This window comes from Eubalaena glacialis, chromosome 2 (assembly GCF_028564815.1).
Source record: "Eubalaena glacialis isolate mEubGla1 chromosome 2, mEubGla1.1.hap2.+ XY, whole genome shotgun sequence".
Taxonomy (NCBI): domain Eukaryota; kingdom Metazoa; phylum Chordata; class Mammalia; order Artiodactyla; family Balaenidae; genus Eubalaena; species Eubalaena glacialis.
Window position 1 is genome coordinate 189,017,383 of NC_083717.1, and position 72,089 is coordinate 189,089,471.

Genomic DNA, 72,089 nt, shown 5'->3' on the forward strand with positions numbered 1-72,089 from the left:
CCTAATCAGGTTGATTGCCTGTTAAAACAAAACAAAAATAAATGTTCTCTGGGGGATTTTAACTGAACCCAGAACCTCACAAAATAATATTTAAAATGTCCAGGATGCAATCCCAAATCACTTGATAAACAAAAACAAACAAATAAGCAAAAATCTGACCAATTCTCTAAAGCTAAGACAATCATCATATTCCAACTACAAGATCAACCAGATGTTGGAATTACCAGGCAAAACCTTTAAAGCAGCTATTATAAAATCTCATCCTTGAAATAAAGGCAAACACTCTTGAAACAAATGTAAGGATAAAAGTTCTGAGCAGAGAAGTAGAAACAATAAAAAGGAAAACAATGGACATTTTAGAACTGACAAATTCAATATATAAAATAAAAGAATTCACTGAAAGTTCTCAGTAGAAGAATGGAGGTGAGATAAGAAAGAATCAGTGTACTTGAAGATAGATGAATAGAAATTATACAGTTTGAAGAACAGAGAGAAAAAGAAAATTAAAAATGAGCTGACTCAGGAACCCATGAGGAAGTTTTAAAAGTCTAACTTCATGAGATTGAATTTCCAGAAGAAGAGAAAGAAATAGGTAAGGAAATAAATTTTTGAAGAAATAATGGCTAAAATCTTATATTTTGAGATATACATATATAGATTCAGGAAATTCAACAAAATGCAAACAAGATAATCTAAAATACGCCCAACAATATAGTTTGAAATGCTGAAACCTAAAAATAAATTACAAAAAAAAATCCTCTTTAGAGCAGACAGGGGGGAAAATAAATTACATATAAAAGCAAAACAATTCAGAATGAGTGTGAATTTTCCAACAGAAATCATAGAACAACATTTGATGTCTAATTTTGAGAGTATAGGGTTTTATATACTTCATTAAGTCATGTTTAGTAATTATGTTAGAACCAGAAAACAGGAGAGTAATATTTTTAAATTGTTGAAAGAAAATAGCTATCTACCTAGAATTCTATATCTAACAAAAATACCTACCAGCAATAAAGATAAAATAGAGACATTTTTATGTAAAGGGAAACTAAGAAAATTTGTCACCAACAAATATGTTTTTAAAGAATTGCTAAAGAGAATTGTTTAGAGTGATGGAAAATAATTGATATTAGAGGGAAACTTGGAACTGCAGAGATAATAAATATTTGGGCACATATATGTGTGTTTTCATCCATTTAAAATATTTAAAATATGAATGAATGCAAAACACAAAATTGTAATATTGTCTGGATGCTATTCTAAGTATATAGTTGTAATATATGCAACAACTTTAAAATAAAGTGGAGGAGGTAAAAGTTTAAATACAACTGTATGTAAAACCTTAAGCAGTTTAATAATTATGTTGTTGGCAATACTGTAGGACTTGTTATACTGAGGGTATTGTATACATGTAATGTGAGATCAAACAAATGGATTATTATTTTGGTATTACTGAGAAGTGGCTTCTTTGTCACAGGACAGACAAAATATCAAAGCAATTAAGTAAAAACCAGTGTAATAAAGATAAGAAAATATTTAAATGATAAAAATAAAGGCTCAAAAAACCAACCAAACAAAAAAAAACTAGATAATCCAAAAAAGAACAGAAAATTTAACAAGGACCCAAATAGAAATTATAACATAAAAATTAAAATTGTAAAATTCAAAATTCAAGGGATAAGTTAAATAGTAGATTCAAATCAGATGAAGAAAACTGGTAAACAGGAGGTCAGATGTCACATGACCTGTATAATCAACAGTAACAACAGCAGTCAGTTGAGTCAGACTAGAGAACAGGTCACAGTTTCAAATTGCTGGAGAAAAGAAGAGTCCACCAGGAATTCTATAACCAGCTAAACTGTCATGCAAGTGTGAAGGTGAAATAATGACATTTTAACACAAATGAGGATTTACCAGAAACAGAACCTTGCTGAAAGAATAACTAAATGATGTATGTCAGAAAAAAACACTCATAGGCATGCACACGCACGCACACACACACACACACACACATCCAGAAATCATGTGGTATTAAAATTTGAAACAATGTTTACTTTTTTAATAATTAATTTTATTTATTTTTAACTTTTTACTTTATGTTGGAGTATAGTTGATTAACAATGTTGTGTTAGTTTCAGGTGTACAGCAAAGTGATTCAGTTATACATAAACATGTATCTATTCTTTTTCAAATTCTTTTCCCCGATTAGGTTGTTACATAATATTAAGTAGAGTTCCCTTTACTAGACAGTAGGTCCTTGTTGGTTAAAGTGAAGGTTCTTTTCTTGTTCCAGAAATGAGGAAAAATATTTTTCAATCTTTGACTGTGTTAAATCAAAGATGAAAGATAATAGTAATAGTAAGCACAGTTATAGAATGGTTAATTTACAGCTTATTGGGGGGAAAAAAGGAATAGAAAATATTTTATCAATTCAATAGAAATACAGAAATAAAAAATGGAAAAAACTTAATAAATAAAAAGCATAAAATAATAAATTATAAACAAATCCAAATATATCAGTAGTCATAATAAATTTAAATGGGCTTAACCTGCCAGATAAAAAATAGATAGTCAGATTGCACAAGAGAGAGAAAAAGAAACATAGTCACTTATCAAATCCGGAAGTAAAGGATTGAGAAAAACTAACCAAAAGAAAGCTTGTGTAGCTATTTTAATATCAAGAAAAAAACAAAACAAAAACGCTGAAGTCCAAAAGTATTATAGGGAACAAAAATGCATCAGGAAGATGTTGCAATTCAGGACTTACATAATCCAATTATATACCCTCAAATTATATAAAAGAAATGACAGAATTGCATTAAAAAGCTGAAAAATCTAACATTATAGCAGGAGAAATTAATATGCCTCTCTCGATAACTGATGTCTCAGGAACAAAATAATAAAGATCTAGAATATGTAAACAACATAATTACTGAGTGTGATATAATAAAATATACAGAACCCTGTACCCTCTAAACTGGAGATTAATTGTTCATTTTGAGCATGCACGGAGAATACACAAACGATCATTTCTTAGACCATAGATCCCAAATGTTTGCCAGGATGTGGAACAAAGGAATCTTTCTTGCCCTAATAGTTCATGTCTATGTTGGAACAGCCATTTTGGAGAGCAATTTGGCAGTAGCTAATAAAACTAGAAAAGCATATACCCTGTGCATCACTACTTGCACTTTTAGCAAATTTCTATTCATTGCAAAAGGATTCATGTACTAGAATCACACTGCAGTACTGTATGAAATTGTGAAAAATTGGAAATACCCTAAATGTCCATCAAGCAGAAACTGAATAAATAAATTGAGTCATATCATACAATGTAATATTATCAAGCTGTTAAAGCTGTTAAAATTAATGCACTAGCTCTTTATGAATCAACATGGATTGATCTCAAAAACATGCCAGTCCAAATTTCTTTTCCAAAGCTTTGGGGGCCAGATGTGTTTCAGAATTCGTTTTTTTTTTTTTTTTTTTTCATTTCAGAGAGGCATATATTTATATTTTGGTAACACCTCCGCCAGAACCTGGGCCAACAGTACAAAACCAAAAATACCAATATTTCTATAGAAAAAAATATAAAAAAATCTAAAGTAGAATAAATCAAGGCCATAAATAGCCTCATATCAATTCCGGTCACGTTTTGCCACCTAATGGGTTCAGGTTAGGTTAGATTTGGCTGCCAAATACATTATAGAAAAAAAAAATTGGTTTTGAGACCTTTTGATCCTCTGGTCTTAGTAAAGAGATTCTAGCATTATAGTCAATGAAAAAAAACAAGTTGCAAATATATATATTCAGTATGATAGCATATACATAAATACTAAAACATGCTTCATAATACAATATATTTTATGGCAATATGCATATTTAGACATTTATAAAAACTACTCAAGGGACTGATAATTGCTAAGTTGAAAAGAGTGTTTTTATTTCTGGGGAGGAAAAAAAAAAATGAGATCAGTGAAAGAGACCAGAAGAATTCAACTGTATTTGTCACGTCTTCTCATCATTGTTGTGTTTAAATAAAAAGCTGCAGGGGGAGGCCTTCTTACGAACTATGTCACTAAAAGGAACAGAAGTATTTAATCAGATGGAAAAAGTGAGAAAGGATACTCCAGGCAGAGGAAAAAGAATGTGAAGGTCTCTGAAGTGTACAAGAGGATGACATAGACCAAGACCAGAAGGTGGCTACATGGCTGGGGAACAAGCTTTTTGTTGGATGGGAGAAGAGGTGAAACAAAAGAACTTATCCTGAAGGTGATGGGATCCAGGGAATGGTACGGTGAAATTTGTGGCTTCCAAGGGATGGATCATCAAGGTATGTGTGTTACTAATGCATCTTTGGGCGGCAAATTCTTTTGACACACATTCTCCTTTTAGATCTTCCAAAAATTACTCTGAAGTAGGGCAGGGCAGGCACTATGTCTATATTTTAAGAGGAGAAAATTCAGTTTGTAAAGATCACATAACCTTCTCTGAGTTATAAAGAGGGAACAAGCAAATTCAGATCTTCTGATATGATCCATACAATTGCCTGTTTTCTCTCCCAACAGTTGTCATCCCAACAGGAGGGCAAAGAAATAATTAGGGATGTCTTTGAGATAATTTTCTTGATTGCCAAGAATGATGTTTTATTTTTTTCCCCCACAAAAAGTGACAGGAAATGTTCAGTTGTTGAAAAGTTTGGATAGGAAACTCTTGAAATAAGCAAGCTCTTTTTACAGAGTTTCCCCTGGTGGAAAGATGATGGAAGTAGAGTAGGAAGAGGACCCTGGGTATGAGCTACTCTTATCTCAAAGGCCAAAGCCAGGCTCAGGGAGAAGACGTCATGGGGCCAAGTTGTATTTAGAATGTGGATGTCTTTATTACAAGTTCAGTGTCCAATTTTCCTCCTTTGTCAGTAGAAGGAGGTTTCAGGTGAAGACCAAAGACTTAAATTTGTGGACTTATGCTAGATAAGAAAATTACAACAGAGGCATGTGAAGAAAATGTGGCATCAAGAATAGAAATGACGACCCCTACCTCAATTAAGAGATTTAAAATTAGGTATTCATAAAATAGATCATGTGTGTGCATAAAGACAAACAGAAGCTCTGAGTGTGGGCGGAGAGCAGATCCAAATTCAACAAGAGCCTGAAATGTGTTCTCCTGGGCCTTCTTTACAAGAAAAATAACTTGGAATGTTTCTCCCTCTTTAAGACTTGAAAATATCTGAAGTATAGATTATACATGTTGAGGATAAAGTGTATGCCTTTATAATTGATTATATTGAATAGTTTTACATCTGTCATGAGCAACTGACAAATTATAAGGCTTTAATCTTAGCTGCCAGTTCCCCCTTTAAGAGCCGAGTGAGTTTAATTAACGCCCAAATGGTCAGTTCAGTGCATCATATTGAAAATGTCCTTCTTACCACGTGTCAATTCTCAGCTCCAGGCCAGCACCCATGTGCTTACTCTCTTGCTCTTTCTGGAGTCATTTCTGCTTCCCAGCCTTTGTACTTCCTCCTTTTCAAGCCTGCCTGCAGTGTTGGGCAAAGAATCTCAGTTCTGTCCCTTGTGTTGTCTTTAAGGACAGCCTCACACACTCTTTTGTTCACTTTGAAGACACAGGGAACAAAAATGCCACAAAATGATCCCCAAATTTCCCTTACCATAAAAGCAAATTTTCAGAAAAAAAAATGCTATTTTCTTTCCTTGAGTCAGCTGTCACTTCAGTGTCATATTCTAACATCCATGAATGTCAGCGAGACCAGAAATCTTGTTCATTTGGAGACCTGAATAAACAATTTAAGTCACATATACTTAACAATGAAGAGATATTAAGCTTTTCCTCTGGGGAGTATTATAAATAATATTCTTTTGTTTATTCAGTTGTACAAAAACATATTCAAGCCATGAAGTTTTAATATCTGCATCGAGCAAAGGTTATTGCAAATGCGCAATATCGAGTTTCTATATGAAACAAACACACTTCTACGTGTACTCTATTTCTTAACCTCAGAGATCTCTCATCTCCGGCAAGACTTAGTGTTTCTTTCTTCTTCTTCTTCTTCTTCTTTTTTTTTTTCACCCTGATTGATTATCTTTTTTTGAATTGCCAATATATTAATTTGCTCACTTTTTAAAAAAAACTGTTGCTTAAAAATCCAGGAAGATTGAGATTCTGCATGTCATGCATTTTGAACTGGGTTTGAGATGTAAATGTCCTGTACATGTGATGTTCTGGGTTTGTCTGTATGATTTTCATACAATTTCATTTTACGATTTTGTGAAATTCTCTACTAAAAGGAACTGAGTGTAAGGATCCTGTCTCTGTGGAAATTGTTATCACAACAGCAAGGGAAGAAAGAATGTGGGAAGACTTGAGTTTGAGGAACTCTTTCTTTCAATTTTCTTCTTTTTTAGCACAGTGGTATGTTATGGGGAAGAGCAAATCTCAAGATGCCCAGGTGTGGTTTAGAATTAGTCCCTAGGTATTTTTATCTTTTGGCCTAAGGTCCTTCCAGATGTTTGTATTGGAGTGTATCTGCTTGTTCCGCAGTGACAGCGCCAGTGTGCACTGGGGCAGGAGGGGCTGATGCTGGGAAGGCAGAGGGGATGCAAAGCAAGTGATGGAGGAAGAAGTCATTCCCACGACTTGTGCAGCTGAGAATGGGGGTGAGTTGGGCTCCTCCAGGTCCTGACACCCGTGCTTTGGTTTCCACAGGCAGAGCTAAGGCCCAGGCTTTAAAAATAGAGTATGAAGTGGAACAACCAAACCCTGAATGTCCACAGGGATGCCCTTCAGCTAAGTTAAAGGGTAGAGTGACTTCTCCAGGACTTTAGCCAACTGGAATCTCACATTCTGGGCCTTCCAAATGTTACCCAGGGGCTAGCAAGTGAGAAGCAGCAAAGCCCCTCCTGGTAGACAGAATAATGTCCCTCCTCAAAGATGCCCACGTCCTAAGCCTGGGAACCTGGGAATATGGTACTTGACATGGCAAAGAGGACTTTGCCGATAAAATTAAATGAAGAATCTTAAGATGGGGAGAGGATTCTGAATTTCCTAAGGGAACCCAATTTAGTGGCAGCGTTCTTATAAGAAGGGAAACAGGAGGATCAGAGGAGGCAGGTGGTGTGACCGTAGAAGCAGAGGGACAGGTGTGATGGTGGAGCAGGTCAGAGTAATATCATTGCTGGGAGGGGCCACAAGTCAAGGAACGTGGGTGACCTCTAGAAGCTGGAAAGGGCAAGAGACATAGGCTCCCTCAGAATTCCCAGAAGGAATGCAGTGCTGACACCTTGATTTCAGGAATTCTGACCCCCAGATATTAAGATAATATATATAAGATAATAAATGCATGTTGTTTTGAACCACTAAATGTGTAGTAATTTGTTACAGAAGCCATAGAAAACTCATACACCCCCTTCTCAGGATTTTTATTCTGAAGACCCCTCTCTTTGAACATGAGGCTGAAAATTTTCAGTGAGTGCAAAGATTGGTGTTTTTTTCCCCTAGCATTTCAGGTTCCCTTTCCCTGAAATTGGTTGTTCTTCAAGTTATATATTCCACGTTGAAACCACTACACACCACGGGTAAGCCTTCCACCTCTGTCAGACCCCGATTAAGATAATTAACTTGATTCCCAAAATAACTAATAGCTAGGAAATGACCCTAAACATCTTCACACTAACCTTTTACAATTATCTTCCCTTTTATATCCCTAATATGAACTTGCTCCCGCAACTATCAGAGCACGTTTGCAAAATCTGGACAGCAGAAGTGCTTGCCCACTCCCCCCTCCCGTCAGCTGCAGTGGGGGACAGTCTGTGAGGGGGAGACAGGAGAGAAACCATCCATTTTGGCTTCATGCTTAACTCGGCATTTTGGCTCAAAGCCAAAGCATTCAGCTTATAATAATAACTGGCAGCAATCCAGAACCTTTTAGAAAATAAGAAAGAAAGGCAGAAAGGACTTAAGAAAAGAGGAGAGAACAAGAAATCCAAGTGGAAAGAAGAGACTCAGGAAAAGAAGGCCAGCAAAATCATATTGTTGATTTTTCTTAAAAAAAAAAAAAAGGAAATAAAAACAACCACATGCAACATATTTTCAAAAACCATCTGTTTTAATCATACTCCATGGCCTGTAATTAAATTTAAGTGAACATCTTACCTTTCCTGCTTTCTGAAATCAGAATGTAAACATATTCAGCTATATGGTAGATGTCATAAAAATAAAACAACAAAGCAAAAGCAAACACACACACACACACACACACATCCCAAAATCATTTGCACAGGAGCTTTTGTTGGTGTGAGTCATAGACCAGGGTCATATGTACAACCCTGGTCTTACTAAGCTCCGAAAGATGTCATGGGGATAAAAAAGCAGGGGCTGTGGGCAAGGGAAGGATGGCTTGAGCAGTGGACGGAGACCTGGGGCTGCAGGAAGCATGTAGGCATGAATAAAGCATCTCTCTCTGCCAGACACCCTGCTAGGCACGAGAAATACACACAGTCAAATAACCCTCGAAACTACTGCAGGAGACAAAGATTGTCAACTCCATTTTTCATCTGAGGACAGTGAAACTTGAAGGGAAGAATGGCTTCCCTGTGTCACATTTCCAACAAATAATGCAGCCAGTCTGAGCCCAGAATAAAGCCCAGAATTTCACTTGATCTTTCAGTCTATGTTTTGCACAGTCTTTCAGCCTCACTCTGGTTTTCAGGCTGTTCAAGAAATACCTTCCCCGGGCCACCCTGGGGAAATGGCACCATGAGATGCTGTGCTCTGTTGAGAGGGACCAAAGACCTTCAAACTCAAAGTCCCTGTGACTTATAGGGTTGAGCATAAAAATAAAATATCTACCTCCCTTCCCCCTGGAAACCCTAAAAACTGCCAACAGTCTCACAGTTTTCTCAACTGGCTGATGTCGTCTGGCAGTGTAGGAGTTTGACTAAAAGGAGCAAGTTATTTCATCTGGAGAAATGAAGTTAAACTTGCACTGGTGGGGAAGAAAAAGAAGGAAACGAAAAAAGAGAGAGGCGGGGAAAAGCAGTGCAGTTGAAATCTAATTGTAATAATGGCAAAATTAATAACAAACACCAATGGAATCTTGCCCAAGGATTGGTCATTTCATTCATAATAAAAGATATCAAAGTAAAGCATTTTATACTCCCATGTGAAATTATCTTTCGCTCTCGAGATTGTTGTAACTGGGCTAGAGTATGTAGCCCAGGATGTGGATGAATTGTTTCAGGGAAGGTGTGGACATTGCGTCTTGGTCCTGAGAAAAGATGATGGATAATAAAAAACCATGGTAGGAAGCTGACTTGGACTTAGTGGGCAGTGGGTCATAGCCTGAAGATGCCTGCTCGGGGAGTTGGGGACTTAAATACCAGTCTGTTGTACCACAAACCTCTGGGGTGAATTTGAGAAGGTCCTCCTGTTCTTCCATGTGAAAGACAGGTGTCCACACTGAAAATAAGAACTGTTAGTCTGAAACCCTAAGGTAAATGTGGAGAGCACATGCTCGAGGTGAGCATGACTTTACTGAGTGCCACCTCTGAAGTGGGTACCTTATGCATATCACTTGCAGCTTCATTTTCCAAATTACCCAGAGTAAATACTAATTACTTAAATGTAAACTGAGGCCCCCAAACAGTAGATGACTTATATAATTTTAAAGAGATGATATTCTTAGACTCAGAGCTGAGATTTGAACCCAGAACTGAGTCTAAGACATCTGTTTTTTTGGAACTATAAACCTTGCCTCAAAATTGGAAGATAGGGTTTTTTCCACCCTAAGTTGTAGATATGAAAACTAAAGCACATCAAAGACCAGCCAGCTTCAGAGAAGGAAGGAAGTATTTGCTGCCGCGTTGACTCAGGTAAAGATAGCAGACCCAGAGATTAACCGAGTTCCCATCCTACCAGCAGCTCATTCAGTGTCCGAGCTCCAGGCAAGTCTCTCCCCCTTTAGGGCCTGGTCTCCTTCTCTGTTCAGTGCAGCACTTGGCATAGAGCTACTTGAAAGCGTTGGTACTCAAAGTGTGTGGTACCCGGGACCTGTAGCTTCAGCATCACCTGGAACCTTCTGAGAACTGCAGAATCCCAGGTCCCAGCTCAGAACTACTGGAGTAGAATCTGCATTTTAACATCCCTGGCTAGTTCACATACACATTAAAGTTTGAAAAGCTGTGTCCTAAAAGTCCTTCCACTTTCAGTGTTCTGAGGCTTGATTTTATGTCAAAGGTGCCGACAAAGGCTAATGTAGGAAGGAGAAAGGGCAGGAGGGGAAGATGACAAGAAAAGGAAGAGGGGGGATGCTGAGAAGCAGTGAAGAAAGACAGATGAGGGAGTGAAGGATGGAAATTCCAGATGTTGCAAAGTCAGAGACAGAATACAAACGAAAGATGGGGGAGGGGCAGAAAGATGAGCAGGAGAGAGAGATGCAGACACATCTAAAGTTAAAGAGAAAGACAAGGAGAGAGAAGAAAGAAGAAAGGTAAAGATGGAGGGAGATGCTTACCCAGGGTCCAGGCACCAACCAGCTGATGTCAGGATGGGAACCTGGGAGTTCTGAGCGGCTGGGAGATGCTGGTGGGGAGAGAAGTGCCAGACAATGTGCTGGGCTGGTGGTCAAGCACAGGTGGCCTCCCCAACCTGTCCTCCAGTGTCCAGCACGGCGGCTTTTATGATCCTAACAGCTCATTTGTGTGGCAGACTAATCACTCGAGTCAGTTCTGTTGTTAATGAGAAAAATTACCTTTACCCATTCCTTCCACACACACACACACCTTTTTCTTGGATGTGCCCAGTTATAAATTAGCCATTTTCATTATTCATTTTTCCTGGATGACTCATGCTTCAGGAATTTGACATCAGCCCGAGTCTGGAGAGTTCGATTTCTGTGGTCATCTGCTCTCTTGCATTCCAACATGAGTTAACGGTTAAGAAAGGACGGAAGCAGCTGGAATAAGGATCAGCGATGACTCCACAAATCACACTGGAGAGCAACTCACCAGACTCCTGGTTCATCTTCCGAAAGCAGCCCAGTGTAGACAGGAAGCAGAGATAAGAATGGATGCTATTTCCCTTCTGGCTTTAGAGGGCAGCTATGCAGGTGAGGGAATGGCCAGCCTGAAACCTGGAAATAAGCTGGTAGAGGGTTAGTAGACCTCTTGCTTATTTATTCTTGAACCAGGTCATTTCATTTTCTGTCTAACTTCAAACGCTGGGAGGACGTCAGGACACAGGGAAGGACAGGGCTCAGGTCAGTGCTTCTCTTTGTTGCTTTTAGTTATGAACTTGGGCAGATTTTTGATACACCGTTTCCTCAGGTGTCAAATGGGAAAGTGACGCTCACCAATGACGTTGTTACAAGGATGAGGAATGATCTGAATTTTAACTGAATTTAAAAAAAAAAATAGACTTGCTAAACTGAGTTTTAAAATTGAGTAAACAATTATCGGGGTATTAAAATGTCCTAAAGAAATCATCGTTAAAAATGTTGGGATTAGTTTTGCCATATAGAAGTTGAATACGCCTTGTGTCCTAATGCAAGCTTCTGGGGTACGGGATTAGCTTGTGTAAAATATTAAAATAGAAGGATACGAATAACTTAGAGATAAACTTCAAAAAGTATAGTTACTTTAATTTTTTAAAACAGTGAATAATCCAGAAAACCTGACCATCTGAAGTGCACTCCGTGCAGTTTTCACTTTTGCATGGGGTCCGATGTTGGGTTGTAAGGAGACTCAGGGCATAGACTTTAGTTAAAGATCCATATCTGATGCTAGTTGCAAAGACAGCTAGTTGTGAAGACAAAGGGTATTGAGAAAGGGGGATGATGAGGGTACCCTTCCCCTCATGAATCCCACCCTCCTGTATCTAAACTCTCCATTTGTTCCCATATTGTTATGGACCGGATGTCCAAAACTCCAAAATTCATGTTGAAACACTACCTCCCAATGTGATGGCATCTAGAGGTGAGGTCTTTGGGAGGTGATGAGGTCTTGAGGGTGGAGTTCTCATAAAAGGGGATTTGTTCTTATCAAAGGGCCTTGGGAGCTTCCTTGCCCAAGTGAAGATACAAGAAGCACCCGCCTGCTACTCAGAAGAGGGCCCCGCCAGCATCCAAACGTACTGCCACCCTGATCTCAGACTTCCAGCCTCCAGAACCCCAGAGGGACCAAGACACATACAGAAGCTCACCTCTGTGTTCCACCCTCCTGATCTTTGCAATTTTATTTCCCACCTTCTAGTACTTTCATCTTTTCCTACTTGGCAAACTTCAATCCATCCATCAAGATCCGGCATAAACATCACCTTCTCTGATTGTGGTCAGTTCCCTTCCATTCACACCACATGAATAGGGCTCCCCTGGGGCCAGGGACTAGGTTAGGAGCTGGAGAAAGGCAAAGACCCCTTCAGGCAGGGCTCTAAGGGCTCCAGACCAGTGTGAACACCTCTATGCACTCAGGGAAATCCAGAGTCATCCCCCTGGGTTCTCTCTGTTAGCTCAGATCCCTTTGAAGAGAAAGTATGTCTCCTATTTTTTTCCTCCAGGGTCAGAATATTGCCTGGCACATGGTCTGTACTTACTAATATTTGTGGAATTAAATACTGTATTAATGATCTTTAAATTAGTTGTGTATCTTCAATCGAGTTGGCTTTGCTTGTGTTTGTTCATTTCCTTATCTGGTTTTGTTGGTACCAGGGTGGCTAAGCCAGATGTCAGTTACAGATACCATTTTGGGGGAAAAGAACCACCACCTCCCTGGCAACATTATGAATCCAAATACTGGTGTGTGCATAAAAATTTACAAAGAACAGGAACAAATTGGTCAGCTGCCTATATCTTTCAAGATAATATAAATGAGTTGGTTTGGGGGAAGATCCCGCAAAGGAGGCTCAACTCCCCATCTCTTGGATATCCTTGTTCATTCTGGTCCAAAAGCCAAATGCTAGGTTCGGTGCTCTGACCATAAATTGAGAGCTTTCCCCTTGAAAGCTGTGATTCCAGCGGTGTCTGGTGCATGTTGCATAGTGTGAGATCCCAGACAGATCACATTTTCACACTTACCCATCTGCCACCGCCTGCTTCTCAAAGCACCACTCAGTCATACTCTTTAAAGAGCCCCGGCTGCCGCAGGAATGTATTTTGAAAATGAAGGAGGAACAAAAAGATGAATGAGCCCCCTCTCCAGCCCCCTCCAGGCAGGGTCAGAGGCAGAGGCAAGGCCATGAGCTTTGGTCCCACAGCTGCCCCTTCTTCGCCTCCCCGCCGTGCTCCCTCCCTGGGGATAATTTGGAAAGAACACTTTGTGTCCGCCTGTTTGCAGTGGAAGCTATTCAGATACTCTGAGAAAGCAGCCTGAGTGACTTGGGTGCCTCACACGAATTATCATTTTTTTAATTTGTTTCCATTTGGTTTCAGTAATTATGCTTTTGACTTTGCAATACATTCATCGTTGTTACCGTGCTGCTTTGTTCTCTACAATAGAGGAGTAGTTCAGAGTTGTTCTAGGAGGGGACCCCGGTTCCCAAGGAAGAGAAGGGGGGACACACAGCTCGCAGAAGGTAATGGGCAGGGAAATGCAAGGGATTCAAGGATCCAGCATTGATATCTAGCAACATTTGTACAGAAAACAGGAAACACTCTTACTTCTGGGTTCCTAACACCAACTAAGAACAGGAGGCAGCTCTCTTTTTTTACTTTCTGGTGAAATTAGCTTTTATCCTCCATCAAAATCCACGGACTGGTTTGTTCTTATTCTTTTCTTTTCTTTCTTTTTTTTCACTCTCCTTTTTTAGTTCATTTAATGCTAAAACAGAGAAAACTAGAGTGCTCACTAAACAACCAACGCATCAGGACTCTCTACCACTCCTGTGTTTTTGTCACCCGTTTGGTCGACAGGGGATATTAGAAAGTGTGCTTAAGACACAGAGGTGGGTTCCAACCCTTGTTGGACCTTCTGCAGAGAAACTGTGTGACCTGGGGCAAGTCGACTGCCCTTTCACAACTTCATCTTATTTGTTCATTAGTAAAATGGAGGTAATAAAACTGACTTCCCAGGATTGTTGAGCTGATTAATGAGACATCAGCAGATTATGTTTAGCATAGTGCCTTTCACAGGGTAACCCTGGAGAAAGTGGATCTTGTTTTCATCCATATTCTCTCCACTTAAACACAAATAAAAAGGCATCCTGGCTATAGCTTTGACAATCTAGCTAATTAAATATCATGGGAGGGGAGCGGCTAGCATCATAACCTCCTTACCCACCACGTTCCTCTCTTCTGGGCTGGGAGAGAACTAGAAGAAGATGGGCCATACTCTTTCAGACACCTGGATTCCTATTAGGCAGATTCACAGGCAAACTCCTCTAAGCCAGGTGTGGCCACTGTCTGTGTAATCTCAGACCATCGCTTCCCAGCCATGCCCTGCTCTGTTTCCCTGACTTGACTGCCCTCTGGTTTCCTGGACAATTGGTCTACAGGGAGGCACTGTTGGAAGACCAGAGTGTAAGAACAGGGGAGAAGCAAGAGTATATCTCCCCTTACCCTTCTCTGAGCATCTCCAGCAGTTGTTGTGTCTTTTGCTGGCTCTGGTTCCAGTGGATAACCTTCCCTCCATGGTCCCCCCTCCCCTGGGCCATCCCTGCTGTGGGCACCCCTTGATCCAGATGGAATTTCTCCACTCTCCATCACATGTGTTACCAATTCCCATATTAAACAACATGATTCTGAGATACCTAGATGGGGTTCACTTTTCTTGACTAGACTTTGAATTCTATTGGAATAGTTTGCACTTGAACATGAAATTGTCATCAGCTAAGGAAACTCTGCAGATGAGCCTCTTCTCTCTACCTCTCCCCTAAGCCACACGAACAGTTTTTAGCCCAGATGGTTGCTTCTTTGTATTTTCAGCTTGGTCTACTCCTTTGCTTGGTAGTCACTACCTGTTGAGAAGCCTCCTTAAAATTTTAGTGAAATTCAAGACAGATCCAAAGGTGGGTATGTGACCCAGCTGGTCTAATGAGAGTCAGTTCTGGATCTTTTTCTGAAACCAACATGACTGGATACGCTGACTTATCCATGGGTTCTGTGTCTCCAGCAGAGCCTATCACTCCTCTGTACCCCTTGTGAAACTTCCCCCTCATGTGCCAATGTCGGAAATATCAGCACTCAGCAGTGGCACCCACACTGAGTAGTGAGGCTGAGTAGATAACACCAGGGCACAGAGTGGGAGATAAAGCATTAGACAGACTAGAATGTTGGTCCAACCCTTATTGGCTGCAACTTGCTTTTTGGACAAGTCATTCTCCAGTTCAGAAAGAACAGATTGTTGGAGCAAGAGGAAAGGAAGGAACTTAGGATGCCCAAGAAGTACTGTAGGTTGGTCACCTGCCTTTGTTTTGCTGTTGAAGCACAACTTCAGGATTATGTTTGTGACTCACATTTCTTTAGAGCCACATTTCATTACCATCTTGTCCCACTACAGAAATCACAGAATGTGACCAGGACTTGGGGGAAATCCTTTCTAAGTATTTTCTGACTTAATAACAACCCTAGGCATTCTTATAGTACACACGATTATATGGTGTTTATAAAGGTGGAGCCTGCCCCTGACAACTGTGAGAGGGAAGGAGATGAACCCAGGGCTGTCTACCTTTGAATCCCAGCTTCTTCTTGCTGGACCAGCTTCTTGCCAGTGTCCAGACTCATCTCACAAGCAAGAATACTGCCTGGTTCTTAGAAAGCATTCAGCCAGCATTTGCAAAACATGGATAAGACTATTCAGGGGAAACTAACTCCGAGACCTCATTGTTCCTCATTGCTTTTTCACTGAGGAACTGAGACAGACTGAGTTTGCAGGGCTCTTTTTTTAAAAACAATATTTAGGGCAGGTGGTACCCCATTGAAAGGCTAGCAGAGCAGTTAAGCATACTGACTCTGACTCAAAGGCCCAGCACTATGGCTTAGGGCAAATCAATTAACCTCCATAAAATGTAGTTTCCTACAATGTAAAATGGACCTAGTGAGACCTATTCATATTTGCCAGGGACATTTAATGAAAACAATAAAGTGCTTGCTATAATAAATATAGTAAATGTGAAATGAGCTGTCTCTCATTATTATTTTATAGGATACATATTACTAATAGGAGAATAGTCACAGATATCACCCTTTTCAAATTATACACACACGAAGGATCTAATGACTAGACTCCCTAATTTCCTCCTTCCTATAGGAAGTTTCTTTCCAGTTGAGAAGAGGGATAGGTGGGTCTACATTTTAAGGGATAGGTGGGTCTACATTTTAAGGGCTGAGAGATCTGAAAGAGAAGGGAAGGCAGAAAAAGAGCCACGTGGATAAGGGACAGAAGACAAGATGTTTCTGTGTGTTTATTGTGGGGAGATGTGTTTAAGAAGAGTGACACTGCAGAACCGGGAAGCGGGGGCAAGGAGCATGCTCGTAACTGTTTCTATGGACTGTCGCCACATCCCTTTCAATAGACTGCAGGAAAATGGAGTAGAGAATTGGAATCCTTTTAATTACTTCTGTTTCGTAAACTTTTTGGACATAAAAAAACTCCATGGTCAAACTATGTGTGTCCAGTGCAAACAGGGTTATAGTTATAACCTATCAATTTTGTGAATAGAGCATGTCTAGTAACAATAGACACTCGTGGTTTTGTGCCTTGGGATGGAGAACTCCTTATCTTAAAGGCCAGCAGCTTTTCACCCATCTTTTGTCCAACTGATATAAAGAGAAATCCTTCCCAGGCTACAGATTAATAACAATTATCTCATTCAGTCTAAAAACAAAACAAAAAACAAACAAAAAACAAACAAACAAGAAAGCCCTTCTAACTCAAGCCCCCGCCCCCAACTGCAGTTCTTCATTGAGTGGTCCTCACCTGGCTGGGCTACTAACAGCTAGTCGACTTCAGGGATGGGATAGTAAAGTAGAATTTTAAGGAAACGCATCTCAGTAAACAACATCTGGACAAAGCAAAGAAGAAACGGGAGTGTAGTCGGGCATCACCCGTGCAGTGACAGATTGCATCTTTAATAAGCAGGCACTTAATTAGAAAAGTAATTTGTAAGAGACATTAACGGAATGTGAGTATTCAACTTTGACCAACACACTTGCATTGAAGTCTAGGCTCTGTCACATATTGAGGTGTATGTTTCAAATCTGAGGATGATGCCCCCCAGTCCGTGAGCTCTCAGTGTGGACTCATAACTGTACTGGTTGAAGAATAATACCGAATATTTGCAAGCACTTTAAAATTTACATCTGCTCACTTCCCTTCCCCCAGCAGAGAGCTAATCAAGAGATGAAGAAAGACCCTGGGGGCTGAAGGAGGGGAGAGTGCCCCTTACCCACAGTCACGGTATATGCAGTTAGGAGACAAATCACAGCCTTACCCGAAGGATTTCCTCAGCGTTGCCAAAAGAGGATACCTGATATAAGTTGTCAGTCAAGGGACAAGGAGAATTACAGACATCAAGGAAATGGAACAAAAACCCAGGCTGAAGTGCTACAACAAGAAATAACAAGAAGCCAAGGGGGAGGGGACAAGGGAGAGGGATGGACTGGGAATTTGGGGTTGGTAGATGCAAACTATAACATTAGAATGGACAAACAACAAGGTCGTACTGTACAGCACAGGGAACTATATCCAATCTCCGGGGATAAACCATAATGGAAGAGACTATTTTAACAAGAACTGAGTGTGTAAAACTGAGTCACTTTGCTGTACAGCAGAGATTCACACAGCATTGTAAATCAACTATACTTCAACTTAAAAAAAAAAAAGAGAGATTTTTTTGGGGGAAAAAAAAAAAAAGTAGCAAGAAGCCACAGGTCAGGACAGGAATCTCCATCCAAACAATTGTTTTGAACCCTGGTTGCACAGTAGAGTATAGTTTTTAAAAACACTGATAGCAGTATCCCATCCCAGACCAGTTTGATGAGAAACTTGGTCATTGAGACCAGACTTTGTTTATTTAAGTTCCCAGATGATTCTAATGTGCATCCAAGGTTGAAAACCATCAAATGAAAGTATCTGAGGGTAGCATGGTATGGACATGGGAAAGCAGCTGTGGAATTGGCCAGATCTAGTTTAATGTCCCATATTTGTAAAAAAACATTTTCTGTTAATTTTTGCTTATCATACAAGGAAGGAGGCTTTAAGCAATTTTGTCTGAGCCTTATTTTCCCCATCTGTAATATTGAAATAATAATGTTGCCTGCTTAAGGTTTTTACTAGTACTAAAATTCTGATATCCACTATGCCACTTAATCTGCCCTCTAGTAGAAAATTACTGTGTCAATTTCATAAATACTTATTAAACACTAAATATGTGCTCAGATATTCCCGGATGAATAAGACAGAAATGGTATTTATCCTCCAGAACAGTGGCTCTCAAAGTTAGCATCCATCAGAATCACCTTGAAAAAAGACTGCTGGCACCCACCCCAGAATGTCTCCTTCTGTAGGTCTGGGGTGTGACCTGATTATTAACTTTTCAAAGACATTTCCTAGTGATTCTGATGCTGCTGGTGAGAGGGGACCCCACTTTGAAAAACATTGTCTTGGGAAATGACAAACTATTAGGAAGAACAGGCAGTTGAAAAATGGGATAAGTGCTATGAATAGCACTTCTTCCAGGGAGTGAGGACATCAGGGAAGATTTCCCGGGAAGAGGTAAGGATGAGAAAGAGTTAAGGGACAGAAGAGCTAGAAGAGTCTCTAGGTGGAGGGAATCGGAGAGGGAAGAGCATACTTGGAACACAGGGGGACCCAGAGAAGGTGGGTGAGTTTGGGGTATGGATTGTGGGGGGCAAGGGTGCTGAGGGCAGACAGGTAAGGGGCAAAAATGGAGAGGGACCTTGATGCTAAAAGTCATTTATGCAAAGGGCAATTGAAGGTCATTGAAAAGCACAGATGGTCAGGATTGTTATGAAAAGATCTCCGTGGCTGCCCCCTCCGGGGTGGGGAGAATAATGGGATGGAGATTGAGACTGGAAGGTCCCCACTCTGGGAGGGTGCTTGGGCTGGGGCTTGACTCAGACGATTTCTTGTTATTAAACGGAACTGGCCTTGTGTGAAAGATAAAGACTCTGGTCCACCAGACAAGGAAACTTGGATATCCAAAGGGGACCTCCTTCTGAGTCTTGGGACCTCAAAATCTTCATGGATAAGTTCCGAGAGGTTTGCGAGAAAAGCCAGGGAGGAAACCTCGAGAAAGCACATATTTCCACCTGGAAGGTGGCTGTATGAGTTTCCTGCAGCTGCTGTAACAAATTCCCACAAACTTAGTGGCTTAAAAACTGTACACATTTCTGGAGGTCAGAAGTCCTAAAATCATGGTGTCACAGGACTGCATTTCTTCTGGAGGCTGTAGGGAATAATCCATTCCCTTGTCCTTTCCAACTTTCAGAGGCTTACTGGGTAACCCAGGATAATCTTCCTGTCTGAGGTTCTTAATTTAATCACATCTGCAAAGTCCTTCTTGTGACGCAAGGTAACATATTTATTTTCAAGTTTTAGGAATTAGGAGATGGACATGTTTGGGGGCCTTTATTCTGCATATTGCGGTGGCAAAATGGTACATGGGTGATTGTTTGAGGGCACAATTTGCAACACAATGGAAGACAAGAAGGGTCAGAATGCTAAAGATTAAGAAAGAAAATTATAAAATGAAATGAAATCCCTTCCATGAGCCAGTTTTGTGTCTTTCTTTTTAAAATAACTCAGTAGGACAGACTTGAGTCAAAGTCTTCTCTGTAGAGACTGATGGAATTATTTTATTTCTTCTTCAGTTATTGAATGTTTTAAAGCCCACCTTTCCTTCCTTCCCCCCTTTCCTTCCTCCCTCTCTCCCTTCCTTCCTTCCTTCCTTCCTTTTCTGATGCCCTTTCAGTGGGCTCCGATTTCAAAACTTTAGAAATAATACACCAGTAGCTGTGTGACAGCTCTGAGATAACAAACTCATTTTCCAATCATACAAATGTTTTTAAAACTCCCTGAATCATCCCAAATTTTACTTGCATTAAAAAAAAAAGGAACATAAAATTATGGACTTGGTCTTTTCATTTCTTCTCCACACTGTTCTCTTATTTTTGAAGTTCACTTTCATATAGCTTGAAAGGACTTATTTTTCCATTGGAAATTATCTCCTATATTCACTAAATAATACGATTTTAAAAATATATGTATTTTAAGTCTGAAAACAACTATCTTTATGCAGTATTTTGATGAATTCCCATGGTTAAGTTTCATGTGAAGTGTTTTTCCATTTCTACAATAATTTTGCTAAAGAAAATAAGGCAGTAGTTTTTCCCCTTCTAATCCATAAGTACTTTTTGATATATGATAGGAGTGTGGCACTGGAATAAATCAGGTTATTTTAAGTTCTGTAAATTTTGAGGTAAATATGCACACACTTGCATATGTACAATGTTATTCCCTTTTATCCAGACTCCTCTGATGCCAAAATAGTATTATATCCATTTGTGAACAGTTTAGGAATTTCAGTTCTTTGCAGGCTAATGGGAAAGGATATCTATCTGTTGGAAGCATAGGATTATTTGAACAGATGTGAGTTTCTCACTTAAGATGAACACACAGAGGAAGTGAATTCCACACTTAGCCATGTTATAGGTAAAGAAAGAAGGCTATAAAGACATTTATCTCCCATACAGTGTCTCAAACAATGTACCAACCCCAGAATCTCACCAAAAAACAAATAGAAAATCGTAATGGATGTAATCTAGAAAGAAGATATATGACGTAAAAAACAAAAGACAAGATGCAGCAAAAGACAAAAATTAATAGAGGACAAAGAAATACATAATAAATAATAATTATTGACAGTAAGGAAATGATTCTACAGTGGAAGCTTTCATAGCTACAAATTTAAGACAGGCAAAAAACGGAAATAAAAATAATGTCTCAATACCACAAGGTTTTATTTTTATTTAAAATAAATTTATTTTTCTTAAAGTTTTTACCTGAAAATGGTTCATTTGCCAAGTTTTTGGGTCGAGGTTTTCTAACCTGTGTGTGCCTTTGCTGAATAGTTTTCTATATGTTGTTTCTGACAAATCACATCTACTTCACATCGCTAGTGTTTTTTTCTTTTTCTTTTAATTTCTTTTAATTAGAGAGAGAAATAATTAATTTGACAAGAAATCAGAGTGTCGGATCTTCCTAGTATTTTATAAATGTTTTCATTCTTTTACATTTATCTTATCTACATGTAATTAGACAGCATTTTTATGTTACTCACCTTTTTCAAATCATTCAGTGTGGTTTTCATGGAAACAACCCTTTTCCTTTTGCACTTAGGTTCCGTTGATTTGTGTAATATTAATTAAACCATGTGGTTTACACCTGGTATAATCAGTTTTGAGGAGAAACATTAAGTGGCACTTCCTATGGGAGCAGAAGAGCAGAGGCACACAAGGCAGCAGCTTTGTCCCATGGCAGTGGCCTCCAACCTGCATTTTACAGAGAAAATGCAGAGAACCAGTTAACCTGGCAGGTCAGTTAAGTATAGGTCAGCTGAGAAAGCCTCTGCTGTCCAACTGTAGCAATTACTACTATGAAATTGTAATTTTATGTGTTTAATAATAAACTGAAGCTAAATTTTTGGTAAAAGGTAACATAGGAATAGTGAAGAGTAAATGAAAGTAAAAGGAGATTAAAGTCTGTGTCTTCCTCAGGTACATGGAGAACACAAAGATAAATGTAGTCTTTTTAAAAAAATTTTTATTGGAGTATAGTTGATTTACAATGCTGTGTTAGTTTCAGGTATACAGCAAAGTGAGTCAATTATACATATATCCACTCTTTTTTAGGTTATTTTCCCATATAGGTCATTATAAATGTAGACTTTTTCAGAAGGAAAAGTTAAATGTGAGTGTTAATGTACAAAAGTAGCCATAAAATTTATTAAATGAATCTCTAACTTCTATACAAAAAGAGCAGAAGTGTCTTTCTAATACAAGACTGAAAAAGATAAAAACCTAATAACAGAATAATGAGAAAAAAAGCAAAATAATATGATTTCTTTGTGTCTAAGTACATATTAAGTACAATAAATAAGTATAGGTTAGACTCATCTGTTAAAAAAGAGACTAAGATTTAATTTTTTATTTAATTCAACTGTGCTTACATTTATGTGTCGTAATGCCCTTGTGGTTATATAAGAAACAATTCACAGTTTTAAGAAATGCTTACTGAATACGTATACATAAATGAAATATGTGTGAATTTGCTTTCAATTATTTCAGTTCAGACAAAGAGGTTAGATGAAGTAAATATGGTAAAATCTTAGTAATTGTTGAATCTAGGTGAAGAGAACATCAAAAGTCCATTGTACTATAACCTACTATTAATAGACTTGATATTTTTATTAAGAAAAATCTTGAGGGATTCAGCTAAAGTGGTGTTCAGAAGGAAATACAAAGGTGAAAAGCATTTATTAGAAAAGAAGAAAGTTTGAAAATAAACAAGTGTTCAACTCCACCAGTTTTTTTGGTCACCATTTAAAATTATAATTTGGTAAGTTTTAAGAAAATGCATACAACTGGAATACTTCACCAAAATTATGATATTGAACATGCAAGATTCAATATTTAAAGGATGTTACTTATCTCTCATTTAACCTATAACTTTATAATTTGATGCAATCCAATCAAAAGCCCAGTAGCATTCTTCAGAATATATGACAAATTGAGTTTAAAATTTCACATGGATAATAAATGTGCAAAATAGACAATATAAATTCAGAAATTTAAAAAAATGTGGTTGGATTTTTTCCACCAAATACCAAGATATATTATATGTTATGGAGCTTAAAATGACAGAGTATTGTCCAACAAATGACAAATAGATCATTGAACTATAAGGATGAGTACGGAAGCAGACCGTTGCTTATATGAGAACTTAGCATGTCTGGAGGAGATATGACTATCAGTGGGTGTGACAGAAACTCTGCCAGATATTGGCCAAATCATTTCATTGTTTTCCTGGGCACAAGGGAACTGACATTCCCCATCTCTCCTTGCATCTAGGAATGAGTCAGTGGAATACAGATGGAAGTGATATACAGTATTTCTAGATATGGCCCCTAAAATGTCCCAAGTGATTAGTCACATTTTCTCCACTCTGCATGATTGTAAGTGCAGGACTCCAAGATGGTAGAAGTTTAAGATGGAATGAACCCAATCTCTGTGACCTTCCATGGAGGGGGAGATTCCAGGGGGAGCAAGAAGCTGATCTGCATTGAGCTGTGTAAGTCAAAGAGAAACAAGGATTGTTACAACAGTTAGAATTTAATCCCTAATTAGTACAGTACAGGAAACAACTAACAATTTAATGTGTGGCATGGAGGAAATGCTCATCCATTATAAAGGAAAAAAAAAAACAAAACTGCAATATAATTAGTATGCTGCTTCCTAGCAGAGAAAAATATTCAAGGAGGAATAAATACGCAATAATTTAAAAATACTTTAAAAAGTATAATAGGAGAATACCCTGTGACTGTGGAATGAAGAGGGCTTCCTTAAGCAAAGCACACATGGAATAAAACAAGAATCTTAAAGAAAAAAATGACATTTAAATATATCAAAATCCTAAAAAGCAATCTCAGATCAAAAATATCAATGAACACAATACAAGACATAACACTAGGCACTAGGAGAGAAGACATTCACAATATATAAAACAGTATTATTATTCAAAATATATAAAGGATGTCTAAAAATTAATGTTGAAAATTCATGTTGAAAATCATGAAAAGGAAAATAAGTGAAAATTTTCAGTAGAAGAGGAAATTCAATGGCCCATGCATTGAGGAAAAGATGCTCAGCTTCTCCAGCTATCAGGAAATACAAATTAAACAAGAATGAATAGCTTTTATCACATGTTACATTGGCAAAGATTAAATGATTTGATAATCCAAATGTTGGAGAACTCATCCACCACTGATAGGACTCAGAGTGCTGGAGACCTCTGGGAGCACAATTTAGCATTACCTGGGACAGCTGGGCATGCCCAGCTACTGAGCAATACCAACTGTAATTGCTTTCCTAGACCAACATTTGCACATGTGCACAGAACCATGCAATATATCCAATGCATCACAGTTTGCAAGAGCAAAGGGATTGGAGATTACCTTAAAGTCTATCAACATGGGAATGGTTAAATAAAACATGGTATCTACATCTGGTGGAATAGCTCTTAAAGACACAAACTAGATAGACGGATTTCCTCCTTAATACATATCAAAAAATATAATATTTTGTGAAAAAAACATGTTGCAGGACACAATATCTAGAACTCTTCAATCTATCTATTGATGCATGGTTAATTAATTACACAGATCGTATACATTATTTTTTCTTTGGATTGCATGTAAATGCAAAAGTATAATAATGGGATTACAAAAGCACACACTATTGTTGGAGTTCTAACGGATAACAGATGGCACGCTGAAATCGGGGGAATTTGAGGGGAGTTTAGTCTGGGACAATCCATATTTCTTGTCATTTTTTAAAAATTTATTTTCTTTTTTTTATGGGACAATTTATGAAAGTGTGGTCAGCTTTGGTGAAATTATCAAAGTATAGTACAAGAGCTGGGTCTGGTAAGAGCAGGAAACTTGGGCCATCCCTAGGCCTGAATGGGTCCATGTAGGGAGTAGTTGCTGGAGAGGAGGTTGTATGGAGGGGGACACAGCCAGGCCATGGCAACCCTTCAGGGATGGAGCTAAGGGAACAAAAACTCCAAATTTAGTATTTTTCTGGAAACCTTGATAAAATTCCTGTCTACACTTCCTTTGTCTCTTTTCCTTCTTTCCCAAGTCTGTACAATATGGATGGTTCGTTGCTCTGTCCATGAAGACCCACATCAGCTGCATCGGGAAGAGGGCCTTCTCAGAGCATCTCCTGCTGCCCAGGAGACCCTGAGACCTGTCGGTTCCCCCCTAAAAGCCGAAGGTTGAATAACCGCCTACCCCGTTGGTCAGCGTTTTCCTGAGATACCTTTCTTGAAAAACAATTCATTCGCTCTCTAATAATTATAATTAATCCCCCCCCCCACCCAGTTCAAGTTTACCTTTAAATCTTTTGGTGAACCTGCTATTTATTTATTTATTTATTTATTTATTTTTATTTATTTTTTCTCTCTCTCTCTCTTTAATTTTGGTTTCTCTCCAAGCTTCCAAATGGTGCTCAGTGCTCCAAGGAAAGAATGAAGGAAGGAAAGGGGAGGGGGAGAGGAGGGGGAGGGGAGGCAAAGGAGGAACATCTGGAAAAAAAGCAGCCCGACAGTCCAGCTGTTTGCAAACTCATTGCACATCCTCCAGTTACATGGCAGAAGAGGGAGGGAGGAGGGAAAAGAAAAGGGGAGGAAGAAAAAATAACTTAAATAAACACACACAAAAAGAAAAGAGAAGGAACATGACATGAGAAACTGAGCAAGTCATATCCCCATTCTGGACCTCAGTTTTCTCATCTCTAAAATAGGGATGATAATAGTGACAGCAAAGGGTTCTTGAGAAGATCACGTGAGATAAGATGATCCTTTGCCATCTGAAGTAGTGCTTCTCAGACTTTAATGTGCATATGAATCACCTGGGGAACTTGTTAAAAATCAACATTCTGATTCACTGCACATAGGCTAGGGCCTGAGATTATAGTGCCCATGATGTTGGTGCAATGATCATACCTCTCATGGCAAGACATTGGACATCGAGATGAAAGTGTTGCATCCCAAAACAAGTTTACGAAATCCTAATGGCAAACAGGTATCTTTACTGCTGGACTTTCCAATAGCTCAGATCTACTCACTGTTCACAAGGACCCCTCAGGGAGACTGATAGTGTTCACAGAAGAATCTGAGGAAGGGTGGTCAACAGAATAGATCCCTAGCATGGGACTTATAGACACCCATGGTTCAAAGCCTTCTTACCTGGCCAGACTTAGATAAGTCAAAGCAGAGAGTAAAATATGCTGCATGCAGTGAATAGATTTCACCATTTAATAATCAAGCCCTTAATTAAAAATAAGTAATTCATAAGAGTGATTAATATTAGGTGCCTAAGTAGGTTTGTTCAACGCTCTTGGCATTTAAATAGAGGATGAAGATTAGAATTTCTTTCTTCTCCCAAAAAACATTTCTTTGAGAAACGAGTCTTGAGCAAATGCATTTTTTTACTTAGTTTGAAGAGAAATATAATCCCTACACTGGAGGCTACTATAATGCTAGGCTACTGGTAAACACATCCTTGGACAGGGCACTTTTAAGGATTTACTTATTCAGTCAACAAATATTTATTTATAGTCTACTAAGCCCCAGCCACTGTGTTGCACTTGAGTTATACTGTGGCAAAGAACAGCCATGGAGCATATCACTGCCCTCAAGAAACTTACATTCTAGGCGGCCAGACACTCACATATGATATAAGTAAGCAGGGAGTTCAGTGCAAAAATAAAACAGGGTGATAGAACACTAAGTCACTGGGGAGGTTGCTTGACTAGGAGGGCCTTCCAGAGGAGGTGTCCTTTAGGAGGAGACCTGTAGGATGAGATGTGGGAGCTTTCCAGCCTGGGAAAAGGTGCCAAGGCTAAATACAGTTCAGTTGGCTAGAGTACTAGGAAACAAAGAGGTAAGTGACATTGCATGAAGTTGGGAGAAGTACGTAAGCAGAGACCAATTTCTGTATCCTGTATTGTGCATCATAATGAGGGCTTTGGATTTTAATCTTACTTCCGTGGGAAGCCATTGGACTGTTCGCTTTTTTTAAAAAAATGATTGACAGATTTAAAAATGTATCCTGGTTCTCTGACGGGCTAGTCAGGAAGTGACCAGTTGGTAGACTATTACAGTAAGCACAGCAAGAGGTCATGGTGGCTTGAACCACCAGCCAGTATCATGACATTGGATTTGGAGATTGGTGGGGGGATTGGAGATGTAAGTGTGGTACAGGAGTTGGACTGGGGTGGGTTATTGAGAGAATAGAAAGAGCAAGGGACTCCTACCTTCTGATATTAACACTGGGGTGAGAAAGACTAGGGAGGGGAAGGCAATCCAGGAAGACTAGGAGGAAAATATGGTTAGGATGAAAAGGGATTCATCTTGAACAAAGTATTTTGGAGGTTCCTATCATATACCCAAATGGAGAGGTCAAACATCTAAGAGCTCATTGAAGTCTGAGAGCCTTTGGTTTATACAAGCTATTTAGAGCCATGAAAAAGAATGAGAAAATCTGAAGAGAGATTAGAGAGAGAAGAAAGAAGAGGATCCAGACCCCACGTGGTGTGAAGGTTCACCATATCTGGAGGTTGGGAAGGAGTATTCTGTGTGCAGGAGGAGCACTGGGAGATGGTGGTGTCAGAGAGTTAAATGAGGATAGAGTTTCATGAAAGGGGGACAGATCAAAGCATTGACTATTCAGCCAAGGGGCTGAAAAAAGGGCAAGCAGAAGTGTATCCCAGCCCTGGGCTGAGCTGAATGGTGAGAAATCTAAGACAGTCTCTGCCTCAAAGGACTAACCGTCTGGAGGGGACATTCGTGTCCACAGGTGATGAGTTTACATCTTCGAAGTTCAATGGTGATGCATTACCAGGGGCCGCTAGCCAGTCGTCCATTCATGCTCTTCTGAGAAGGTAATAGAGATTTACTTCCTTCTACTACATTTTTTTGCTTTTGTTTGTTTGTTTTATCTCTAACACTAGATTATAAACTCCCCAGCACCATCTATAGCAGCTTCAGCAGAGAAAACACTCAATGAATGTTTACTGAATAATGAATAAAATATGTGGAAACTCTCGCAAAACTTTATGTTTTTAAATACCATATGCATACAGTTATTTTATTATTCTTGTTGTGAGAATTGGTAAATTAACATCTTCATGGGACCTAGCACGATATCTGAGAAAATACTATAATAGGAAGCAGATGACAAGCACCACAAATTTCCCCACCCCCCTCCCCAAATATAAAACAGAATTTGAGGTGAGGAAGAAACGACACACTGAATTGTTCCTGCCTCAACTACTTGTGCTTTTTCACTTGGGTTATTCCTCCTCCAGACTTCCCATCCCCTTTTCCAATGAAGGAAGATAGAGAAGAAGGAAGTAGGACATAGTCAAATGTGGAATGTGGCAGGAGAAGTGAGTCAGAGAATCCACAGAACTGTGTATCATACCAAGAACTGAGGAGTGGAAGTAAAGAGGCCAAGGGAACAGGAGCTAGTAACCTTGAACCTACCTCTTCATCAAATACTGCTTCCAGTTCAGATCTGCTTGCTGGCCAGCCCCTTTGTCAACACACCCTGATGGCCTTCCCACTGTGCTCACCACTTCCCCTCTCCAGGCAGCCATTGGAGTGGCCTCAGGGGACCCAAAGCTTCAGGTTGAAATAATAGATTTGACTGTAGAAGGTAAATCCAGCTACTCCTATGGCACAAAACCAAACAACCCATCCCAAATAAAAGTCATCCTCCGCTGCTTCAGGACATGTGAAAAATTCAACTTGAGAGCTGAAAAAACACAACTCCAAAGACTTTGGAAACACTGCAACATTTGCCACCACCAACAGAGGGGTCAGCAGACTGGAAGGTCTACGTAGGGGAGGTGCCAAGATGATGACTTGTTTATTGTGTACAAAGTGACCATGGAGATGTGGATAATCAACAGCAATGACAGCAACAACAATAAGTTTACAATTTCTATAAACCACTTTCTTGCGTGCTCCTCTATGATATACTTTGAGTAAATTATCATCCTCTCCACTCTACAAATTGAAAAACTAAGTAAGAATGAGGAATGCATGTAAAACCATGATAGGCTTCCCCTAACCTGGTCTGTCCTACCACAGCCCCATCTCAGGCTCCAGGCACAGGCTTCAGGGTAAGGGTGGATGAGCATCAGTGTCTGGTGTTCCTAGCTGGAGACACAGTGTGTGGAAGACATACCTATCCTAGGAGGAAAGGGTGAATTTGAGTGGTTAAACCAAGGAAGCTTATCAGAGATTGCAATGGAAGATGCTAAACAGGGACCAGGTGCTGTGGTGAGTCTACCGTATGGCATATATACTGAGCTTGGAAAGGAATGGAAACCAAGAAGGGAGACTCATGCAAAGGCAGGCCAGTGAAATTCCAGCAGCCCAGCTCCTCTGCTTAAAGACCAGGTGCACACCCTGGTTGAGAGCCTAGAGTTTGGGGCCCCTCTGCTCTGACTTTCTAGAAGTTCCAGAAGAGCTTCTAAAGCTTGTCATACTTTGGTTCCTCTGTAGCTTTGCTCACGCTGTGCCCCTCACCTGGAATGCCTTGCCCTCTTATCCCTCTGGCCAACTCTTTTTCTTCTTTGCTTCCCCATTCTGCTCAGGTGGCGCTCCTCCCAAAAGCTGCCTGGGAACAAATGATCTCAGCTATTTGGGCTGTTCCTCCACCTCCACGTTGAATGGCCTCTAGGTCAGGACCTGTCCCACCTTGGGTTGTTGCCAAGCACCTCCAGCCTCCAGGTGGTCGGTGTCCTCATCCCCTTGGTGGCCCCAGCCCAGACCCCGGAACAATATTCTGCTTCATGAATATTTTTGCACTAAATAATACATGAATAAAGGAATGATTTTAATGATCATCAAGTTTACAGGAGCTTTCTAGACCCCAGCTAGACCCTGCTATTTTTACTATTTCTTTCACAACACTGAGATCAGAGGCAATACAGCAACATCTTTAAAATAACAGCTTTTGGTTCCAGATATAACTGGATTGAAGTCCCTGTTTGACTATTAACTAGCTGAGATTTTTAGTTATTTAACTGATCTAAACATTATTTGTAAAATGGATTACTATGAAGGGTATATGAGGCCATGGATGTCAATTATTTATCACAGAGTTGTAGTAGTAATAGTAGTAGTAGTGGTAGTGGTAGTGGTAGTGGTAGTGGTAGTAGAAATAGTAGAGCTAGTAATCGTCATCATTGTCGCCATGGTAGCAGCAACAGCAGCAATAGTACTATTGGTGATAACAATAATAGTAGCAGTAGGAGCCATCACAGTAGTAGTATTGGTAGTAATATAAATAATAATATCAATAGCATTAAAGGTAATAGTAATAGTAGTAGTAGGCATAAGTATAGTAGTAATTATTAAGTTGATGGTTCAGAAACCTTGCTTGTTTTATTATCTCCAGACATAGACACAGCCATAGTTTTGACAACTCAGGGCACTATCAGGAGACAATCAGTCTCATAATGGAAAAAAAAAAAAGTAAATTTTTTAAAGGGGTTTCCATTAATGCCAATCCAAAAAAAATCAGATCTAAAATTATGATAGTGTTTGTAGAGTTTTCTACTTAAAAGTTCTAAGAAATATTAAAGCAGTACATCTGAAATGAGAAACCAAATTTCCTATTTCAGGGAGAGCCACGAGGGCTGCAGGACTGCTAGTGGGGTGAGGCGGCTGCCCAGCTTAGGATTCAGCAGATAAATGGGAAATTGGCCATCCTGCAGGGCACGGGTTTATACTCAAAGCTGGACCTAAAAGAATTCAGATCTCAGTGGTGTCCGCAGGCTGTGCCTCTCCCTTTGGCTTTCCAACTTGGCTCGTGCAAACAGTCTCATTAATCCCCGGTCAAGTGCAAGCATGCAAACGCTCGATGAAAGAGAATGAAAGAAAGGATGGTCCTTGGATCAACAGGAGCATGAAGATTTCCAGGATGCCTCTCTTCTAACTTTAACAATAGCCAGAGAGTGCTTGACGGAGCAGCAGAGGGTGACGTTTGTGGTCCTAGATGCCTGTGGCCCCACTCCCGCCGGCCAGACTCTTGGTTTGGAAAGAGCCTCTGGCATACTGATCTGATGTCGTTAAGAAACCTCTGCTTTCTAATGCAGGATGCATTCAAAATTGTTTGTGACAGTCGTGCCTCCACCCTCGTAATTATTTAATTCTTCTGGAATGTGGAGAATTGGCATGAGGCACTGGACTGGGAGTCCATGACAAGTCAGCTTCCTTCTCTCTTGACACAGGACATCTTCCTACCTGGAGCTGCAGGAATGGGACAAAAGTCCATTGGAGAAGAGCTTGTTCGTTCTAGTTGGAGCTAAAATCAGACTTGACTGACGTGCTAAGTGCTGAAATTACTTGTGTCTACCTGGGAGACAATCAAGGGACAGAGACCAAACTAAATGGGCTTGTGATCCTCTTTCTCTCTGCTTCTCTTTCTCTCTTTTTTTTTAACACACTAAAACTGAAAAGTCAAATCCATTAAACAATTCATACTTTGGTTTTCAAAAGACAACAAACATCCTCTGAGCAAGGGAAGCAAGTCTTTTCTTGCATCTGAGTTAAGGAACACTGAGTCTTTCCATTCAGGCCCTTCAAGGTGCATCAAGTTGAAGGGTGATCTAATCAGCTTTCAAGGCAAAAGGTGTGTTCGTTGTCTGCACAGTTCTATTCAATAATTATTCCGCCATTGGACACACATAGACTCTTCATTTAACCTTGATCTTACATCTGCAAAATGAAATCAAACATCCTATTCAAAGAGCAAACACAGAGAAACTGGGTGCTCCCAACACAAGACTTGACCCTGTGTAGATGCTCAAAAGTATTCGTTAAAGGAAAGGGTGCATTTTGCTAAGTGAACAAAACGATGATTCATAGACGTGAGAGCAGAAAAGGAAGTCATAATAAATACAGTTTAGCACTCCCACTTCACCAATGAACTAGACCCACACAGGTGTAGTAACTGAGCCAAGGTCATACGGGTGTATCACGGCAGAATGCAAGAGTTCTCCAAAATCCTAGGCCAATGTCTATTAACTACAGGTCAATGGATAAAGTTGCTGCTAACTAAAGGGCAGTTGGAAATTCCCCTTTCTCTCTCTCTTTACATTTTTTCAAAAAAAATCTAATAGTGGTAGTAAGAATAGAATTAAAAGAATAGCCTTCTTGACTACTTCTCGTTTTCCTGCAATCTTTCAGAAACAATGATGCCAATAATACGAAAAGTGATGCTGGTGCAGTGGTGCTTGGAGTTCAGTTCATGGACTGACAGCCTCAATATCCCTGGGTAGCTTTTCAGCCTGGGTAGGCCTAAGGAATCAGTATTTCGACAAATTCTCTGGGAAATTCTGATTGATGCTGCATTTTGAGGATCACTGATGTATAGACTGATGCCTGTAAAAGCACCCATAGCCCTGAACAGCATGCTGATGATTGTGGCAAGGGTTGTTGGTTGATCACTTATTCTCTTCTCCCTTGTCTATCCTCTAGTACAGAGACTTAGAAAGTCAGGTGTTTTCTTGCAGCTAGAGGTGGTCATGAAACTGAGTTCTCCCCACTGAGATGTAAGTAGGGATCTAGGGGTGTTTGGGAAAGATATTTCTTTCCTGATCAGAAAAAGGTACATGAGGAGAAACCTCATGTCTATGTCAACTTATGTTCCTGACTTTGAATGCAATGTGTGTGGATCTGATGCTTGTTGTTCAGCAGCTATTTTGTAGCCAAGAGGAGGAAGTCAAGAGAATGACAAAGATGCCAGCCTAAAACAGTGACTTTGAAATGCCAAACTATGTCATTATATCCTTGAGAGAGAACAACTGTGTTTCTAGTTATACATATATTATCAAAGCTACCATTTTGCTCAGTTTGCCTCCACAATAACTATGAGTAACTATTATATAACAAAATGAAGTATAAATTTCTGCATAACTTTGCTTTAAAATGAAATACAATCAACTCATAGATTGAATGCTGGCCTGTAAAGAGGTACTAATTATGTAGCAAAAGGAAAAGAGGGAGAGAAGGAAAGAACGACAAGGCATGGGCTTGTTAAGGTATCTATTTCTTTCGTAGGGTGGTTGTAGGAAGCTACTCACAATCCGAGTAGCTTAAAGCAACAGAACTGTATTCTCTCCTGGTTCTGTAGGCCAGAATTCTGAAATCAAGGTGTCAGCAGGGTTGGTTCCTTTTGAAGGCCCTAGAAGAGATGCAGTTCTCTTCCTTTTGTTATAGATTGAATTGGTCCCCCCAAAAGATGTTGAATTTCTCAGTCCCAGTACCTGTAAATGTGACCTTATTTGGAAATAGGACTTTTACAGATGATCAAGTTAAAATGAGGTCTTTAGGGCAGGCCCTAATCCAATATGACTCTGTCCTTATAAAAAGGAGAAATTTGGACACAGAGATAGACATGCATAGAGGGACGACAGTGTGAAATAGGGACAATGCCATGTCTAAGCCAAGGAACACGTGAGTCTACCAGAAGCTAGGAGAAGGGCATGGAACAAATACTTCCTCACTGCCCTCAGAAGGAACCAACCCTCCAGCACCCTTCTAGCTTCTAGTGGCTGTCAGCTGTCCTTGGAATTCCTTGGTTTGTAGATGCACGCCTCCCATCTCTACCTTCATCTTCACATGGCTTTCCCCTCTGTATCTCTGTGCCTCAAATCTCCCTCTCTTTTCTCAGGAAGGATTTGTCGTCAGATTTAGGACTCATTCTAAATCCAAGATGAGTTGATCTGGAGATAGTTTTTTACATCTGCAGGATCCTATTTATAAATAAGGTTACATTCATAGGATTGTACATATCTTTTGGGGGGATACAATTCAACCTAGTACAAGGTGTTAATATTCTAGTAGGAAAATATAATTTAATGGTTAATAATGTGATAACTCTGTAAAAGACCCGTTGTATACCATCTTGTATCCTCAGTAACCATGGTGTCAGAAAAGGGGAAGAGGAAAGAAAAGTGGGACAGGACAAGAAATGGTTGACTTTGAACTGTTCCTTCAGTCCAGAAAACTTCCAAGAAAAGGTTTAAGTTCTACCTTGTTAGATTCAGGAAAAAGTTTTCACATCTCTGAATCTCTCTTTCCACCTTACGGCTTTACTTAAAGCAATAATTGGCCCTGTGATTAGAAGGACAAAAATCAGCACAGCATGTGAATTTGCCGATTATTCTTCCTTGATATGGACATAGCCAGTTTCAGTTTTTGGTCCCATCCTAAGTATGACATCTCAGTGACAAAATAAATCAATTAAGTTGAGAGCTCCTGGAGGGTGAATAATAGACTGGGATAAAGATACCAGGGTTGAGTAAAAGCTCCACTTCTAATAAAGAAAAGGAGTATTCACAAGACCCTGCGCTTACGTGGCCTTTCACTCCTTCATCTGTAAAAAGCGGGGGTTGGCCTAGCTTGTGTTTCAAATTCCTTCCACACCACGATTCTTTTCCACACACTCCCTTTGGAATTTGGACAGGAGTTGAATAGTGTTTTTTGTTTTTGTTTTTTTTTTTTCTTTAATGCATATGATCAGTATGGAGATTTATGGAGACGCTTGCTTTTTATACAGCTAAAGAGGGAAACACACACACACATTATACACAATAGCAGCAAGAGAACTTTTGCCAGCCTAACACACATTTATACAGCAATAGCAGACACAGTGACACCAGACTGCAAGTAGGAAAATTGACTCTGTCAATATTTACTGAGACAGAAATGGTAACGCAGGCTGTTTTTCCTTCCTTCACTCAACAAACATGTGTGGAGACTTCAGTCTCGGCCCTGGGTACCAGGCACTGGGGAGAGAACCATGGATGAGACATGGCACCTTCCTCAAAGGCCCAGGGTCCATCTGAGAGATGCTCTGGATGGCAGAGCAAGGTGGCATGTGTGTTAGAATGGGGATAGGCTCCAGGAGCTGTGACAGCCCCAATCACAGCCTTGGGGACATTCAGAAAGGCCTCTAAGGTGTTCTGAGCCAAATCCTGAAGGTTGTTTGGAGGGTAAGGTGTGGGTTGCCCCGTTGCTACCTCAAGTTGCAAGGCAATTCGAAATCTAGTTTCTCGACCTTTAAGTGAATCAAGCAGGAAGCATCACATGCTTTCCTTTCGGCTGGGTTAAACAGTTCTGGATCTCTCCCAAAGTGTATGATTATCAATTAATTCCACCAGTTATCATCTTAAACCAGCACTTCCGATCACGTCACATCATTTCTCCAAAATGCTCAAGGATACATCCTAGCCTGGAGAATGACATCACCATCTGGACTTTGCTGCTAGCCAAGACCCTTTGGTCTTTGGTTGACCTTTTCAATGTCATCTCATACCACAAATTGCAATAAAACATAACACATCATACCAAATTTAGGAGTAACTTCACTAATTTTAGGTGTAGAGAGTCACACAGGTCTTCTGGAATTCATATCAACCAGCCTGATCTGTGTGGTTATGACTGTTTATATTCAGGGAATGTGTATGGGGATGAACCCCAGGATAAGGAGCCAAAAGATTTTATATCCTCACCTTGATCTGCCACCTATGGACCTGGGTCAGCCTCCATTCCCCCATCTGTAAACTGGAGGGGGCAATTCCTGGTCTGACTGCTTCCTGGTAGTGAAAACCAAAGAAGCAATGTGGAGTCTTAAGCAATGTGGAGTCTCGGCCTTCGTCAAGGCCGAGAAAGTTGAGTGTAAAGTAAGAGTCTGGACTCTGATTTCGGGAGACCCGCGTTCCAGTCAAGGCTCCCAAACTTCCTTTAATTCTTTGTCCCACCTGCCCCAGACTCGATTTCCCATCTAGAAACATGTGCAGTCTGGTCTAGACCTAGACCATAGATGATCTCTCAGGTCCCCCAGGATTACTGGAGAATTCTATGAGTCTATCTATTTCTTTTCCATTAAGAGCCAACACTTCCTCAGTGTAAGTGATGTGAAATCTTTTGAAAGTGTGCACACACCAGAGAAATAATTTTGAACCCCACTGTTTGACCTGTGCATGCTGCTGGTCCTAGAGTTGCTGTTTCCTCATGGTCCAGACTGGGCATGGTGCTGGAAGGCTACATTCAATGCCCAGCTGCAAGGACGGCCCCTGTTCAGAGTAAGGGTGTCTGTGGGGGTTAGTTGGCTATGATGTATACATCCCTCACTGCTCACCAGGGCAAATGGGCAGCCATGGGTGGACACATCACTGTGCTTGCCTGAGACCAGGACTTGGAGCCAGGGCTTTGGAGATGTGTGCCTGGACCCTCCGTTCTCCAGGGCCCAGATCCAGCCCCTTGCTGAGCCAACTTGTGGTAGCCTCATGAAGGCTCTCCAGCCCCCACCGTGGAAATTGAATTTCTCTCTGAACACAGGCATTCTCCTAGATCAAACATTTTGAGCAGACTAAACATCTCTGACAATGAGCCCAAAGTTTCATAGCAAAGCAATTTCACTTGGTAATTTGTTCAGCACTAAATGCATTTAGTTCTCCTAAGTTCATCTCTCACTAAATTATTTTCCCAGGACCATTCATTTTTAACAAAATAAGGCTAGCGTGCCTACGCTATAATAGGACCTTTGCAAAACGAGTGCATATGTTACAATGGCTTATTTTCTGTCATGGAGATTTAATCAAATTCACTAAGTTGGAGGACTATAATAGAGATTTCCAATAATATATGTTAAAAGGGTTTTTATATGACATCTTGCAACTTGTGAATAAAATCAGATGGCGTGTGTGTTTGGTACTTCCACCAGATGCTGAATTAACTGACCCAAGGGAGTCCACAGAGTTCCTCCTATGCAAGCAGATCATATAAGCCAGCACGATCTGGACTGGTTTGTTTGATCAGGTTTCTAAATAGAGGTGCATCTTATCACAGGGTAGAAATATACATTTTCACTTGGGTTCTCTAAAATCTAAAAAGAATAGGAAATGAACATTGATTGCAAATGAGCTCCTTTAACGGTCCACTTCACCATTTACGATATCAGATGCATTGTGGCTTTCTTGTTTGTTCTTATTTTTTGGCAAGCCATTATAATAACTCATTCAGGTTCAAAATACCTATAATTTTTTTCCAAAGATAATCACTTATTAATTAAGTGAATAGAAAAAGGCCTGGCTCCTGCCTTTCAAATAGAAATGGCATCTGTACACATTTTCCAGAAGGGCCTGTTACTTTTATACATATCATACCCCCATCATTCTTTCCCCACAGCTTGTATATTTGTGTCCTCTGCCTCTCATTGCTGTTTCTGTCTTTTCCTATATCTTAAATATTAAGTGATGAAAGGTTATGAGGAGCTTTTATCTCTCTAAGGAGCAGAGAGGGACGAGGACCTCTGGAGCGACCTACTGAAAACATACAATACGTGAAGAGGATGGTGTTGTCTTCTCACTTATCTTTTCAGTGTAGCCACATTAAATTGCCTGAGCCATTTGCAATGGGACAGAGCAGAAATTGTTGAAATAGCAAGCCCACTATTTTTAAAGTTCAACTGCACATATGTCCACAAGTGCATTTAATAAGTTCATCCTGTTTTGACCTCACTGGAATTACCGCCATCCAAGTATGTAAAACCACCATAACACCTTTTGTTCTTTATTGAAGACTTTTAATTACTGACACTTATATTGTCATTGTCCCCTTATATTGTCATTTGAGAGATTCATAGAATCATAGCAGACAATTCAGCGTGCTGTGACTTTACCACTACTTTTTCGGTCGTTTATTAAATATTTATTGGATCTGTACTCCATGCCAGGTGCATTGCTCAGCTTGTAATACATCAAAGCAGGTTGTGACTGTAAGTTACTTGAAGGTGATGATTCGATCCCTTCTTGTCGATTCCTGTGCCCACTGGGGCTGAGGCCATAAGAAGTAAACTCAAACAAGACCTGAAGACACAGTTCCCATTCTGCTTCTGGCATAACTTGTTTGTTTCAAAAAAGTGAATTAATCTCAGTGAAGCTCAGTGTTCTCACCTGTGCATGGGGATAAAAAAATAATGCATCACTGAAACAGAGAAGAAAATCAATTGGACAGCATTGATGAAATTTAAAGTGATATGCAAAGCCTAATGCACCACTATAAATACTTATCACTGGGCCAGAGAAAGGTGTAGACCCCCCAAAACAGCATTTTGTGGAGACAATAATTGGAATGAGTGATTCTTCTAAAGACAAATAAGATATTAATCACCAGCACCAAAAGGCAGCCTGTTTAGAAGGGAGATGCACAGACTATGGCATTATTAAGTCCTTGACCGCAAACCCAACTCAACAGCTAAGTTCTAATTGTGTGTTGATGGTAATAGGAAACAGCCCGTGCCCTCAAAGGGTTTACCATTTAGAAAAAGAGTCAGATAAGATGTTCGTCCCCAACCAACCACAGGTGGGAATCGTGATTCTTCTGTTCTTTCATTCAATTAATATTTATTAAAGACTTAGTATGTGTCAGGGACTGTTTTAGGCCCTAAAGAAACAGTAAAAATAAGTCAAAGCCCACACGTTCATGTGCCCTGAAACACAAAATCAACAGACACACATAATTAATCCTGGAAATACCAGGAAGGTCACAGCTAAGAGGACTTAAAATATGTGCACCAGTGATAGAGATTGATGATGTTCATGGAAAGCTCAGGGAAAGTTGAGGTTGAATGGTCAGGAGAGGCTTTATTGAGGAGACAACATTTAAGCTGGAACCCACCTGATGAGGAGCCAGGCATCCATGGAGAATGGTAAGAAGGGGGCGGGACTGGGTACTGGGCAGAGGGGCAGCAAAGAGATGGACATGTTGGAAGAAATAATAAAAACAACTTAGTGGGAGCTTAGTAAATGAGCAGCCAGTAGTGGAAGATGATGTTGAGGAGGCTGGGAGGAACTGTGTGAGTTAGGATTCCTTTAGTAAGCAGTTATTGTTAGTCAAATATGATTACATGCATAGCTTTGCTAGGATTATTCAAAACCAGAAGTCATCTTCAGATGAGTGGACAGCTCCATGGTCGAGATATGGCTTTAGCTAGACTCTACGGGATGGGATTATGTTCATATGGGAAGTAGTTCATTTTGCAGACCTGCCTACTCGGAATGCCTCGAGTGTGTCTGACAACCACGTTTGACTTTAGACCAAAGTAATCAGCCACTTCCTTCTCCAACCCACATTGTTGTTGACCTGTAAAGATGCTTTTTCATGTGCACATAGAGTAAGTTATCAAGAACCCCAAACCGCTCACCCCTCCAACAAGGACGGAGGTGCCTGGAAAAAAGATGACAGCTATAGCAGAAGGTCACAGACTTCAGGATCAGGCAGCCCTAGGTCAAATCCCAAGCTCTCCCCCTTGTGCTGTAAACTTGTAAACCTACTCCAACTCCTGTCAGGCTTGGTGTGCTCGTTTGTGAAGTGGAGATCAAACTTTCCTATCAAGGTCAGCCTTCACCTCTATCCCTTCCTTTGGCTAACCCTTCTCATCTTTGAAGACTGGACCCAAAGAAACATTCTCTCTACTTTTCACCTTTCCTTTGGCCCCTAAAATAACTGTCTTTCCCAGGCAGGGCTAAGTGTCCTTTCCTGGGCCCATATTGATTCTGGGGGTTACCGTTATTGTTAGGATAGCATTTACTTCATTATAAGGACATCATCCACATAAATTTTTGGTAGTTGTACAATGTCTTCTTCAGCTTGGTATTCTTTAACATAGAATAGGCACTAAATATGTTTGCCCAACTGAACTGAACTCAACTTAGAAAATCTTTGTATATACATACTTTCAAAAACTGCGGTTTGTACTCAAATCAGTGATTTAGTGTAAGCCAGGAATGAAAACACAGCAATTTTGAATACACGTCACAGCTCTAGTCACTTCTTTGGAATACTTTTTAAAAAATATATGTCAGTGCTTTAATTATAAGAAATGTAATGTACATGAATATTTTAGTGTGCTTCATTTCATTAATAAAAAGGCACTTAGGATTAAATTGCATAACTTGTACTTTTATTTCTCTAGACTGGATTTATAGATAGCTACACTAGTTTTTCTATTGTTCAGAGTTTTTAATTCATTATGTCTGGGTGTGCAAGAAAAAAAAAATCTGTAGTAAATATCTTGTTTGATTGTATCTCCTTAATTGCATGAGATAGTTCCTGCCTGGAACTCTAGGGATTTGTTGGAAAAAAGACCGATCTTCAGCATCATTAATGGATTTAATGTAGTAGGGGATTTCTCTGTCTGTGAAAACACGTCCTCAGAATAGAGTCCAACAGCCTTAAACTAGGTTTGTGTTTCTCTCAGAAGTGAGCACCTTTGCAAGTTCCCCAGTGTATCCTCACCAAGACACAAGAGTCTACCCATGGTTTCACATTGGGAAAAGGGACAAAATGAGTAAATGACTCTAGCTAAACATGGGTTCCTAAAACTGGCAATGTAAATCTGAACCTACTCAGCAATGCCTCACACAGTGCCTTGGTCATAGTAAAATCTTGCCAAATATTTGTTAAAATAAACAGAAAGCACCAAAGCACTGGACACCGGGGTCATTCAGGGCAGAGACAAATATTCCTCCACTGCTCAAAGGCCATCACTTCATTCAGCTAGTGCCATAGCTTATTTTTGTAAATTATAACTCAGAGACCCTTATCAGTTATCTATTGCCAAAATAATTCTAAGTAACAGACAGCCACAAACTCCCAGGGGCATGCAATAATAAGCAGTGAGTGTTCTTCAGGAGTCTATGGGTCCTGGGGGGATCTGAGCATTGGGGTGGGCTGGTTTCTCTCAGCTGGGCTTGACCATAAATCTTTGGTCAGCTGGTGGGTAGGTCACAGGCTGGCCATTCTAGGTGGTCTCAGCTAGGACAGTGTCTGTACTGCATGCAGTTCCTCACACTTGAGCAGGCTAGTCTGAGCTTGTTCTCCTGGTACTGATAAGGGTTTGAGGTAGCAAGAAAGCCCTCAAAGCCTCAAAATCTAGGCTCAGAACTGGTACATAATCATTTCTGCTATGTTCTAATGGCAAGTCACAGGCCGGTCCAGGATCAAGGGAATGTGAAACAGACTCTAACTCATGATGGGAAGAGATGCAAAATCTTGTTGCAGAGGGTGTGGAAGGAGGGAGGGAAATTGGGGCTTTCCTGCAATCTACGGTGGTCACAAAGAAAAGCTTAGCTTATATACTTCACTATATCTTTCGAGGAAAACAGGGAAGTATGTGAAATATTTTAGACAGCTTTTCATACAAATTAATGAGAGAAAGTTAAGCAACTATGCATGAACTACTACGTATCTAGAAAATGCAAGATGTGGAACAAGAAAGATTATTTTGTAATATAACTAAAGTTATGCATAGTTTCTATATCAAATTTGAAAATTCCTAAGGGGCACAAAGAAGATAAAAAACATCCAATTCCCACTTCTCAGAGATAATTCTGCTAACATCTTTTTTAATCATGAAAATTTCCAAACATGCAAAAAGCACCCATGTGCCCTTTGCCCAGCTTTAGAAATTAGGGGCAATTTATCAGTCTTGTTTCATTCATCCTCCTCCCATATTTTTTTTTCCTTATGTTGGAACATTCTAAAGCAAATCTCAGATATCATGTCAGTTTACCCGAAGTGTTTCATCAGTGCAATTTTCTTATAGGTAAGGGCAAAGCATACACACACATACACACTCATGCTCTCAATAGATCACACTTAACAAGAATTCCTTAATATCATCAAATAGCTAATTCTTGCAATATCTAATTCATGTTCAATTTTCTCCCTTGTCTCAAAAATACATATTTTTATAGTTTGTTTGAATTATGAGTTAAGCAAACGTCACACATTGAATGCATATTATTATCATAATTATCATAATCATTATTATTTTCTTGTCATATATGATAAGCATCCATTCTCATGGATCTGCAGTTGGCTGAAGGTGGACTGATCCTGTTGAGCTGAGCTGGGGCTCTGTTCATGCTGGGGCAGCCAGGAAGTTCTGCTTCCACTGGAAAACCCGTGGTCATCTGGGGGTCAGCTGATCTACAGAGGGCATCCCTAATTCATCTAGATCTGAACAGAATCAAGCTCCAGAATGAGTTAATAGAAGGACTTTAGAGAAATGATGACTGTTCCCTAGACCTCAGGCTGCTCTTTTCAAACAACCGAATGGAACAGTAGCCACATGGCAGGGTTGTGATGCCAAAAACTCAGTGTTGAGTTTCAACCAGTGCTGAATCAAATCTCAGAGACAGAGTTTTAGGTGAAGTAGGAAAGAATAGCTTTATTGCTTTGCCAGGCAAAGGGGGACACAGCAGGCTCCTACCCTCGAAAACTATGTGTCCCCACCTGGGAGGATTTGATGAGGAGTTTTATAGCAACAGTTCAAGGGTAGAGGTGCTGATAAGGTTAGGGTGTGTGAATTATCTCTGCAGTCCTCTAATCTGGTCTCAGGTAGTCTTCTTGCTGAGCTTCTCTGGTATGAAGAATGCTGAAATCTTCCATTTGCTGGGTTTTAATTCTATAAAGAGCTTAAAGACACTGTTATGTGTATCACTTGAGGGGAGCCAGGACCCTGCTCCAAGGCTGAACTATTTTTTCTTGGCTGCCCCTCCCTTGTTTTTGCATCCCTTCCCATCCTGGATGAGCAACTGTTCGGATCTGCCCTTTGGAACTCAGGGAAAGCCCTGAAGGCTGGAGTCCTTTCCCTACAAGAAACAGGGGACAGAAAGGCTTCCATGCACAGGAACCCCACAGGGTCCTGCTCAGTTTCCATTGTCGTGAGGGCAAAATGGGTGTACACATGTGACAGTGCCTGGAAATAAGTAGCTGGGCCGTTCCTTCTTTTGAAGTAGGGTCCAGGAGATAGTACTGGAGTTCTGGGTTTTCCAGGCAATTGGTCTCAACACGGGACTGTGGTGGAGGGTGGGGCAGCCAATGAGGACCTCTTTCCCAGCATCTGTTATCTCAGAGGCAAGTCAGCTAGAGAAGCTCTGATTCCACCACTCCCTTCTGCAGATGGGTCTCCAGGATTCAAGCCCTGGGGGATTGGAGGCTGTGTCTAAAATGACTCTCTTCCTTGGAACAGAGCACAGTTTCATTGGGGCAAGGTCCAAGCTCAAGCTGACACAAGGAATTTGCTCAAGGGAATAGCTCTGGGGTGGCTCCCTGACTTCCCCTTTCGGGCCAGATTTGCTGCTTGAACCGATACGATATGCTTGAGAAATTATTTGTGCCCAGGCGCAGTTTACGAGTACAATGAATAAGTAAGGCAAAGGTGCATCCTGCCAGGTCCATGCCTCCTGGCATCCTGAGGGTACAAACACCCGCCCCCCCACCGGGCACGTAGGTGGGGCCTCTCCTGTACACACCTTTGACAGCCCTGACATTCTTTGTGGAGCTGCCAAATTGTTGCTGTACAATTAGTTCTGTTGGCAGGACCTGTGTCCCAGGCTTCTGTGCTTGCCTACTCTTGACAGCTTGGAGCTTTTCCTGGTGAGAATGGAGCACCAGGAGACCTGGCTCAGGACAACTTCCCAGCTCGGGAGGGAAGTGGACCCAGGGGTGGTAGATGGGTTTCATCCTTCAATGACAAAAACAGCTCCGCACTATGGTAATCTCCTGATCATCAGGGATTCAAAAGCTAAATTTTCTGTTGTATCTTACCATCTTGTCTGAATAGGCTCACAAGAAACTCAAACGAATCTGCTTATTTGCTACAAACGGTGATGAGTACCATTTTCCAAGACATAAGACTGTTGCCTGAGACAACATTTACCTCTAAGAACTCCCCATTGGTGGCAAGTAATAGAGGTCATGAAACCAAGTGGGACCCTATGGGGTTCCCAGGCACAGAGGCCTTTTTGTCCCCCATTTCTTGTAGGCAAGACTCCAGCCTCCATGACCTTCCCTGAGTTCTAAAGGGCAGATTTGAACAGTTGCAAATCAAGGGAGAAGCAACCAGGAAACCACCTGAGGCAAGATTAAAGGGACCAAAGAAGCTCGTCAAGATTAGGAGACCACCTGAGATGCTGCACACACCCTAATCTTGTCAGCAACCCTACCCTTTTGAAACTCTGCAGAAGAAAGAAGAATGCAAGACTATTACTGCCTTGATCCTTATCGCATACCCCTGACCACCGACTAAAAGACCTCTCCCTATTCCCCAGGGACGGGGGCACAGTTCTTGAGGTGCTAGCCTGCTGTGTTCCTGTCTTTGTCTGGCAAAGAATAAAGCCACCCTTTCTTTCTCCTCCAAAACTCTGTCTCTGTTTCTCATTTCAACATCGGTGTATAGGGAGCCAAGATTTTGGCAACAGTCATACATTTCTACAGACTACAGTAGCAATAGGGATGTGGGGTTTGCAACGGGGCCTTGGGGAACAGAGAGGAGGGACATCAAACCTAAAACGGAGGACACAGTAGAGGCGTCCCAGGGGAGGGAAATCCTCACTTGAATTTTAAGAACAAAGAAAAGTCCTCAAAGCAAAGAAAGGCGAGCATGGCAGAGCAGTTCAGAGAAAGGAAACAGTATGTGTGGAGATTGTGAGGAATGAAAAGGTAATGCCATCTTCTGTTGAGAACTATGAGAACTTTGTTGATGGAGTATAAAGTGGAGGGGGAATTTCCAGTGATTATTCTGAAGATGTAGGGTGAGGGCAGCTCATGGACTTCTTATCTTACCCCAAATTTGGACTCTTACTCTGTGGGTAATGAGGTTACCAAACAGAGGAAAGAACCAGATTTTCTATTTAGAGCGGGTTCCCCCATTTAATAGATCAGAAAATGGAAAAACAGAGAGCTTAAATGACTGCCAATGTCAAGTTGATATTAAGTACAAAAGCCAGGATTTGAATATGGATTGCCTCAAATGGGAAAGATTATGTAATCAGAACCTCATAGACAAGATTAGATACAACTGGGTAACCACTGAGTGGTGTAGAAGAGAAAGATCAAATTCATTCGTCAACTATAAGATAAAAAATTTAAATAATGAGCCCTATTTAAGCCTATTAAATTAACATGTAAAATGAAAAGGTTCAATGAAACTCATAATCTTGTACATTAATGATGGCCATATACTAGGTGCCACCCTTCTGGAAAGCAATTTGGCAAAAGCATTAAGTCTTAAACATATTTATTCTGTGACTCTCAAGGAAATCATGTGAGATGGTGAGGGGAAAACTTTGTGCATAGAAGACTCATTGCAATGTGATTTAAAGCATAAAGTTGAAAACTAAATATTTTAAAATAAAGAATAGTTAAACCTTCACAGCCATAAGATGAAATAGTTTCCAGCTAATTTCGATTGTGAAGACTTAACAAAATAATATCGCAACAGACTTATGTGTAATATAGGTGACAAATGCAGGATATAAAATTAAATATGAAAGAAGTTCAAGATTGTCCCAGGATGAATTGGTACTGGAAATAAGCCATTTTAAATAATCGATTTGGAAAAGAAAAGAATAAAATTTCACAGTTAATAACAGAGCAAAATAGAGTCAATTAGCAATTTATCTTGAAAAACAAAAATATCATTATGAAAATTAACTTATGTATTTTATGTATATAATATATATAGTTTATAATTATAAACACGTAAATTTTTAAAGTGAACAAAGAGTGAAAGAAGGGGGATTTGTTTTCCATTTTTTAATAAAATCCACTGATAGCATCATGAAATAAGCTTCATATGGTACTTACCTTTTGTGAGAAGTTCATGAAGAGGTCACTTTTTGCAAAAATATTCGAGATTTGTAGCAATTTTGCCAAGGACCTCTCTTAATACTTTTCTTATTTAAGCTTGCTCACTAGAAGTATGTGTCATTATTTATTCATTCAACAGATGTCTATGGAGTGTTTATTGTGTGTCAGTCATTTTTCTATAAGCTGGGGTGAAGGAGTAAACAGCAACAACAGCAAATAGACTAAGCTCTTGCCTTCGGTAATATTCTAGAAAAGAAAGGAGGACATTAATTTACTGAACACACATTGATTGACCATCTACTATATTCTGACCACACTTCCAGGTGCTTGGAACGCATTAGAGAACAAGAAACCCAAAGATCTCTGTTGTCCTGAAAAGTATTTTCTAGCAGGGCTAAAACATATAAACAAATATAGCATAACATATGGGGACAAACAGAGTAAGGCAGTAATGTGATGTTGACTAGTCTTCCCCTCCCAGACTCTACACCTGACTTGACCAAAGTTTCCACCACTTCCATCAACTTTAGGACATCTTATATCTTTTGCAAGACTTGTAAATTCATTTTTCAAATGGCATGCATTCTCTTTGCTTTGAATTGATAGATTCTTCCAGAATCTCTCAATCGGTGAGTTAGTATGAGATTGACCAACGAGGATGGTGACTGGCCATTGTCAAGTCTGTAAATGGGAGGCATGTGTGAGTGAGGTTATACTTTGATAAGTAAGCACTCCATCAGTTAAACATTTTCATTTTAGTGATGGTTTTGTGTTCCGGGCCACCGAGCAGGCATGGGAAATAACATGAATACTCCTACGGGAGTCTTCTGTGTATGGGTGCATGTAACCAAGCATGTAAATCATAACTATGTACCTTGTGGATGGAAAGACTAAGGAAAACTGTACTCCATTCACTTTGGTTTTTCACCATAATGTGCCATGTACACTGGAGATATTCAGTAACAAATAAATGAGAGAAGTTGCCTTATACTCCTAGGAAAGCTCTCCAAAACCCATTGTTTTCCCTCAGGGATTCAGACAGGCTGACCTTCTAATTTCCTAACAGTGAGTTCCAAATGGTTAAAAAGGTCCCTATTTCCAAAATATGGTAATATGTAAGTTCCATCTTCAAAAGTCATCCTGTTCAATTAATGGAGGAGGACTAAATCAAACTGCTTCTCTTTCCTGAGGTTTCAATACATCTATATAGGATGGGTACATTTTTTTGCATCTTCCAGTTGGTAATTTAGACATTTCCATTAAGCTTTAGAGGGTTGTTTTGCAACTTCGTATTATTTTTAAAGGTATGTATTTCTCTTACAGGGATTGAGAGGGGAAACATTACATGATGTCTTAATTAGAGTCCTAAATATTAAGGAAAATTAGAATACCCCCAAACTTTGTCACTTTCACGTTTAAATACATTCTAAAATGTACAATTTCATACAATGGTAAGGATTTTTCTTTAACATTAGTTAAAATCTTTAGACAAGTTCCTATTGTCCCGAAAATAAAGTCCTTTCAGTATGGAACCCCGTGCTGTGTTTTCCGATGGCACTTTCATGATCATCTCCACAGAATGACAACACTCTATGCTTTAGCCAAAACCAACTACTATCACCGTCTGGTCCCTGGAAGTGTCCAGAAGGCCCACCCCTCCATCTGTGTGCACTCCTTTCTTCTCATAATTCTCATCTCCCAGCTCCACTCTTTCTTCATGTTCCCATTCAAATGCCACTTCTTTGAGGTCAGTTTCCTTATCCTTTGCCATCTAAAATTTCAACTGGGGCCCTCCTCTCTGCTTCTAGGGCATTTTGTGTGAATTAAGACAGGCCATTCCATGGACTAGTGAATTAACCGACACTTTCAAACCCAAACTTCAAACCCGACTTGCTATGGGACCTTGAGCAACTCTACTTAAACCCTCTGTGCCTCAACTTCCTCACCAGTAAAAGACAGGCAATAGTAGCTCAGAGTTCATTGGATTGTTGGTGCTAATATCAAACATGCTGGTATGTGTGAAGTACTTAATACAATTCTTGGCACAAAGTAAGTCCTATGAAAGTGTTTGATTTTAAAAATAAACAAGGTGCTAACCTACAGAATTTCAAATGGATTTTTTTCCCTCTCTTTGTGTGTGTATATATATATATATATATATATATATATATATATATATATATACACACACAAAGAAGGAGTCAGTAATCCTCAGTGGAAGTCCTGCTTTTGAACGTGGCTCCCATAGTTACAGGGATGCTGATAACCGATATGTATATAGGTGTGAAATGCTGTTACAATTACTGAGAGCAGCCACGGGTATGGTGGTCCCATCACAGTGTTTCCTAAGACACACTTCTGCTCAGAGATAGATGGAAACCCTTTTCTACTTGGACCCTAATCAACAAATGGCTCTTCTCATCAACATGTGTAGATAAAAACCACAGCACTGCATCAACCCAGGAGTGCTAGAGCGTCCCTTCAGAGAGAGCCCTGCTAGGGGGCAGGGTTGATGTTCCAAGAGAAAATTCAGGGCTCTCATTTTTCAGAGGGAAGAAAAACCTCATTCTTGATCTATCAATACATACCCAACATCCAGTGGGGTATGATTTTTACATGATAACTTCGACAACTAAATGTATCGACACTCTGACATTAATAGCAAAAGTCAGATCAATTTACCAATGTCAGCAGTGGCAGGGGAGGAGAGGTGGTGACTATAAAAGATGACTGTTTGATAATACTGTGTTCAGGACTTCACATACATTCTTTGGAAAGTGTAGAGATGGTTGAGCTGTGCATTGTGACTCTGAAACAACGTAGAAGTAATGCCAACAAAACATTTGAGCAGGGGCTGCAGGAAAGACTGACCAAGGACAAGGAAGAAAGAGGAGAGATTTGAGGAGAGAGAAGAGAGAACTACCATAAGGCCCATCAAATAAAGCACTGAATGCAAATCACTAACAAAAGGCACTGGAGGAACACTACACTTTGGAAGAGAAGTGGTGTGTCCTTGAGCCCGTCCATACTCACGGATACCACTGCACGGCACGCATGCTTCTCCTCCCATCTGATATAAATATGCCGTGAATACTCCAAAGAAGACAATTTCCCTTTATTTGGCCTCTACAGTGATCTCCAGGAAGCCCCAGTGGCAGAACTTTCACAGCCTCTGTTCATGCCTCTTGAAACCTGTATTTAATCATAGACTAAGCATTGCTCTCCCGGGAGGTCAATCGTTAGACTAACGATCGCACGTGAGAAGAATCAGTGCATGCCTTGTTTTTGCAGTGAAATATATGAAAAAATAAATAAAATGCATTAATATTTTATTAATGACCATTAAGAGCTACTAGAATAGACTATATTATGCTAGTAATAAAAGTGATCATAACATCACTACAACAATAGTAAAAACAATTGCTTTCATACATTGCTGGGTTTCTCCACGTCAGGCACTGTGATGGCGACTTTATAACCAACATACGGGGAAGGTGTCTGTACAAGACGACTCCCCTTTTTTTGTCTGTTCAATGCCTTTTAGACATTCTTGACATTTCTAGAGGGATTTCTGGCCTTCTGGTACCCTCTTTCCTGCAGTAGAACTAGGCTATTCACTTCCCATGCCTTTGCTGCAGCCAGGACCCAGACTTGGCGTTTTTCCTCCAGATATGCCCCTGGCAGGCTGTGATGGTTAATTTTATGTATCAACTTGATTGGATCACGGGATGCCCAGATATTTGCCTAAACATTTTTTTGGGGGGTGTCTGTAAGGGTGTTTCCAGATGGAATTAGAATTAGCATCAGTGGACTCAGTAAAGCCGATTGCCCTCCCCTGTATGGTTGGACATCATCCTACCTGTTGAGGGCCTGAATAGAACAAAAAGGCAGAGGAAGGAAGAATTCTGCCTTTTCTTGCCTGATTGTTTGGCTGGGATATTGATCTCTTCTAGCCCTTAGTACTCCTGGCTCTCAAACCTTCGGACTCACAGTGAACTATACTACCAGGTTTCCCGGGTCTCCAGCTTGCAGATGGAAGATTGTGAGACTTCTCAGCCTCCATTATTGCATAAACCAATTCCTTATAATAAATATCTTCCTGTACATACAATAGAACCTGTTGGTTCCATTTCTCTGGGGCACCCTGGCTAATACAGATGCCGAGATGGGAAGTAAGAGACACACAGAAGGAACAATTACACCCACTGCATTTTTGCCAGCAAGGCTGCCAGCCAAGACTAGGCTTTCAGAGAAGACAGCTATTGGTGTCTTGGTGGCTTCACTAGCAAGTCTAGTAGAACTGGGTTCCTGGCCAACATGCAGCACCACCATCAGAGCCTGCAGTGACCTTTTCCCATCAGGTCAGTTCTGGAAACTTAATATGAAACCCGGTTCTGTAGATTTCCCAACCATTCTGCAAGATACTCAGCAGCCAGTCTCTTGTCTGTATTTTTTTAACTATACCAAATGCACGTAACATAAAATTTCAATTTACCATTTTAACCATTTTTAAGCCTACAGTTCAGTGGCACTAAGTACATAGATGTTGTTGTGCAACCATCACCACCATCATCTTCAGAACTATTTTCATTCTGCAAAACTGAAACTCTGTCCCCATTAAACACTAACTCCCTATTCCCCCCTCCCCACAGCGCCTCACAGCCACGAGCCTACTTTCTGTCTCTATAAATTTGACTACTCCAGGCATGTCATGTAAATGGAATCATACAGTATTCTTCATTTTGTAACTGGATTATCTCACTTAGCATAATATCCTCGAGGTTCATCCACGTTGTAGCATGTGTCAGAATTTCCAAATGGCAGAATAATATTCTGATGTATGGCTATACCACATTTTATTTATCCATTCAGCCATTGATGAATGGACAAATAAAACTACATTTTGCTTCATAGTGTGTATGTACAACAGCGCTCATGCCTACAAATGTAGAAAATATTCGTAATGGTTAATTTTATGTGTCAATTTGACTGAGCCACTGCGTGCCCAGCTATTTGGTCAAACATTGTTCTGGATGTTTCTGTGAGGGTGTTTGTGGATGAGATTAACATTGAAATTGGTAGACTATTTATTGCTAGACTAATATTAATTAGATAACATATAGTTACATATAATTATTATTTTATTCTATTATTTATATAATAAAATATCTATTGTTTCTCTTGCTCTGGACAACTCTAACTTATATGGCAACCCAGTCTGTGGTTTGATCATAGTGCTTGTGTCAGCCTCATAAAGTCTTAAGGTAAAAAAGTAATAAAATCAAAAAATAAAATTTGAAGTGCACAGCAAAAAAACAAACAAAAAAAAAACAAGAAAAAAGGACCACTGAGGTAGAGGAATCAGAGACAGAAACCTGGAAGAGTACCTCCTTGCAGAGTGATGTTGCCAAGATTCTGGTGAGTAACTCTCCTTAAAAACTCTTGCCTTGGTGTGTTTGCTTGCTAGAGCCTCCATAACAAAGTCCCGCAGACTGGGTGGTAGAAACATGAGGAATTTCTTCTCACAGTTCTGGAGGCCAGAAGTCTGAGATCAAGGTGTCATCAGGGTTGATTCCTTCTGAGAGCTGTGAGGGCGATTCTGTTCTGCGTCTCTCCTAACTTCTGGTGGCCTGCTGGCAGCCTTAAGCAACCTTTAGCTTGTAGAAACATTACCCTGATGTCTACCTCCGTCTTCATGTGGCGTTCTCCCTGTCTTTCTCTGTGTCCAAATTTCTCCCTTTTATAAGAACACTTGACATATCAGATTTGGGCTCACCCTACCTCGATATGACCTTGTCATAACTTAACTAATTACAACTGTGATGACGCTATTTCCAAACAAGTTCACATTCTGAGGTACTGATGGTTAGGATCTCAGCCTATGGATTTATAGGGGACACAACTCAACCAAAAACACCTTGGTGAATGTTGTTTGTTTCCGAGCATGTGATACTCAGCTATCTGAGCAAACTCACACCCATTTGCATGTAAGGAATCTCCCCCCAAAGTGCCAATTGCAGACGCGACCTCAGCAAGGCCCAGCAGTAACACAAGTCCTTTCTCCCCATCCCCTCTCCTGGCCTGGGGCTGGATGCAATGCTGCACATGCATTATTGATAGGCCCCAAGCTTGCCAAGCTTTCTGGCTGTGTGTGTGTGTGTGACAGAGAGAAAGGAGGCAGACAAAAGGCGTGGACAAGAGTGGCACCTCTCGTTGCTAGGGGTTCTGCTTTCATTAAGAACATGTTCTGCCTGTTTTCCAAGGGCGCCCTTGACAGTGGCTGTGAAGCAGTGGAGGGTGGAGGTGGCTTTGAACTCCAGCAGATACACACAAAGCAAAGTGTTCAAGTCCTTGGTAATCTGCTTTCAAAGGCCCAGTTCAGCAGTGTCCTTCACACCCCCTCACTGGCCCTGCCTCACCTCAGTGCAGCTTGGAGGCTGGTCACCCTCATATTCCTGTCTCGCTCTCCCTGCCTTCCCACCCCCTCCTGCTTCCCCTTAATGTTTGCAGGTCCTCCTGGAAGACCCAGGCACTTACAGTTGTTCAGTGATTAAATATTTATAATCAGGGCAATGAGTGAGGTGTTGAATAATAAATGCTAAGGTTGAAGCAGCCTTAGATAATTTCTACAGATTTCTTCATCCATGGCCTCTTTGATTTGAAGGCACATACACACACAAAAAATCCTTTAATTAACTTTTTTTTGGGTGCAGCTGTGACAGTCGATAGGCCTTTATCTCTGTTTTGTTCATGAACCACTGCCCAGCCATAGGGCCTTTCTGCTGTCAACCCCCCGGCCCCCCAGACATGGAGATACCACGTGGTGAAGTGGATCTTGCCTCATTCGTTTCTGAACACTCCAGGGGGCATGCATTTTTTTTTAAACTCAAATCCCTAAACCACAGATTCACTGTAACCATTCTTGGTTGTGGAATAAAGTCACTGAGGCTCACAAACAACAGGAAAGGATGTCCCTTTTCATGGACCCGTCTCTAACGTTTTAAGAACAATTGCGTTTAATTCCACCACAACTCTCTGGGGAAGCTACTGGTATTATTCTGAGTCTGTAGTTGAGGAAGCCAAAGGCACAGAGAGTATAAGTCATTTGCTCAAGGCCCAGAGCTGGTAGATGTTGGATCTCGGATGGAGGCAGGCACCATTCCAGGAAAGAGGGATGAAGAGATGGATCAGAAACAGCCTTTGCCCTGGTGGAAATCTCAGAGCCAGAGGGAAGAGATGTCTGAGCACATAGGAAAAGAGTGAACCACTGTGGGGAAGGTAAATGGAAGAAAAGTGAGCAGAAGAGCAAGTGATCAGTTCTGTATGGATGGGTCTGGGCAGCTTCACAGGGAAGACACGTGAGCTGAAAGTAAAACTCTGCAGGGAAATTTGCCTGAGGATGAGCTTTGGGACAAACCAACTCTTCCATCTTTTGAGTGGTTCCAACCTGTCCGCTTGAAATCCTTTCAGAGAGAACCTGAAATAAATAGTAAATAGTGTTGCAGTCAAACCATCTTTTCCTTTTTGAATCAGCATTCTGGTCCTGGATTCGAAAAGCACAGGATCAGAGAGCATTTCAAGATAGTTTCACACGGTCATTGTGACTAGTAGAAAACTCTTATTACCTGATCGATTGTTTGTGTCTCACCCAAAATTCATATGTTGAATCTAAATCCCTAATGTGATGGTATAAGAGATGGAGACTTTGAGAGGTGATTAGGTCATGAGGTCAGAGCTCTCATGAATAGGATCCGGGACTTTGTAAGAGCTCCCTAAGAGCTCCCTTGCCTTTTCCACCATGGGAGGACACAGTGAAAGATGGTACAAATGAGGAAGAGGGTCCTCACCAGACATCAAATCTTCAAGCACTTTGATCTTAGAGTTCCAGCCTCCAGAACTGTGAGAAATAAATTTATGTTGTTTATAAGCCACTCTGTAATACTTTGTTACATCAAAGGAGCTAAGGCATTCCTCAATCTATATAGTGATAATATCAGAAATCACCTAAAATTTTTTTTTCAAGATTAGGGACATTCTCTCTACAGAAAAGAACGCTGGAAAAAAAAAACATCTCTTCTCTAATGCAAAAGGAAAATTATATTCACAACCAGAGCCAAAGCCTTAGGGACACATATTTTCATATCTGCTTTTATGTCTATTCTGATTTTAAATAAGCCCTTTTTTCATAGCATGAAACAGTAGCATAGAGTCAGGTTTCACCATGTTTGTAAATGGGTCCATAATCTACCGTATGCTGTATTCTGTCAAGTTTTCAACAATCTCATGTTTTTCTCTTTTCTTATATCCTTTGAGGGACATCGGCAAATCCTTTGGGAAGCTAGGATGTTACCTTGGGTAATTGATAGGGGAGCAACCTGCTGGGGGAGAGACTTCCATATCCTCAACAGTTTACTTATTGTTGGGACAGGAAGTTATTCCTTTTGGCATTAAGAAACTTCTCTCCTGGCTCTCTTAATGCAGAACATTGAAAAGTTATATTCTTGAGTGTCATCGATGGTATTCTAAACAGAGGGAGTTCATAAATGCACACGTAAGCCCTATTTATCGAGTGCTTCTTCAGGCAAAGCACCTTCTCAGAAGTGTCTGATCCATTATACCACTCAACTTCTCCACAAAATTTCATAGGTGAGAGATCTGGATCTCAGAAAAAGTTTAGTGACAAGCCCGAAGTCACAAGGATGTAAATTTAACCTCAGGCTTCTTGAGTCCCTGATTCTAACTAAAATCCTCCTTCCACCAATATGTACTTATGTAAACATAAGACATAATAATGAGAACTTGGATATGTTTCTTTTTAAGAGTCAAGGTATGGAAAGTCTTATTTTTCTAGAGCAGTATTTTCCTAAACTTATCTCTATAGAACATTAGTTTTGTTATGAATTTGTGAAAAAAGCCTTCTCTCAGACAAGTTTGGGAGTTGCTGGTTTAAACAACGTTAAGCCAATTTCTTTGCTGTGGACATTCACAACGCTTTTAATATACTGTTGTGCACTGTGGATTGCCAGGTTATTAAATTTGTTGAACAAATATGTATTATGTGCAGAGCAGTGATGGGGGCCCTGGGGAAAAAAAATGGTAACTACACCCCACAAAATTTCTATCAGAATGAAGCAATGTTGATCAAGTAATTAACACATCGGCTCACTTCTCTTGCTATTCTAATTGCCTTTTACTTCTCCCTCAATGATTTTCTGTCCCAAAACATCTATAGGCATTCACATCTATTATTATTATTATTATTTTACAGATACTGAGATTTTAACCTCTTTGAGGCCACGCGACTACTTCTTATACCTGTTCAACTCGTAAGTACCTATCACAGGAGCTTACAGAGTAGACTATATATTAAATTTATTTGATGGAACTTTACAATAGCAGTTAAGAGCACAGGTTTAAATCCTGTTGTTTCCACTTGCTAGCCATATCAGGTGCATTAGTTAATGTTTTTAAGTCTTCGTTTCCACCTCTGTAAAATATGAATAAATACAAACATTTAATAGGGCTATTGGGAGTGCTTCATGCGTGCCTGGTAGACACTAAGTGAAGGCCACTTAATGAGGCCTCCTTAAACTCCCTGCTCAAAATTGCAATCTCCTTCAGCCCCCATCCCCAGCACTTCCTAAAGCCCAATGCAGCTCCATTTTTTATCACAATTCTTATCACCTTCTACCATACTGTATGCTTTATTTCATTATTATGTCTGTTCGTTGTGCATCTCCCCCATTAGCACATTAGCCCCAAGAAGCAGAGAACTCCGTTTTGTTCATTGATGTATCCCATGATCAAGATAAGAGCTGGGCATATAGAAGGTGCTGCATTAATCTGGACAAAGACTTAATTGTTTTTCAAACAAGGAGTGAGCAATTGCCTCACAGGGGCGTCGTTCTGGGCCTCCAGGGTGAATAAGCAAAGACCAGAGTAGAGAAGAGCTGTAAGTATTTCCAAGTCTCCAGAACCGCCTATAGTTAGGAACTAATAATACTTACCTGCCCCTCTACTATAGGTAGATGTTATTGAGACTGCATTATGGTTGAGAAAACTAAGAATCAGAAAGAAAAGCTAAATAATGTGCCCAAGTCTATGGAATGAGTTCCAGGCCTTGGACTTTAAAAGCCATGCAGTGCCATGCTGTCCTGAGTGTGGATGAAATGGTAGCAGTAAGCAGACGTGGGAGAGAAGAGTGAAGACAGATGGTGACAAGGGACCCACCTATGTAATCAGTGGGAAAATGTTTTAAAAGCAGCACCAGGTTGCCTCTGATGACGGCTGCATGCTCCCTTTTATCAGGGGCTCTTTCCACACAGGCTCTTGGTATTTGGCTGTGTTCGTTAACCTGTAGGAGATAGTAAACCCAAGACATCACACATGAAAAATCAATACCCATGTCAAAACTCTTTTGCTAGGGAAGAGCCATCCTTTTCAAGCACAGTTTGCTGGCTACAAAGTAGTATTTCTAAAGCCTTATTCTTGGCCTGGGATGCCCGGAGCAATCGCCCACCCTGCCGGCTCACAGCAAGTGGGGAAGGGCTCTTTGTTTTATCCTCTTCCCAATGAGGGAAAGAGAGTAATTGCTAAGTCACCAAAGTCTGCAGAGATTTATCACCAGGTGCCAATGCTTGCTGATAGTTCAAGACATCCTGATCCTAACAGAGGCCATGACAGAGCATTAAGCAGGAAGCCTGGGAAGGTAAGGATGAGTGCAGGGCGGGGGAGCTGGCACCAGGTAAAGATGAAAAATGCCTCTCTGGGAGATTAATCTTTCCTGTAGTCCACTGTTAAAGTAATAAAAGGTTTATGATTCATTTCTTCCTTGATAATGGAGGAGACAATTAGTAATTACTGGATTTATGGTATTTGTTGTGTTAACTCAACCAATAAAGTATCCAGCAAAATTGTGCGTTGAAGCACCCTTGTTACAGAAAAACACGATGAACGCTTTAAAAGAGAAAGCAGCTGCGTCATGCATCACATACATTTATTTACAGGCAGGAGGGGGATTGGACAATGAAAATCTGGGGCCTAAAGATTCTTAACCTTTTCACCCCTCTTTCCCCACGTTATTCCTTCCAGAATTAATTCAAAGAAATAAAATCCAGCCTGCAAGGCTACAACTTTGCTTTAATTTGCTTTCTCAGGAAGATCTGTGCCCTCTTCCAGAGCACCATGGGTTACCCCTCTAGTGTCTCTGGAACGTGAATTTTACATGTATTTGTGTCATTGTTTGATTGATGCGTCTCCCACCTTAGGCTACAAGGAACCTGAAGTCAGGGACTATCCCCCTGACACTTCCTGTCTCCCCTGAGCACAGTGTAAGGCACATCGCTGGTGACTGGGGAATTTTGTGGAATAAAATGGATGTCTTAAAAAGACTCACCCAGTAAAGGTTCCACACCTTCAGAAATGTTCAGGGTGAATGCTTTAATTCAGTAAGTATGACCATGGGTGTGTAGCTTAGGGAAAACTCTCTAAATACTTGACAATAGAATTATTTAGGCAGATCACAGTGGCTATCAGGCCACATTAAAATTACAATATACAGATACTGTAGAAATACAGTAACATTCTCACAAATGATATTAAATGGTTAAAGTAGATTATAAAAATCTATACTTGGAATAGGTATGCACAGGCATTAAAACCAAATGCTAGCCCAAGTGCTTACAATATAGTAGATACTTTATAAATATTTGTGGAATAAATGTAAAAAATACAGAAAAAGGAACACTGGTATTAAGATGGCAAGAATACATATGTGTATGAGTTTAATTAACATTTATATTGTAAAGCTATGTCAATTAAAATAAATGCTTAAATGAGTGACATTTCAGCTGGATATTTCATTATCTGTCTCTCATTTTGTTTTACAACTGTAGTTAACTATTGGGTCCCCTTATTGAGAAGGTTAAATTATACAATTTGGAAGAAGGAAACTGACAATGCTTGGCCCTTGCTATGTACTTTGGTTCCTGTGACTTCACAGTTTAGTCATCTCACTCTCCCCAGCGGAGAAGGTCATCTTAAGCATAATCTCACTCCTTGTTTTCCTCTCAATGTTGAAGCACAGTGGGTCTCAAGAGTCCACTAAGTTGTGGGAAGAATAACCCCACATTCAGAATTTCAGGTCCCTCCCTCAACAACCAAGTGAGAAACAAACTCAATTTAGAGTCAAGTAACTTTCCCAAGGGCAAACCATCATGATGACACCCTTAGGGCATATACATTTTTGCTTCCATTGAACCTGAAGATTCCTCAAGTCACACTTTGAATGGTTGGAGCACTGCATGTTTGAAAGTAAAAACTGTGACCTCTATTTTTGAAAACTCATGAGTGGGACAGAGGGAGATAAACAAGGAAAATAAGCTGATTTATTGAATGTCAAACTGACCCAGGAATAGAGTGATACATTCCCCATCCTGATTTACGTGGTTAAAAATGGCTGTTTAAACAATCAACTTCCACTGGCCTTGGCTAGGGTCCTCTGAGGCCCATGAACTTGGCTGTTAAAGTCATTATGCACCAACTGTGGCCCATAGGCTAAGTCCTGTTGGGCAACAATAGAGAAACACATTAACAAACATGTCTGTCAAAAAGCTAGAGTCTTTACAGAGTATTGAGTAGAGTTCCCTGTACTATACAGTAGGTCCTTATAGTGGGAAGCAGCTGCATCGCACAGGGAGATCAGCTCAGTGCTTTGTGACCACCTAGAGGGGTGGGATAGGGAAGGTGGGAGGGAGACGCAAGAGGGAGGGGATATGGTGATATATGTATACATATAGTTGATTCACTTTGTTATATAGCAGAAACTAACAGAACATTGTAAAGCAATTATACTCCAATAAAGATGTTAAAAAAATAGTTATCTATTTTATACTATTTATAACTATATATAAATAGTTATCTATTTTATAGCAGTGTGTCTATGTCAATCCCAATCTCCCAATTTACTCCTCCCCTCCTTTCCCTCCTGGTAACCATAAGATTGTTTTCTACATCTGTGACTCTATTTCTGTTTTGTAAATAAGTTCATTTGCACCATTTTTTTAGATTCCACATAGAAGTGATATTATATGATACTTGTCTTTCTCTGTAATGACCTATATGGGAAAAGAATCTAAAAAAGAGTAGACATATGTATAGGTATAACTGATTCACTTTGTTGTACACCTGAAACTAATACAACATTGTAAATCAGCTATACTCCAATAAAGATTTTTTTAATTAAATTAAATTAAATTAAAAAAAATAAAAGTAAAAAATAAAATAAAATAAAAATAAAGCTAGAGTCTGCTCAGACGCAAAGCATCAATAAACTGTTAATTTCTTGTAGGTTGTTGTCCCAATGTGGATCCAAGAAAGTAGCATTGGACTTAAGTTCAGAAGACTTAAGTTTTATATATTAAGACAGTTTAGTTCTCAGTAGCCACATGACTTTGGGGCCCATTGCTTTGAGTCTGTAGGTCTCAGTTTACTCATCATTAAATGAAGATAAAATGGTACCTACCTTGTCTATGGAATCAGTGGGGACCGGAAGATTTCCATTATGTGAAAGTGATCCTTTTCGTGACTTAATGTCCATTAGTAGCAGAGAGAATTTTAAATCTCATTTTTCAAGGAAGAAAATAAAGATCACAGAAAAAGTTCAAATTTGAGCACCCGTTAAGCTAATGAAATCAAGAATGCATTTCGTTATCCCCAGACCAGCTTCAGTGACGCTGCTTAGCTTGGCACAGGTAGACTGAATCTTGGTGTTTTGGTAACCTTTAATTATGAGTCTGAGTCATTGGAATGTTTCCTGAATAAAGGAAAAAAAGAAATGGATTTGATTGCTCCTAGCTCAGGCAACAAGAAAGTGGACGTTAAGGGAACCAGAGCTTGAGCACATCTGTGACTTCGTTTCAGTTCTTGCAACACCGTTGGGAGGTAGATGTAAGAAGATGGAGAACCAGAGGGAGTTAGTCTGGCTTTACACAGTTCCATGCCTAGCAAATGGCAAAGATGTATTTTGATCCAGATCTGTCTGCCTTCACACTCTGTGTCTTTCTCTTCCAGCTCCAAAAGTGAGCTCTTGAATGCATTTCAGCTCTCTCTATGATGCAGTCTTTTCCACTCTGTCCTGGAAGTCCTAGCAGTGCTATGGGCTTCCAGACTCCTCTATCCCGATGTTTCAGACTCCAGGTTGCCCAGCTACCTGCCTCTCAAGTGGAGTGAAGCTCAGCTCAACCTAGTGTGATTGTCTCAAATTCTCAGTTGACTGTAACAGAAGTCACGAAAGTGCTTTTACAAGTGAAAGTCACTTTAAGTGAAAGTTCATTCATTTTAAATGAAGTGATGGGTAAGAACATGAGAATTGGTGTTCAGAACCCTTCTTATGTATGCCCTTTTCCATGGTTCTTTTCCTAAGTTCTTTAGACCCCCCTGAGTTTCAATTACCCCCTCTAAAATGATTAAAAAGCTTGGGATGCGGTAAAAGGGAAGCCTTGGTGGAAATGTAAATTGGTACAGCCACCAAGGAAAACAGTGTGGAAGTTCCTCAAAAAATTAAAAAATAGAACTATACTGTATGATACAGCAGTTCCACTTCTTGGTATTTATCCAAAGGAAATGAAACGGTCTCAAAAAGATATCTGCACCCCCACGTTTATTGCAACATTATTTACAATAGCCAAGAAATGGAAGCAACCTAAGTGCCATCAATAGATGAATGGATAAAGTTGTGACATATATATAAAATATTATTATATATTATAATAATATATAATACATACAATATATTTTTTATATATATACACATATATAAATAAGTCAGCCATAAAAAAAGGGAATCCTGCTATTTGTGCAACATAGATGGACCTTGACAGCATTATGCTATGTGAAATAAGTCAGACAGAAATACAAACACTGTATGATCTCATTTATATGTGTTACCAAAAAAATCAAACAAACAAAAATAAACAACAAAAAAACCCCCTAACTCATAGATACAGAGAATAGACTGGTGGTTGCCAGAAGTGAGAGTGGGGATGGAGGGCAAAATAGGTGAAGCTGGTCAAAAGGTACTGAAAAAAAAAGCATGGAAAGTGCTTTAAATGGTTCCTTGCCCATAGTTTTTATTTTTTCATCTACTATTAGAGATAACTTTAGACCTTAGGCTACCAAATCTTTACTTTTCTGCGCCTCAGAGGCCTGATTTGAGTGAATGTTTCTTTTTTTTGCACAAAAATTGCTATAGTAGGTTAACACATATCTGTGTCTTTAATATTATTCAGTTGAAGAAGCACAGCCCAAAATGTACAGGTGATTTTGCCAAATGTCTTTCCAAACAGTCTGAAACAGATGTGGATCCAGACATCCTAAGGTCCTCCAGCCCAACTAGGAGCCTTGGGGGCTTAGGGAACCCCCTCTAGACCAGACGTGTTTGCCCCCTGCCCTCACAGGCCTTTGGGGGCATTGTTTATGCCGTCTCACCCCAGGCCCCAAACTATCCTTTTTGCTTGGCTGGTGTAAATACCATTCCCAGCAAATTACAATCAGGTCTGGAGAAGCTGCAGAGGGGAAAAGTTAAAAGCCAGTTTTTTCCTCCTTTGAAATTTTATGTGCTGAAATGTGAAATACACTGTCAGAAAAGTAATACTTTTACGGGGCCTCCAGCGACAGAACATCCTAGAAATAGTCCAGGAGCAGGTAACGGTGAACGCCCTGCCAGTAGGCTCCCGCACCTTCCCTGGAAGTCTACACATCTCTTCTCAAGTTCACGAACACTCCTGCCCCTTGAGGAGAGGGTCACACTAGCTTCTTTCTCATTCAGAGTTGGGGACCATGAGATCTCAAAGCACACAACGTGTTGGCAGAGAACCTGGAAATGGGCTCCAGGAAGCCCGTGTCAGGTTGCCTCCTCTGACTTTATAAAAATAACTCTCTCCCCTGAGCCTTGTATGTGAGCAAAGTACTTCAAGTGATGGATTTTCATGTCAGCTTTTTAAATCCAAATGAGAAAAACATCCCCAGTCTGATTTGGTGTGTGTGTGTGTGTGTGTGTGTGTGTGTGTGTGTGTGTGTGTGTCGAGGAAGAACAGTGGCAATGATGCAAATGCCAAGTGGGGAGTAGAAACTGTTGCAGCAGACATGACCCTCTTGGCTGTGGTCTCCCCTGTCATTCGACAATTTAACAGACGAGGACTTGCTCCAGTCACAGAAGTGGAAAATGATGAAATCAGGAATAAAATTAAATTACAATTTACAAACTGAGTTGTATATGACCCAAAACTCTGTGCTCTAATCACTGTGCCATTGCTGTATCTTTTGAATCTTAACATTTTAGTGCTACAGGGGGCCCGTCACAAAAGCTGTCTGGTCCAACTCTGCAAAAATTCCCTTTCCAGTATACCTGTACCTAAAGTCTCCCTGGAGTCCCCGCAGGGATGGAGACACCACCTGTGACCCTATAAGGTAGCTGACTGTTAACACATCCGTCCTTAGTCTGGACCCAGACCCACCTCCCCGTTCTACCCTTCTGAGTCACAGGGTAAGTATATATCTCTCAGCCACAAAGGCAACAGGTGTTTGATTCATTCATCCACTAACTACTTATTGGGTTCCTGCTCTGTGCCAGACTCTGGGTGTGGCTCTAGAGACTTAGTCCCAGACAGAAAGAAACAGTCCCTGCCTTTATGGATTTCAATGGTTCAGTATTTCAAGATACATCTCTTACTCCGAACACGGACTCAAGTCTGCTGGACAAGGCCGGGATCTACTGTCAGAGAAAGGAGGCCTGTAGGGTGAGGGCTGGTCTCCAAGTTAAGGAAAAAGCTCAGTTGTAGGAATGTTCAGTCAAAGTTGCCCACTGGCTGAACTAGATTTTTTTGAAAATTACCAACTTAAATGAGGCTTGACTGCAACGCTATAGAGAACCCAGTGGGCTGGGTTCACAAGGAAATTATATGAGGCCACTTTATAGAGTGAGGAGGAGGAGTGGAGGCTGGCAGCCGGGTCAGCTTTGGCAGCATCATTTCTACTCATCGGGATGCTCTCTTTGTTGCCTACACTCCATTCCCTCCAGCACTGGGTTTGCTTGTCCCATCCTCTCCTGGACTCCTGTGGGAAGATCGAGGTAAGTGGCAGTGCATCTGTAATCTTAGCTGTCTTCCTAGGGTACAGACACATAGTCTTGACCCCACCAGCGTCCCCCAAAGTCCATAAACTAACCTTCTCTTGAAGCTCTGCTAATCTGCAGAGACTTTTACCTCCATCCAGAGGTTCCACGTAAAGGGGAAGAAGTCTCTGCTCAGATGGTCCTGCAGCAGATCCTCTCCCCAGTGGATGGAGAGCTTGTCCACTGCTGATGCCCCTTGGGACAAGAAGGGATTAATCCAATTAAGCAGTTAGACTTAATTAAACAGTTAAGCAATTAAGAGCAGAAGGGAATTCCTGCTGATGACAGCGGAAGAGCCTTTCTACTGTTGCAAAGAGATGAGAGAAAATAAATATTTCCTTTGAGCCCAGGGAAGCACAGGAGAGCTTTCCCAGAATCCACAGATATAACACCTTGGGAGGCAGAATAGGAGATGGCCAACTGCCTCTTCTGGTCCAGTCAACAAATATTGTTTAAGTACCTATTATATGTCAAGCAATGTACCAACCACTATTCTGGCTCTCTCAGATTTTAAAGTCTAGCAGAGAAGCTATGCATTAAGCAAATAGTCACATAATTAATCGATTGATTGGCTACAAATGAGATCAAGATTTTGATGTATAATGAATGGATGCTGTGTGCATGTTGTTATCAAGGAGGGCTTCCTGGAGGAATAAAGAACTGAATACCTGAATAGGAATAATCAGTAAAGAGGAGAACTTGTGGGTAAATCAAAGAATGCATGAGAGTCCAAGGTGAGACCAAAAGTAGACTATGTTGGCCTCAGTGGGATAGCCCAGAGGCCCTCACCTGGTCAACTAGAAAAAATGTCCAGAGAAGAGGCATGAGGAGTACAGGTCTGCCATGCCAACTGGAGAGGACAGGCCTGTCCTCATCTTCCAGGAATTAGCACCACATGGTAGGAAGGACACTGTCTTCTCAAGCCAGCACACTTGAGTTTGATTCCTAATTCCTCCACATTTTAGTTGTGAGACCTCAATTAATTTATGCCAAATTCTCTCATTTTCATTGTCTGTAAGATGACCATAATTACTTCTTTCCCAGAAGCTTGTTGAGAAGATTAAATCAGTCAACGTATGTAAAAGCTAGTTTTGTACTGTCCACTGAAAGGGCCTAGAAATAGTGATACCCAGTAGCAATGAGCACTCCTAGAACCCAGATTTTGGTTTCTAGGTATCATCCTCCAACAGAAGAAATCAGTCTGGAGAAATGGCTGATTCAAGGACGGGTGCAAGGAAAGTGCATGATGAGCCCAGATCATCTTGTGGTCCCTAAAAAATAAGGACATGTTCAAGAAAAGACGGGGACTTCTTAAATGGACATAGGAACCAACATGAACTTTGTCCTAATGGCCAAAACTAGAACAATTTAAACAATAGGATATATAATGATAGTGATGGGCTCTAACCCACAGGACAAAACCAGAACCCATGAATCCATACTGATGTAAATATTTGAATAGGGCTTCCCTGGTGGTGCAGTGGTTGAGAATCCGCCTGCCAATGCACGGGACACGGGTTCGAGCCCGGTCCAGGAGGATCCCACATGCCGCGGAGCAACTAAGCCCATGAGCCACAACTACTGAGCCTGCGCGTCTGGAGCCTGTGCTCCGCAACAAGAGAGGCCGCGACAGTGAGAGGCCCGCGCACCGCGATGAAGAGTGGCCCCTGCTCGCCGCAACTAGAGAAAGCCCTCACACAGAAACGAAGACCCAACACAGCCAAACATAAATTAATTAATTAATTAATTAAGGAAAAAAAAAAAAAGAATCCATTTGCCATTATCTGTTATGTTGAAAAAAAAAATTTTGAATAAATAAATACATGGAGGGGAAGGGAACGTTCTTCCTAATAAAAGAATCCCAATTTAGAAATATATAAAAAATAATGTAAAATTTTTAAAAATCACCTTTTTCAAACAGTGTAGTAAAAAGTGTTTCACTCAGAAATCCTCAATGGATGCTAAAAGTAGTGGGTGAAAGAATGATGAGAGACAGGATGTTTACATAGTCTCAAAATCTGGTGCCGTGAGACCTTCACTGATCGCAACGGAATAAAATTAGTGACTTTTTTAGTAGAGAGATCTGGCAGATGCCACTTGAGCCCAATGACCAAAGTGACCAGAAGTGAGACACATTTATCTCAGGGACACTTGATACTGAGACGAGAACTAAATCACTTCTCTCGTGTTTCTGCAAAAAAATGTATAACTTGAATCTAATCATGAGGAAACATCAGACAAACCTAATTTGAGACACCAAATCTACAAAATAACTGACCAGGACTCTTCCAAAGTGTCAAGGACACGATAAACAGGGAAAGACTGAGGGAAGATGGCTGCAGATTACAAAGATAAAAGGACATGGCAAGCAAATGCAGTCTGTGATGTAGAATTGGATTCTAGAACAGAGGAAAAGGGAGATGGACAGTCTTTGAATGAGATCTGCAGATTCCTTAATAGTAGTGTGTGAATATTGATTTGCTGTCTTTGATCACTGACCTGTGAGTGCGAATATTTGGGGTAGTTGGGTAAAAGGTGTATGAGAATTTTGTACTCTCTTTTGCAACCCATGTATAAACCTAAATTCTCTCAAAACGAAATCTTTAACATTTTTAATTAAAAAGGGAAACAAACTAGCTTCGTATACGTCATCTGAAAAGGCGCTCAACAAATGGCATTTATTGTTATTATTAACAGGAAGGATTGATTGCTGGGGGAATCTTCAACCTATTGTCCCTGAGAAAGAAGCCTTGGCCTCTGAAGGGCAGAGCCAGGAGGCAAAGTTGTTTTTGTAACTGCTGCAAACGTCAAGGTTGTTGAGTGACTATGGGGAGAAGAAAAAATGTGCTGGATTCTGGAAAGAATGGCCCCCTTTCTTTTCACAGAGAAGAAAAAAGTACAAACAACAAAATTCAGAGAGACAATAAGTCTTCAACAGCCTGTTGCTATCAGCCAAGCCATTGTTAAGGCCTGAGAGCTCAGGGCCACAGACTGAAAAGAGATGCAACTTCCTCTCTTCCTGGTCGATGCGCTTAGAATCCCATTGTCTCTGGGAGAAATAAAACCCAGGGCCGAGAGAGAGCAGAGCCTGGTGCACACCTGTGTGGGAGAAGTTCAGAAGAGGAGCACCTCCACCCTGGAACTGACGTAGGGCCTGGAACCAGCAAAGGCAGGAGGTGCCACTCCCCTCCTGTGACCTCAAGTTGCACGAGATGACCTTATTTTGTTAGAAACAAAGTGGGCTCCAAGGATGTCATCCTGATATGATCATATATTTGATCCTGGGAAAGTAGGGAGGCAGATGTTTCAGGGGCCACCTTGGAATTAGGCTCCTGCCCTGCCACAAACAATTGATTTTTACCCCTGCCCTGCCTCAAACAATTGATTGTCTCCTGGCAGCTCTCAGAATAAGAATAAATTCTAAAGTACTTAGGAGGCTCACAGGCGCTCCTGATCCAGCCTCAGTGCCTATCTCTTCCTCCTTGAATATTATGCTCCAGGAATAAGAAACTGCTTACAGTTTTATGTGCACATCTTAAAATCCCATGCCCGTGTGACATTTCAGTTCAGAAACCACCTCTTCCTAGAAGTCTCTCTCAATACCTCATTTCAACCACTCTGAAGAGTATAAATCATTCCCTGCTCTGTGGGCACTTCCCTACTTCCTGTGGTACACTCACCTCAGCATTATGATTCGTTTGAATGTCTGTCCACTCCAGACTGTGAGGTCCTTGAAGGAAAGGACCCGGATCAATTCTGCCCCTGTGTCCCCAGTATTTAGAATAGTACTAGAGACTATAAGTGTTTTCTAATTTCAACTGAGAAGTGCTTGAGTATTGAATGCATTGGAATTTAATGCACAGTCTTTTCTGGTGAACACATTAGTTGTTAAAATTTATGTATTGATCAACTATAAATTCAAATTTCCCTATTTCCCAAATGATGAAGTATTTGAAATGAAATGTTTATAAAATTTAATGAAAATATGACACATTATTTTAAAATGCCTAATAAAGAGGAAATATTTCACATTTAAAGATATCATTCATTACTGTCCATAAAAATACATCTGCTCAAATTGATTTTTCACTTTCTGTGAATAGCTTGTTATAAGTAATTGACTGCAGTTTGATGTAATATTCTTACATCACAGGGTGAATAGGACTGATGTTACTGATTTTTATTCTTGCAGGACATTTGATTCTTTCCAAAATAGTCACTGAGGCATGTGGTCCACACCGAGGGGCCCTTGATATTCAGTCCTGTCCAAAATGTGCATGGAGACATTTGGCCCATGATTTGTTAAATAATGCAAACATTTAACTTCATTAAAATTTGCTATGGCAGGCTTCCAATGCATTGTCCATTCTGTGCAAGCCATTCAGTACCAATGTACAAACATTCCAAGTTTCTGGTGGAAATCTTGGAGCTTATGGTATCCTGCCTCTGCCACAGTTTTCACAGACGTACACTCTCTCAACATAATCCATTAGGTCATCTACCTTTTCTTCTGCACTCTCCACAAGGTATTCAAAAGTTTCATTTACATCTTCCAAACTCACAAATCGAAGTCCAAACGACATGGATACACACTTACGGGTACTGCCATCTGTTGTCATATACTTGCCTGTTAGACCCAAAGAAGATATTTTTCACCACAGTGATTGTGAAAAATGAAACCAGCATATGTGTGTTTTCCTTTGCAACCCTAAATATGAATCTCCATGAAATTCTGATGTAAAAAAATATTTTACCCAAAGAATTTTCTGTAGTCAACTTTATTTTGAGTGTAAAGCAAAATAAATATATTGTCAGATATACAAGGTCTCAGAACAAAAATCAACCTCAACCTAATCAACACCAAAAGAGCTTCAAATTATGATCAACAAAATTAGCCAATTAAAACAGAAACTCATAGGCAACAGAAATACACGAAAGTTCTCTGAATGGGTACAATTTAACTCACATACCCTTTATTATGAAAAAATTTTTAGAAAGATACACTAGAGTCAACTAATAATTTATTAATATGATTATGGAATTTAACACACATGTCAAAAATCATTCTGGAAAGAGTCACTATGCAATTTAAAACAATTTCCCATCTCATTAAATAGTGTTTCCATCTACCCACTTATTCATGGCAGAGATCAGGAAGCCATCCTTACTACCCTTATTCAAATATTTACCAAGTCTTGTTTAAATTAGGTCCTAATTACCTTCCTTATCTATTAATTTCTTTCTAGCCCGACTGTCACCTCACCTGGCCACCATCATGTGTTTGGTGGACTTTTACATCTTCCCCACAAGTCCCTCTGCCTGGGGTCTTTCCAACCACCATTCCCTGTAGCTGGATTGATTTTTCTAAGGCAAATATATAAGTCCCTCCTGTAAACTCTTCAGTGGCTTCAGCTGGTTCTTGGAGAAAGGTCCACATTTTTGCAGGACCAACCCTTTGCCTCCCAATCCTGCATTCATCCATTCATTCACCCGTCTGCTCACTCTTTGATGAATTAAACTTCTGCGTATGTGATACTACCTGTTTTTCAGAAACTACACCAAGCACTGAGGCTTATATGAGAAAACACTAAATAATAGCTCCTGCTCTTGACGATATACAGTCTCAGGGGTGGCCCAGACCAGCAGGGACATGAGTTAATAATTTAATAAATGCTATAATGTGTGTTTACGCATTTGGCCACAGTAGTGTGAGGAGAGGGTTGTCTGGGAAGTTTTCTCTGCGGAGATGGACAATGGCAAAAAGTTTGGAGAACAAGGAACCCTGTGCATTCAGAGAAAGGGATGGGGTGACTTAGAGAAGCAGGTGGGCACCAGATTGATGGAGACACCAAACACCATTCTAGAAGTTTGGGCATTTTTTTGTAGTCAACGGTGATCCAGCAGAAGTTTTGTCATCAGGGGAACCTTCATAATCAATTTACCTCTGGTCAACCCATTCTTTCAAGGTCCTTTTTGTCACTTGCTTGCTAAACCCTCTTTGGAGAGACTGATATATGTCTCTTTTCCTAAAATGACTGAGTATTTAACCCCTGTTCACGTTCAACAGATTTGGAAGCTGCTTGCCACAAAATTCAGAAGGGTTGAAATAGTCCAGAGATGGTTAGAAGAAGCTGGGAGAGGAGATGTCCCAAAGTCACCTTGTCATTATATTCTATGCAAGGTGATTGGGAGGGTCCAGTAGAAATCCAAGCACTAAATTAAACTTGAAAAGGGATTTTAGTGCTTGTTTTTACAGCGACTGTGACTGCATGCCTTGATTGACCTAACACGTCACCGGCTAGCACCGCTTCCACGGAGAAGAGGGGACACTGCTGCAGTGTTTGATAACTGATTTAATACGAGCCAGACATCCCTCTATTGCCCTGGGTTCATTATGCTCTATCACCTTAATAAACGTCCTCGTCCTCTGCCTATTCAGCCGTGGCTTGGTTCTCTGACTTGTATTGTTTGGGACAGCAGGGTCTCTCGTGAGTGACTTGTCGAGTTATATCATGGTACCTGACCTACTTTATACAGGTCTCAGACTGCCGTGCAAGCAGCACGAGCCCCATAAATGTCCTCTGGACCTTTGGGAGAGACAGAGGAGACTCAGAGTCCCAGAATGGACTCTCAGGATCTGCTATCCTAACCCTACCCTTTCCCCACCTTTTATACACAACTCCCAGCAGCTCCATCATTGAAGACTGGCCAGCTGGCTGACACTCATGCATGCATCCCTGATAATGGGCAACTTCCATCCATTCACACAACAAATGTTTATTGGTCACTGGTTCTGGGCCAAACCTTGCCTTAGGTATTGGCAGTATAACAGGACAAGATGGGCATTGTCTCTGCCAGTCCAAGCAACTCTCTAGGTAGTTAATGCACGATTGTGTAAGCTCAGCTGTAAAGGGACAGTGTGGAGGACGATGGCAAGATGGGCAGAGGGATTGTACTTAGGCAGAGGTGTTAGAGGATGATTCCTGGAGAAGAGATTCTAAAGTAAGGAGCTGGAGGATAGGGAATTCCCTGGAGGTCCAGTGATTAGGACTCCACGCTCTCACTGCTGAGGACCTGGGTTCAATCCCTGGTCTAAGAGCTAAGATCCCACAAGCCACACGGCACAGCCAAAAAAAAAGAGCTAGAGGAGGAGGATAAATTCATCTTAAGCAAGGGGTTTGTGGGGGAGGGATTTGCAGCAGAGGGAAACTAAATGCAAATTCCAAGTGAACAAGGAAATCTTGAAGGATTGTAAGGCTAGGATCCGAAAGCAAGGGAGTTGTGTGGTCTGTACCTTGAAGGGTCCCATGGGCCATATTAAGAAACTTTGTCTTTGCACTTAGAACAATGGGAAGAGTTTTAAGCAAGAGGATGACATGATGAGAATGGCCTTTGATGATCTTTTTGCCAACTAAAAAGAAATCTGATCGAATTGTTACTATAGGCAATTTTTGTTTTCCTGTGTTGCACAGAACACCACAGTGGCTGGGGCCAGGCACCACTAGATGTAAATCCTAACTTGATCTCTTACTAGGTGAATCATCTGAGGCAAGTTTCCTATCATTTCAGAGTCTCTTTTTTCTTACTCATCCATTTACTAATTTACCTTTATCTGACTGAGCGGATAATCACGCAGGGTGGGTCAGAATTTGCACAGCCGGTGTTTTCAAAAGTTCTGCTGGGAAAGTTCATTTTGATTCAAACACAAACAGTTCCTAACTACCTACTCTTCCCAGAGCTCCAGAGACTGGAAAATAAATAACACATCAGCTCTGCCCCCGGGACCTCACCGACAGAGGTCACACATGGGAGGCTAGTCGTCCAGAACCACCAAGCAGAGGTGTTCTGTTTGGCTGGCTCAGAGCAAGACAGTGAATTGGAAGTAGGGCATGTGCTGTCTAGATCCTCAGAGGTTCCACCACTCCCCATATCCATAACTACGATTCATCACCTTTCTGGCCCAGGGAGGTGTTTGAATCTGTGACCCTGGACAGGTAATATTCACGTAGAAGGAAGCACAGGTTTCTGTGTGAACAGAAGAAAGAGAAAGGGAGAAAGTGCAGTAAAAACAAACAAAACAAAACAAAACAAACATACAAACAACCAAATAAAAACACATAGCAGAAAGGCACCAAAAGTATGTGGTCCTCCAAATGTGCGACTGTCCTAAATTTAAAAAGAGTCACAGCCTTGAGACACCCAAGCCTGGCCTAGGTCTGTTGAGGAACACACTGCTATATATAAAATAGGTAACGAACAAGGCCCTACTGTACAGCACAGGGAACTCTACTCAATACTCTGTAATGACCTATATGGGCAAAGAATCTGAAAAAGAACGGATATATGTACATGTATAACTGATTCACTTTGCTGTGCACCTGAAACTAACACAACATTATAAATCAACTATACTCCAATAAAAATTTAAAAAAACAAAGAAAAAGAGAATTTGAACACCCATGGTAACTTTTCAACTCAGGCCAGGAGAGGAAACTTGTGGATGGAAAAGAGCTAGAGAGTAAATCAAGGACAAAATATGAGCATGCCAAGTTCAAGGTGCAGGTGCCTTTACACTTGGTTTTCCTCCTCCGGCCCCTCTATCTCTGCCTAGTTCTCTGGGCTTCTGCTTAGGCTGCACTTGGCCTGGGTAGCCCTCCATGACCCTGCAGATGGGGTGAAGGGCCTGCCTCTTCTGCTCTCCCAGCAGGTGGGACCGCTGTGTATGCATTTCCCATGGCCTGTTTACACCTCTGTCTTCCTGGGCAGCCCTGCCATTCCTCCTGGAAGGCAGGGACAAAGTTGTTTTTGTTGCCATTGTTTCCTTTACTGCTTAGCAGGGTAAGAACTACTATTATGTGTGCAGAACAGATAAGAGATAATATTGAGGGAAAGAAGGATGCAGGACATACTTGTGATGCGGTGCTACCCCTTTCTTGAATAAAAGCTGAAAATAGCTCTAACAAGATAATCTTGAATGAGCTTAAAATCGGATTTGCTAATTGGTTTGTTCAACAAATTTTTACTGATCAAGGTTTGCAGTTTGGGAATACACTGTGGGAATATAAAATTATCTCAATCAGGCCAGCCTAATGGGATGCACAGAAGGCAGAGAGGGCAAGGGAGGGGGATATTATGGGAAGAATTTCCATAGGAGGTGACCATACAGCTGAATCTCTTAATAATCACAGAAACCATATATTGAAAGCTTTTCTAAAAAAGAAAATCAACATAATTTATATTACAGTGTGAAGAGGTGAGCTAATCACACATGTGCAAGTAATCCCTTTGCAAGACAAGTACCCTGAAGGGCTATGATCCTACAATATTTCTGCAAAAGAGAACTTTAGAAAACAGCGTGCCCTCAAATCACTTTGGGAGCTTGTTAAAAATGCAGGTGCCTGGGCTCCACCCGTAGAGCTTCTTAG